Source organism: Dipteris shenzhenensis, chromosome 28 (genome assembly GCF_047967505.1).
Source record: "Dipteris shenzhenensis isolate YYH24624 ecotype China chromosome 28, Dip_SZ_1.0, whole genome shotgun sequence".
NCBI classification, from domain to species: domain Eukaryota; kingdom Viridiplantae; phylum Streptophyta; class Polypodiopsida; order Gleicheniales; family Dipteridaceae; genus Dipteris; species Dipteris shenzhenensis.
This window is the reverse complement of record NC_141623.1, coordinates 15,000,668-15,072,756: the sequence shown is the minus strand read 5'-3', so window position 1 is coordinate 15,072,756 and position 72,089 is coordinate 15,000,668. Positions and strand designations below refer to the sequence as shown.

Below are 72,089 nucleotides of genomic sequence, written 5' to 3'. Positions count from 1 at the left end.
CGTGATCTTTTAGCTTGTGTTCTGCATACAATATGCAAATATGCAAATGAAGGGAAGTTCCTTCTTTTTCTTGTTTTCTGCAAATCACCTCATATCATATGCAATCTATGCAAAAAACCAGTTGAGTGATTGTCCCTTCTTTTTCTTGTTTTCTGCAAATCCACTGATTCATTCCTTATTTGCATATGCAATCTATGCAAAAAACCAGTTGAGCTCACAATCTCTCTCTCTTCTTTTTTCACCTTCAATCCCAGAACCAATTCTTCGTTTCAATCCTCCCCTTCATCATCTTTTCATTTCCTTCCCTATCATGGCTCTCGATCACCCCCCCCCCAAATGGCAAGGCCAGCTTCACGTCGTCGTTGCAGCTCCCTTAGAACATGTCTGGCTTATCGCCTCTGATTGCTGTGGCCTTCCCAAATGGATGCCCATGGTGGAATCCTGTGAACGCCTTGAAGGCGAGGATGGGAAACCGGGTCTCGTTCGGTTTCTCAGTGGAGAAATGTTTCCGCGTTTGCAAGGCGAGAAGTCGTGGATTAAGGAGAAATTGCTGGTTATGGATCCCTTGAGCCACCAGTATACTTATTCGATGGTAGATGGGAACATTGGAATTGTGGGTTATGTGAATACAGTGCAGTTTTTTGACTTTGGAGATGGAACGACGCTCGTGCACTGGCTGTTCGAGGTTGATCCTGTTCCCGGTGGCACAAAGGAGGCCATAATTGAGTACCTTGCTTTTCTGTACAAAAGCTCCTTGAAAAGGCTTGAAGTTGCGGCATCCTGTGTGCTAGAGGATCAGGCTGCAGACGCGGAAGAATCTATAGAGGTAGAACTGATGATGCAAGGTGAGAGACAATGAAAACAATTCATGCATGCAGAGCAGCAGGTTTTTTATCTTTCTCCCCTACCTGAGGAGGATCGTGAGGACTGGTTGAATGGCTGCGCGCATGACCCACTGGCTAATAATCAACAGCAAGCGATGAAGTATCAGATCTGAAGATCACAACTGTGATATTCCTTACTTGACAGGATCTAGCTGCATCTCTCCGTACTACAGCGACGTAATCAAAGCACACAAAACAATATCGAGACTCACGGATACATGTTTCTACTCAGGAGCCAAGCACTACATAGAATAATTCCTTATCAGCTACTCTTGCATTTGCTGCTTTACAATATCAAGACTCACCTAAACACAGATACGTGTTTCTACCCAGGAGCCAAGCACTACAGGGAAATTCCATATAATAATTACTTATCAGCTGCCCTTGCATTTTCTGCTTTGCCTAGCTCTTCCTGACCATCGATCCACTACTACGGTGCTATCAGTGATATTACCATCTTCCCCTTGGCATTTGAGGTTTGCTAGTAAAAATATGTGCTTTTGTTAATCAGGGACAGTAAAGTAACACCAATTTTGTATGGGCGTGTGATTGGAGTATTATAATGCTCTTCAATATCCTGGCTTTCGAAATATGGGCTCGTTGCAGATGTGTTCATATGGTATATTCTGGGTCCTGTCTACTCGAACCTCTTGCTTCAAGCCATGTGCAGGTTACCCCTGCAGGAGCATGTCTTGCTATGATGGATTTTCACTACTGTGCTCTGGTACAATCGAAGGGTAGCTTATGAAACAGTCTTTTGCTTGGATTACAGTCTCTTTTCTTTGGATCATTGCTCGTGCAACAACTAGTGTGCTCTCGGCGATCCAATAACAATTGAAGGTTGGAACAGTCTTGTGCTTGTATTTGATTGCTGTACTTTTCGATAGAAGGTTAGTGAACTCGTATAATTTAGATTGATAACTTCTAGAAACTTTTGAAATCGTATGTTCAAAAGTCAAGCATTTAACCAACTAGAAATTTCATTGATAGAAATCAAAGCATCTGCACTACGAGTTGTTCAATGAAGTGGTGCATCAAAATAAAAATATTCAACCCCCACAGACATTGATGGTCTTTTGTATATATGCCATTTTCTCCTCGTGGGCACCTCTACATCCCCTGGTAGAAAGAAGCCTTTATGATTCAAACTCTCAACCTCATCTATCTTAATCTAATTGTACATTTTTACAGCTCTTGGAAATCGGCTTCTCTTATCTTTATTTCTATTTTGAAAGTCAAAATCATTTACTTCATTTCTAGGATCCCATTAAGGAACACGTTGTTAGTAGCTTCCCTTAAGTGTGACCATATAATCTACTGTTTTGTTCTTAAATATTGAGTGTTATTATTTAGTAAGTCATGCATATTTGTCCATATTTCAAATTCGAATTGGAGCAAACTAAGGCATAATGTTTAGAATTTTAAAATTAACACCTTTAAATCTGTCCCAGTTTATAATATGTAAATGACTATGTACAATAGCATTAGTATGATAAGTCATTTGGTTCAATGAGGGTTGAATGAACTACAATGGGGGAATCCAAAAGCAATCTTCTAAGGAATATTTGTCTTGTTTGTGGACTTAGTCACACTAATGTAGTTGTTGTCCGCTGAGATTACAGCACGCTATTACAGTGCTGTCCTTAAGAATTGAGAACTATTGTGAAGGGATAAATGAAGATGAGGTGGATTGTGAGGGGATGTTGGGCCAAGCTAAGGTACATATGAAGCCAAAGCCATTACTTGGCAGCATGGACTCCGAATCATCGGGGGCTCCTTATAGCATATCCTGGATCAGCATTCAACTCATCCAAGCAAACCAAGCATTTCAAACCATCCCTACTGGACATGGGTAGAGCGGTAGAGCCTGGCCCTTTTTATGCTAAGGACGAGGCACATAATACAGCAAAGAGAATTATTATGCTAAGGACAAGGCATAAGCAGTAGAGCAAAAAGAATTAGTTATGAGCTGTAAACTCTCATGGGGTTGATATATTCAAAAGTTCCAGTCATTACATTATGCAAGTGGGATCAGAACTATAGTGTGATTTTTTCAAGAGCAAATACAAGTCAGTCTGACCATCCATGCAAGCCACTGTAACATTAACAGGAGCTCACATGCTTCGCTTCCACACCATAAGAAACCCCTGTAGAAGACTTTCAACTGTAACCATAAGAGACTTCTGTAGAAGACTTCCAACTTCATATAGTCTTATCATGGCATCACATGACTAAAAGAAACAAAACTATATAGATCTTCACATGTCCGTGCATATGCTACAGCGATTATCCAGTAATTACATATGAGCATCCTACACAGAGAGAAGAACACTGAGCATGCTGCAACACGGACCAGTAGATACATCCGCAATTGATCAGTCATATCAGGAAGTCACTTCAGTGGCCCATTCAACTCCTCAAGATCCCATAGACAAGTATAGCAGGTGTACCATCCACCAAAGGCAGCAGGGTATATGTCTTGTATCATCCTATATTTACTAGGAGGTTACCATTATAGTCAGGACCTATACTTGAAACCAGCACTTATCCTTTAGAAATTGTAAAACCTCCGTTCAATTAAGCTGTTGACAATCACAGCCCCATACATCACATGATTATACTGTAGCTTCTCATCATAAGTTCCGTGCAATAAGCTCACATGTTGTGAAGTATTACAATTAGAATTACAGGAAATTTAGAATTACAGCTTTAGACTAAAGCAACATGTAATTTTAGACTTAAACTTATAATTATATATCAAACGAGACAGAAAAGGCTATAGGGAATTTTTAACCTCCACAAATACAAAAAAAGTAAAGAAAGACTAGATTAATCATTTGTATCCTACCCTAACATCAATATCACTCATAAATATAGAGAGTAGGTCAAATGGCACGCCCAAACAACCCACGCTTGTTTGTTGCCTTCGTAGCATCCTCCATGATAAGCATCCAAGCGTTATGACAACATATATCTGTATCAAGCGAAGGCTTGGTAAGCGATTTCACATCCCAAGATATATATGAGACCAGCATTATATCCATAGTCTACACCAAATGCAGTTGAAACCCTTATGAATGGAGGAATATTTAGTTCAAGTGTAAAGCAATGTATTCATAAATAGTGCTGATCAATTCATATAACCAGATTAGGATGACTTGAAGTACTATAGAAACAACTAGATCAGGAGGACTTGGACGACTTTAGAAACAACTAGATGGGAGAGGATCTATGTGCCTTGAGAAACAACTATATCTATAAGCATTAAAGATGAGAATTTATGAGCAAAAGATCTAGTGAACAAAACCCAAGCGAGCATCCGAACTAAAATAAATGTGGGTTTGAGCCCAGCTGCTACCTGCTGCCATTCTAATGGAAGTTAAGATTTATTTTTGACATCGTGTTGAGAACGTCATCGTGTGCATAACTAGGTAATGGCTTGAGTGAAAGTTAAAATGCATGTGTGCTATAATGTATGTCAAATAGACTAGTCGCAAAGCAAAGAGGAAGTGCGGGCATGCTTGGTGAAAAGGCCAAAGATGCGGCCATGAACCGCCTTTGTTCACCGAACGGTAGGGAAAGGCAATCACCCCAGCATAGGCAGATGCTAGGGTGTCGTGCGTAGCTATACCATTCAAATCACTCTGAAGAAAAATGCTGAATGAATACTAGCATTGGTAGATCGAATTACTGGCTGCTTTTTACAGTAGAGATAGGGCCCGAATCATTTGATTTTTTCTGTTGTAGTCCTCCGTATTATGAGGAAACAAGTCTTATGTAATCCTCCTTATTACTTTGATATATCTATATGTATCTAATATATAATTGACAATGTATATTTATTATACGTATATATACATTTATCAATGACATACTTACACCGAGCGCGGTCTCTCTCTCTCTCTCTCTCTCTCTCTCTCTCTCTCTCTGTGTGTGCATACATATGTCACCTGCAAAAAATTCCCAATATGAGGCTTGAAAAAAACTAGAATGCTTGGCCAGCTGCTAAGTATATTGAAAGTAGCTAATAATAGGCCAGTTGATCTAACGGCTTAGAATGTGCCACATGGCTTTGTAGGATTTTAGAGTTTCATAAAACGCTCTAGTGTTGGCCAAGTAAAGAAGAAATTGGCAACACAGTCGTCTCCACTCCCCACCCGTGCTAATTAATGCCCCACTCTCCCCAAAGACCTTTGATGAGAACTACCAATAAGTAAGCAAGAGCTCATCAGGATTTTTGAGAAACTTGGCATTCTAAGGACAAAATAATCCCCTTTCATTGCAGCTAGATTCTTGGAGCTCAAAGACATTTCCATCAGCAGTTGTGTGGCAGCAATGAGCGATAAAAAAGGAAACCAAACAAGCTTCGAAGACTTGTTCCTCATAATTTTTAGAAAAGAAAATTAATTAAGTAGGATTCAAAACTCCATGGTACCGCTCATCAGTGCCAAGTGATTGAAAATTTCTATTATACCTCTCACCACCACTGGTAATGCATATTTGTTATAAGCTTTGTGAAGTATGGTTTGCCTTTACAATTCTTGGGAGTTCTTTTGTGTATTTGCGTGTGTACTAGGATGTCGCTTAAAGCTCACTACTCTCTATGGAGCAAGTCTTCTATGTTAAGTGGTCCTTTTGTTCCCATCTTTTCTTTCCTTTCTAATGTTGAAACTATGTTGTAGACCGAGTTTGTGTCAAAGAGCCAAACCTCCATAGAGAGCCTATCATTAATATGAAAAAAAACGATCCCCCTCCCCAAGCATAAGACTCGAGAAGCACCACCAATTATAATAAAGAATGCTTTTGATGCACCAGGTGAGCAAAGAGATGGGCTTACTTACCATTTTTGTTTTCCCCATTTTTAGCCTTTGGGGCAGGGTCGTTGGGGGCTGGGTGTCTCCTTTCACCTAGGAAAACTCGTCTCTTATTTTGAATTATTGTTAGGGATTTACCCTTTAGAACAATATCTTTCTCTATTGGCTTAGGAGAAAGGACTTCTTCTTCAAATTCTCCCCCTCCTCTATGTCTATCATCATTGCATCTTTTAGATTTAACACAACTTAAAACTCTTGAGACCACAACCAAGTTTCACTATCATCATTGCATCTTTTTTAATTAACTCAACTTCAAACTCTTGATACCAACCACGTCTGACTGCCTCACCTTATATTTCCTCAGCATTTTTGTTATCCATTCATCAATCTTTTGATTCTTTAAGAGAGAGAGAGAAAGAGCATTATAATTGGTCAAAAGTTATCAATATTATCGTAACTAATTTAATTGAGTGCATGTTGAGGTGGAATGTATAATTTAAAATAAAAAGGTTGTGACAAGCTCTCACTGGTGCTCACCCTTCCACATGGATGCCCTCACAAGTCCATAACATAGGAGTCTACAAGCTAAATATATTATATGATTAGGAAAGAAGGATGGCATGACAAGAACCTTTGTGCTAGGCCCCCATTTATCCTTCTAGTTAGCATTTATGTGTTTAAAATTTGGAAAAGGGTCCAAGCCTATTACTCACCCAATCCGAACATAGGAGATTGGGTCTTGATCCTTGTGAAAATAGAGTTAAGGAATGTTCAATCCAAGTGAAGGTATTGGCTCTTTATGTTCACACTAATTCTCTAGAACCAAACAACTTCACAAGCTATATTTATAGTAGCACCATGCTCACCTTTTGTCGAGGATAATGCACTATGGGTTGATTTACTATGAAATGGTTGTGGAGCCAAGTTAGAAAGCAAAACCACTAATGGATCTTTTGCCATCCATGCTATCAATCCAATCTTCATCTGTGTATGTTCATAATTGAAGCCAAAGTCGATGGTTCTTTTTACATGTTTGAGCATGCGTGGAGATCAACCCCTCCAGTGGTTTCTTTCAAAGGCCACCCTTGGAAAAGGAGCTCCATAGTGGGCTATCCTACCATCCTTACACTCAAGAAATAGCTTAGCCATAACTTCATAAAATGCTTAGTTTGATACATGCAACTTTACTAAATGGTGCAAAAACAATTTTAAATATCTAAATTATGTCTTGCCGATTGATTTGATATATTACATGACCCAATTTGGGTTTGTCAATCAAAGGATATAGGTTGTCAAATTTTAGTTATTTGGCGATTAGGATGGATTTTCCCCAAATAGCAAGAATGCCTTGGACGCCCAGCTTTTTATCCACAAACCAAAATGAGTGCCTAGTTTTCTAGAGTTCGCCTTTGAAAGAGTTACTACCCTCTTCATTCATTGCATATACTAGCTAAGTACACAAAGAGCATTAGAGAGACTTGGTCTATTAATTGCCAAGTATTGAGACTATCGATAACTAAGACTTGGTCTTGTAATTGCCAAGTCAATGAGACTACGAATAAGTTGACAACACTTCCTCAAATCTATGCTTGATGAATCTGCATATTGTGACAACTTGATATTGCATTCCACTAGAGTGTTGAAGGACTTAGCATTCGGCATGTGGAATTGTTTCAAAAGCTTTTCACTCTCCATTGTGGTACTAATGGCTCCCCGCACTAGAAAACTTGCTCGTCGCACTAGCAAAGTTGCTCATAGATTTGGGAAGCTTTTACTTCCAAAATGTGGTGCATTCTACATCAAGAAGTGAGACAAAAGAGTATTATATAGTTCTAAACTAGTATTCCATTTATGCATGCAATGAATGACCCGTGTACAGAATTACAAATAGTCCTTTGAGCTATAAATTAAAAATTTTCTCTACATCCAAGCATGAGAAATCCTATAAGTATGCGTGTATGTGAAAAGAATCTAAAGCCCTGGAATCTATCATGCTTCTATATTTGTAGCCTAGGTCTTGTATTTCAAACTCCCCCATTGCAAATTCAAAGAAGTTACCTAAACCTTGGACTCTACAACCCAAGGGAGCTATCTCCAAATATCCTAAAGGACATTGGTGGCCCATTGTCCCACTATGCCCATCCAATGTGGGTCTATTGTCCTAGCAAATGCCCCTCTAAACCCCGAACCTCTGTGGGGTGATATGTATGTCGAGGAAAATTTTGCAAGTCTAGTAAAATGAATGTTTTTTTATGTTCTTGCAAACTATCAATTGTATCAGATGACGGATTCTCCACTTGGAAACAAGAATGGCCATATTCACATGTTGATGATATGTATGTGAAGAAAAAATGTGCAACTAACACCGACATCCGTATATCCCCCCATCAGATCAACACAAACTTTGCAAGGGTATTAAAGCAAGTGTTTTCAATGTCCTTGTAAGGAATGAGGTGCATCTGGTACTGTATGTACTGCTAGGAAGGCACTGTATCCCCATCCACATGTGGATCATAGTTTTGTCACGAAATTAAGACCGTATTAGGAAAAATGGGAAAATCCCATGAAATTGGAGCTGTCCAATTTGGTTTTCAAAGATGAAAATGTGCTCTTTTTTGTTCAAGTTTTGTTTTTAAGTTAGTGGCTTCTTGCATGTTTTCTCTTGATTTGTGGAATGTTTACAAAGGTCGATTTGTTTTGCATGCTTATGTTTATGATGTTCTATATGTTCAATGTGTTTATGATGGGTACATCCATTACAAAGCATTGCAAATCATGCAATTATTTCCATGTGATGACTAGCTTGAGACTCATATTGCCATGTATATATACTCGCTCGTCATTTTGTTCTCTTGATTCATGCAAACTGATTGTTGATTTGAAAAGCGAAATGAGGTTTGCCCAACTAATTTTGACACCCCTCCTATGGCCTTTATATCTTTTTGCACCAATATCCAAGGCACACATGTGTCAAGGGTCTTAATCTAAATTAACAAAAGTCAAAAGAATGTGTTGGTGTCCACATCTTTGGGCTTGCCCTTATAGCCATGGATCATCATTGAATAAAGCATTGCATTGGGCTGTTGTTGGATTGGACATGACATTGTCAGTGTGGGAAGCTTGAGCACCCATGCCACTCACCATCACTAATGCTAAATGCATGCCTCTTTGTATAGAACATATTCATCTAGCTGTTATATGAATCAATGGCCTCGATGGCAAGGTTTCTATTCAAGGCTGCGCTCCCAGGTAGCTCATGGAACTTGTATAGTGCTTGATGTGGTGAAGGCAGACAGTTCAAGGACATGGAAGACCACTAGAAATTATAGGTAGGTTTAGCTTACGGCCCTTTGGCTTCTCCAGCTTTGGTTTGCTCAGCGTGGGCCCATTGACTTGCATGCCTTTGTGCTTTGGATGGCCAGTAGTCATGTTGGTTATTGGGTGAAGACTAGAGAATGTAGGTGGGGGCTTGGAGAGTGTGGAGACAAAGGAGCCAGTGCTCTCACTTCACTTGAGAATGTAGAAAGTAAGCTCTCGTACCTCGGGGGTTTATATATGCACAATTCTAGGGCTTGCCTCCCCACTGGCTTTTTCATGGTTAGTTCACTCCCCCCTTGATGCCTCTCCTTTCTATGATTAGGCCCTCCCACTCAAAATTATGACTAGCTAAGGTAGTACCTTTGTAGGAGATTGTACCCAAATTTTGAACTCCCCTTGGTCATGATTTCGCATGATTGACCCATTAATCCTAACTTACATGTAACACCTCCTTTAGGTCAATGGCCACATTTATGCACTTCAAGACTTCATGAATTCTGACTGGGTGAATTTCACCTATAGCCAGCTTGATCTTCATTCCATTAATTTGCTTTGTCAATTTGATTCCATCTAGGTCCTCTAGAGTAGCCATCCCATTCTCAAAGAACTTCTTAATTCAATAGGACCCCAGCCATGTCTGATTCTGTAGGCTTTGCTTCACCACTCTTAAGGAACACTATGCAATAGTATGTCCTTGAGGGTTCATTTCTTGATGCCATGCCTTCCCTCTTTGCTGGATTAAGCCTTGCATCTTGACTACCCTTAGCTTGACTTTGTTGGTGCTAGAAATTTTTTCTAGCCTCTTTGTGTTTGGCTTCTTCTTGACTACTTCTATACCATATGCCATGCCTTACTTCTTGCTAGATTATGCTTCACATCCAAGCGCCTAACTTCATCGATTTTGTGGACAATCCATCAGTCACTTTGCGACGGCTTCTTCTTGGCTATTCATGTGTTGTATAACCACCCAACTTGGCACAAGAAATTCCATTGCTATGAATACTTCTAGACCAAATGCCATGCCTTCCTCCTTTTTTGGATTACACCTTACATCCAAGTGTTCTTAGCCTCTTAGCCTAACTCCATTGAGATTGTGGACAATTCGGCGAGCCTCCTTGCGATGGCTTCTTCTTGACCATTCACGTGCAGTACAACACTCTTAAGCTTAGGACAAGGAATTCCATTAGTAGGACTGCTTTGAGATGAAATGCTGCTGGAATGGGATATATCATATGCATCATTGTAAACTTGAATGCCATTCAGTAGGCCTAAGAGTGCTATTTGCAGCTTGTGATCCCAATCATTTCGGTCTCATGTCCTAGATGAGGCATTCCATCATCACTATGTCGACAATGACCAAATTGATGAACTAAACCCGTTGGTTGGACACGATCTTGATGGAACACTTGAATCAAAAGATAAAGTTTTCATTCAAGAACCGTGTTGTGCTATGGGCTATGTTGTCCTTGAGGGCCTTTACTTCCTATTTGTGACATAATTGGTTTCCATCACAATGTACTTGTTTCTTGCTGGATGTGTTGCCATGTTGAATAGACTAATGAAGCCGAATCCCCACTTCTAGAATGGTTCCCATGGATAGTATGGTTGCAACAACATCCGACCTTTGAAGTCTATGGCCTTTCAATTCATCAACATGCATCATAGTTTTTTATGGCCTTGGAAGTCTATGGCCTTTCAATTCATCAACATGCATCATAGTTTTTTATGTGCTTTGCCACATCAACATAGACAATGCACCACCATATTCTTGCACTCTAGATCTTTCAAACAATGACCTCAATGGAGAACTGCCCGCATAGGTAACCCGTTTCGTGGCCTTTGACTGGGTACTTCAATGATGTCTATGAAATTATTTGCCCTTCACCCTTGCTTGCATCTTCAAGGAATGTCATTGTCCAAAGATATCAGATAGTCTCTTCATGCTTGTCTTTGTACATTGACATCGCGAATAGGTTAGCTTCAGCAAAGCTATCATCGATTCTTGTAGATTTTTTATGCTTGGTTTGAGAAACAGTAGTCTCCATTATGTGATGAACTTGGATTGTGGATGATCTTGAAGCTAAATTCTTGGAGAAGTAGCATACATAAAACCAAACATGGCTCCATGATGGTCTTGCATAATGAACTAGAACACACTAGGGAGGCTCAAATACAACCGCCATGACGAGAAGAATTTGATAGAAGCAAGGGATGATCTTTCCGTTACAAAATAGGCAAGAGTACAACATCGCTTCATCCATGTAAGTACATTGTCATCATCTCATTGATGCAATACAATTTCCAATCACCTATTTTCTTTCCATACCACTCTTCTACCTTCTCTAGCATCACAAGTTCCAACACCTCTCCTTGATGCTAGGATGGTCATAACCATGTCCTATGTCATTATGAATGTAGTGTGAACTTACAATAATAAATCCCCCCCTCCCCACCTTCCTTAGTCCCTCGTATCTTTTGCTTTTTTTAATTCTTCCTAAATGCTTTGTTTAATTCTTCCTTGCACTTACAATACCATCATTGTGAAATGACACATTATCTCCCAATGATGCAGCAATGTAGCCGAGTACTTTTTCATTACTTACCTCCCATTGGTCGGCAAGAGAGACCTCTATATCATGACTCTTGATAAGCCGCCATAAATTTTTTTGCATCGGCAAGTACAAACACCCATAAATTTATCCAAGACATGTCATTGGAGACGTCTTACCAAGCTGATGCTTGTTGCTTCTTTACAAAGAATGATGGCTTAATACAAGTGGACGAAATGTAGTCTATTGAAATAAAATGGAAGGCAGTTGCATGATGCAATCCTGAGTCAAGGTTTGATATTGAAGAAGTAATATATTTTGTCCAATGCACAAATATGTTGGAGTGATAGTTAAGCAATAGTAAGAATCAACAATTCAAGAATTGGCAATCCTTGCAAACATTCTGCAAACTAAACCAATGTTCTATATAGAACATAGCCTTCAGCAATTCTGAGGAAATACAGAAAATGAGACAACCACTTGAAGATTGAGGCAGACTTCAAATCTTGGGATGTACAGTAGCAAGCAATCGATGCTTCTAGGTTGAGACAAATGTGGCCATTGGAGGTCTGCATCAAAATGTATCCCAAGAAGGAGAAGACCCCTACAATAGAGGCAATGGCATAGTGACAGAGGTTAACCAAGATAGCGAGATCGTGATTTTTGATGTTTCCACTGGAGAATAATGAAGGCCTGCTCAAGGTGGTAAAGGCCTTCACAAAAGTAGTGCAACTAGGAAAAAAAAGCAAGATTGTGGAGCTTCTTTCTTGAAAACAAAAAATTCATTAAACTTTGATCAAAATGGTAGAACAACCAGCACGTTGCACCGTAGAAATAACAAAGGATAGATCACCCTACCATTCATATTAGGAAACAACCATGTTGCATTAGATCTCATGAAGGAAACAATGACTTAAGCTGACTTGTAGCATGGAATGAAAGAGGTGACTCATAGCAAGGATGGAGAGCTAATAAACTAATCACATATAGAAGAGAAAAGAGGTTGGCTCTACTCAAAGACAATCGCCATGACAAAAAGTCCATAGAAGCCATTAGATTTGATGAAGGAAACGATGACTAAAGAGGTGACTTATGGCAATGATGGAGAGCTAACAAACTAATCACATATAGAAGAGAAAAGAGGTTGGCTCTACTCAAAGACAATCGCCATGACAAGATGTCCATAGAAGCACAGATGATCTTTCCATCACAATACACCTTCTTAAATAGGCAAGAGTACAACATCTCTTCATCCATATAAGTACATGTGTCATCATCTCATTGATGCAATCCACTTCATCCAATCACCTATTTTCTCTCCATACCACTCTTCTACCTTTTCTAGCATCACATGGTCTGACATTGTTGATCAAGTATGATGATCCACATACAAGATGAATGGGTTGCCTAACACCACATACCATCCCGAGGGCTCCCGCTCAATTGTTGAATAGTTCATCTCCACGGGTGAGAATATTGGGCTCATGTAAAGAGAGGGAAATGCAAATTCCCTTCAGACTGAGCCAAGATGGAGCCATCCCTGATGCATCAAAATGCACATGGAATATCAAATTCTAGTCAAGCTTTCAAAGGATTAGTGCCTTGATTGCCAAGAAAATCTGGAACACTTTGCTCTACTCCTTGCTCCATTCAAAGTTTGTATTTGCTCTTGTAGTTGATGAAACTCAGGCATACGTCTTGATGAATTGTCAATAGCAATTGAGGAATCCCACGAACAAATGCACCTTCTTGATGTTGTTTGGCTTTCTCATCTTTTATATGGCATCTATCTTGGATTTTTAAGTCATGATGCCTTAACTAGAGATTGTCTATCCTAGCAACACCCTTGAGAACATATAACAACATCTACTTAAGTCATGATGCCTTAACTAGAGATTGTCTATCCTAGCAACACCCTTAAGAACATATAGAGGTTGAGGCAAATTAATGTCTTTCTACATTTTTGGACCACCTCCATAGGCATTCCAAGTGTGCTCACTTCATGATTTAGGTTTAAAAATTGTCCAAGAACATTGCCAGAATATGATTGTAAGCTCTTCAACTTCAACGTCTTTCACACTTTGTCAAAGATTATGTTCATATATGAGCCTCCATTGATGAGCACTCCCTTCACCATGTGATTTCAAACTTTGATGTCGATCATGGGTACCTCTTCATCCCATGTCACCATCTTCGTCACCTCAATCGTTAATGTGAGAGGTATGGATGTGGGTCACTGCTCCATGTTGAGACTTTGGGAGAATTTCATGAAATGGGGAGTGAGTTCCATCATTTGACTGAATCTCAAGATCATCCCATTTTGTTCTTAGGACTACTCCCAGGGGATCTGCATTCGCTCCACTAGTCTTTTGGCTTCATCTTAACTTTTAGGTTAGTTTTCCCTCATTCATTCATTTCCATCGATTGATCCTTCTCTAATTGTTGATTCAATGACTCTCCCATTTTGATGAATGGCTCTTTTTACTTTATCTCAAGGTTAATCTTTGTTATCGACTTTTTGTCTTCCTTCTAGTGAAACCCTTGCTTTATCTGCTCTTTGAGTCCATTTTTTCTACTTCTTTTGATCTTGTGACCACTATCATATCCACCTTTGTTAATACCATTCTTACTTGTGGTGCATAGTCATCTTGCTCACATGCCTTTTGTACATGTTGAGTTGCTTTTTCCTTAGTCGACATTCACTCTTTTTGTGTCCTTCGTTTTGTAGAAGTAGATTTCCCATTGGTAGGGTCTTCATATCTCTTGCTCCACTTGGTGGACATATGTTGGTTGCTTGTGCTTTGCTAAACTAACAATCTTTGGTCATATTCTTGGTTTTGTACTTGTGGCACTAGGCCTCTCCCTTTCGAATTGCCTCTAACTCCCATCTCTTTTAGAAGCTTCTCGAGATCCTCCTTCTCAACTTTGGTGCTCTTTTGGTCACTAACTCTTCTTGTCATCTTCATCGCTATCCACCGCTTGGACTAGCACCTTCTTTTTCTTTGGGTTCTGTGTTCCCCTTCTTGATTGCAATCACTCTGTTGAGCAATTTATCATATCTCCTCGTTGGTACATAATCTCCATGTTGCACATCTCCACTCCATGAGTGAGACCAGTCATCAATAAGGACCACAATGCTCTCATCTTGTGTGTTGTTGAGCATTCACCCTATGAATTTTTAAATATATTTGCCTTTGATTGAGCTTCAACAATACGTCTTCCATGCAAAATCCATGCTCAAACATTAAGTGTTCATTGGGGTACTGGCTTGGTACTAGTTGTACCATTCGATGGGTTTAATGCTGAACATTGTAGGCAAGTACATCAAGTGCTCTTCCTCATGGTTGACTTATAGGGTTGCATCTATTCTCAAGACATTTTGTAGATAAGACTTGGGCATTCTCTTCCACGTGTCCCATGAGCTTCTAAAACTTCATTCATACCTCTAGTACTCTCGCTGTATTAACTCCTCGATGTGGGCTTGTTGGTCATTCCTTTCTTCCTCTCCTCATTTGCTATCATGATGGTAAACGAGTTGGCTCGTCACTTCCCTCAGTTAAGGATTCATTTCCTTCAGCAACCATCTCAAGCCTTCTTGTCTCAAATTTGAGTCCAATGACTTTGAGTCTAGCAATCTACTCTTCTCTTTGTCATTGGTATCTTAGTTGATATCTTGTCCTTACATCAATCAACTCTATCATTCACTGCAAGTTGGTTCACTCACACTCCAGTAGCTTCTTTAATGTAAACCTATTTCCATTCTCCAATAATATCATCAAACTTTAATGTCAAATCATGGTGGTTCGTGCTAGTTCCTTGATTTGTCATGTGGCCCAATTGTCATCCTTCACCCTCGTACAGTGTTTGGTGTTGCACTTGATTGGCTTTTTTATTCTTCTCTTCCCCTACTATAGCTGCCATGGTCACAACACTCTGACAATTGGGGTCCTTCATTTCCTTGCCTCATCATGTAGTCCTTCATTTCCTTGCCTCATCATGTAGCACCACTTCATTTGACTTCTAGTGCCATTTACAGACTGGGCATTCAAACACAATGTTGATGGGTGTGTATGAGCCGCTCCCTTCTTTGCCTAGCGCTTTGGTCACTTGTTCCACTCAATATTTGGGTGGGAGATCCATCCATTTGATTTGTTGTTTAGTTAGTGCACTTTCCTTTGGTCATAGTTGAATCCTGAAGTTCCATTTTTGGGGTTCAACAATTAGGAGTGCAAGCCCCATAGTGGCACCTTAAATTGAATGCATCTCTACTTTTTTCCTTCAAGAAAGATGTTTCAATATGATCCCTTGTCATATTTTCAAAATGATCCTATCTCAAGGAAGGATAAATTACATCCCTCATGGATTAGAGTTTTTTAGAATAGGTGCTGTTGTCACATAAGTCCATAATGGTTGTGCAAGTATTGCAGATACAAAGAATCTTTCTTTCCATCTTGTACCCTTCCACAAGAAAGAAATATTCAATGTGGGTGGAGCATCTTTATGCAAATTGGATAAGCCTTTGAAATAGATCCCCATACAATCTCAAGCGTGGAGCAATTTACAACATATATTCATTGATGATATTGCGATCATGACACTAGAAGAAATTCATGCTTTGAAAGAAAAATACTAGTAGGAAATGGTAGCTACAAATAACCCTCTATACTTATGTATATACATATATATATGTATATATGTATATACATATATATGTATACATGTATATATATGTATATATGTGTGTGTATATATATATATATATATATAAAAGTTCGAATCCTTCAAGTAGTCCGGGCTCCGAGGTCAGGGTCCACTTACCTGCCACCATCCAAACCAACTATTTGTTAGAACAATATAGTTGAATTTGGGTAGACAGGTAATGCGTGTATTCCCTGGCTTGTTATCGCTTTACCTAAGAATTTGAACAAACCTTTCAGATTCTAGAAGGAAAGTGAAACAATATCTAGGACTGCAAGAAAATTTAACAAGATTTTCAATCAACAAAGAGGATTTTTTTAGAGAGAGGAGTAAATTGTGAGGGTAATAAAATGTACATAAATTACTTGAGAAAAGAATCTAAAAAGGGGATTAGTCCACACCCTTAACCAAATAATTATTTAAGCATTAAATAAAAAGGAATAGACAAGGGGGGTATTCCATACCTATATAAAATTTCCATATAAGTTACCAAAATTATATGACGAAAGAAACTAATTAACTGATCATAATTTTCATCAAAAATTGAATGAACTCCTAAGAAGTATTAAGTAAACCAAAAAAGGGGGGTTAGATAATTATGAAATGCTTTTATTAATTTTTTAAAAATTAAAAAAAAATAAGTGATCCTATGTTTAAACAAAGAGAGGGTGAGAGAACATTAAAAGGGCTAGAGAGAACCTAAAATAAAGGCAAGAAAACGAGAGACCTAAAATAAGAAAGAATTAAATGATAAGGAAAAATAGATTATAATAGCACTAAAACACTTTAATCCAAAAAGGGTATGCTAGACAAAAGACTTTTAAAATTAAAAGTTAGAAAAAAATCAAAGATTTTCCTATATATACACAACTAGACAAAAGACTTTTAGAAATAAATTATAAGAGCTAGAAACATATAAAAGAATTTCTATATATAATTGTGTGTATATAGAGAGATATATATCAACAAATGTACATTCTCATCATTATAAGGTAATAAATAAATATATACATATTATCGAAATAACCTTAAAGAATATTAGTATTTTAAGTAAAGGGGAAGGAGGGAAAAAAACTGGTTAATAAAGTTAAGAAAACATAAATAAACAATTAACGTATTAAAGTGCTTAATGGCATTAAGGGAGTAAAGGGCTAAACATAACAATTGAGGAAAAAAAGGGGGGACAAATATATATATATATATAAAAGAAAATAAACACGGTCGGAAGGAGTTAAAAAACTGAAGAATCAATACGTGAAAGTGAATAGAGATCGTAATTAGAGTGGTACTACAACCCAACACGTCCAACATCAAAGTGGAAGGTAAGGCAAGGTGGTAATAGGTAGAGATAAACGAGTTGTAGTCTAGTGACCATAGAACGCTCGAAATACAAGCTTCCATGCAAGCAAGGAAAGTCACAATGGCCCAGAGATTAGGCAATCAGTGAAACTAAAGAGCACAAGGCTTGTCCCGTAACTCTAAATGACGGTTGTAAGGACATCCACCTACGCAAGCATCTAGAGAGATCATCGAAAGATAGAGACCACTCAGAGAGAGTTTGTGAGATAGAGAACTCGCTGAGAACCAAAACCTTCAATTTGTGAGAAAGAGATTGCAGGAGAGAGAGAGACTCAAGTGAGTGAGCATGACTACCATCAAATGAGGGTATAAGGAATGCTTGTGACCATAAGAGATGGAGATTCTATGTGGAGCACGTAGACATGTATCTAGGTGATGAGTTTGCAAGATCGAAGGTGCTGGTTGGTGAGGTTATTATCAAGTTGTAGTTGTTATCATAGGTAAGGGAGACGTAAAAGAGCAACGAAAAAATGTAAGGCCATGAAGATCAAAGAAGCAGGTAGTCCACCAAGATAAGCGAAGCAAAAAAGCAAGTGTTGAAGGCAGTCTATTATAACTAGAGGCAATCTAGCATCGCTTGCGACAAGCAAAGAGGTCCAAGAATTGTCATAAAATGAGCTGAGAGCAGAGGTCAACCTGTACTTATAACAGGTCATCACACATGAACAGCCAAGCTTGAGAGCAGGGGGAGTGAAGGCATAAGCAAAAGCCAAAAAGAATATCAACAAAGCTACGTAAAAGGGAAGGTTATGCCGCCAAGCAAGAAAGCATAGTCACGTAAAAAAGGTTGAAGGTGTGTCAAACAAAGAAGGCCTAAGCACCTGCAATACTGATGACACTGTATAATTAGGAAGAGTTTAGAAGAAATTAGGAAAAATTAGGGAGAAATGCAAAATAATTAGGAAAATAGGCAAAAAATATATAAAAATTAGGAGACAATTTAAGGAAGAAAATTAGAAAAAATGGTAGGAAATTTTTGAGAGAACTAGGAAAAAAGGGGGAAGGGGGGGGGGGGGAATTTTAAGAAGGGAAATGTGAGGGAAATGAATGGAGAGTGGATGAAAAGAGGGAAATACTAGGGAGAGAAATTGAAAGAGGGGTTAGAGGGGAGGGAGGGGGGGGGGGATTTTGTCAGGGGGAGAGCTAATGGGCAAGTGACCAACCAATGGAGGAAGGGATAGTAAGTATGTGTGTGTACCCACCTTTGCCCCAATAGGATACACCACACTAGGTGAGACAGTAGGTCATCACCTAGTGTGATGACCTACTGTCTACCGAAGAGAATAAGAAATGGAAAAGGGATGGAAGAGAAGTACTTGAGTGAGGTAGGTAAATAGTATGGAAGAAAAATGGTTTAACAAATATATGGGTGAGGTGTGGTTATAGTAATATTAGGCAAGTAAAGGAAGTGGACAGTTTTGACAATAATCTAGTTTAAAAGAGTTTTATATAAAAAGGGAAAAAAAACCAACAAGGTAAGTGTAATCAAATAGTGTTGCTCAAGAGAGACATGTAAGGAGTCAAAAGGCCAAAAAAGCCATGATGACTTAAATGTATTGTTTGGGAGGTGGGAGCCGAAATCAGGGGAGGGTTGTAGAGAGTTTTGGATTCAGAGTGTGACGTCCAATGAGTAATTCTACAAGAACAAGAGAGGGATTAGAAAGATGTTTTTTAGAAAAAATAAAACAAATAAAGAACAAGTTATTGAAGGGAATCAAGAAGCCAAAACGGCCTTAATAACTTAAGTGTACTATGTGCAACTGTCCAACGTTGCAGGGGAAACGACCTGTGTGTGGAAGATTTTACAACACCCATTTGCATAGTGAAAAGACAAAAGAGCGAAGCTAGACAATGAAATAGGACAAATTAACGGAAAAGTTTGTACAAGTCGATGTCCCTATTTGTAAATGAAACTAGTAGTGGGTCCTTTTGTAGACATGTCTTTGTGGAAACTATATAGAAGTTGAGCTTGGATAAGTCCTAGCAAGCATCACTTTTATTAAAGAGGGGATTCTGCTTACCTGTGTCCATGGCCGCCATGCAGAGTAGCAGTCGAGGAGCTTGCAGTCACAGACGTGCAAGCAATACATGCAGAGTACCACCAAGGAAGCAAGGCGTGCGGACTTGCGAAGCTAGGCATTATAAGAAGAGCAGGGTCGTACTATTATTGACAATGCGGACTGGAGCAACGAACAGGACTCCGTTACCAGAGCTTGGGGCAGACTGCAGAGAGAGAGGGTAGCCTTCATAGGAAAGATCCCATACTTATGCACACAAGCAGTAATCAGTACCTGGGAAGCAGAGAGAGGTGACTAGAAGGGAGGTGTCATAGATGCGGCATGTCATTTTACAAAGGTTGTCTACAAATAATGGATAGGGAGGCTAGGATTAGACTAGAGGAGAAGTGCTTAAATAGGGAGTCTTAGTCGGGGAAGGGGGTTGAGAGACAAAGTCAAGGAAAGGGGGCGTCAGGTTTTTGGGGAAGGTTAGGGCCTAGTTAGTGAAAGATTTCACTAAAACATAAGTTTAGTTAGAGACTTTTAATAAGACGTGGTTAATAGTAGGCTTACGACTTTTGAATTACTAGGGAGAAAGGTAGGAAAGTTTGCAATTTTAGAAAAGTCTAGGATACAAAGGAAATAATTAGGAAATAAATAGGGAAATAATTAGGAAGAGTTTAGAAGAAATTAGGAAAATTTAGGGAGAAATACGAAATAATTAGGAAAATAGACAAAATGTATATATAAATTAGGAGACAATTTAAGGAAGAAAATTAGAAAAAATGGTAGGAAAATTTTGAGAGAATTAGGGGAAAAGGGGGAAGAAGGGGGGGGGGGATTTTAAGAAGGGAAATGTGAGGGAAATGAATGGAGAGTGGGTGAAAAGAGGGAAATACTAGGGAGAGAAATTGAAAGAGGGGTTAGAGGGGAGGGAGGGGGGGGGGGGGGGTTGTCGGGGGGAGAGCTAATGAGCAAGTTACCAACCAATGGAGGAAGGGATAGTGTGTGTGTGTGTGTGTGTGTGTGTGTGTGTGTGTGTGTGTGCGTGCGCGCACGCATGTGTGTGTGTGTGTGTGTGTAGAGATAGATAGATACATAAAGAGAGAGAGAGAGAGAGAGAGGTAGCCTCCATGAAAATAGGATGTCTATATAGTATGGACACTCTCTTATTGAATATGAAGAAAATTACATTGTTATATAGACAAACCCTAACATAGTGAACCCTAATGGTCTCTTAGTCTATTCATATAACACATACTTAAGATTTACACCACTCTTTGCTCTTTGTACACTATAAGTACCCAGTGTAATTTACTATTCTCAACATCCCCTCTCAAATTTTACTTTATAAGCAGAGGGTAGAATTACATCACGTTTGTTTTTGTTATTTTGTATACAAGAGCAAAATTTGTCACAAAAGAAAATTAGCAAAATTGCATTCGTTAGAAGCTATTTATTCATAAGATAATCAATTCATTATGGAGAAGAAATGAAAAACTGCTATCAATAAGCATTTCTTCATAAGATAGTCAATTCATTATGGAGAAGAAATGAAAAAATGCTATCAACGATAAGCAACATATCTCTGTATGTCAAAGATTTCTCCCTTGAAGTTGCAAATGGGGAGTTAAAATATGATGGGAGATGAAGAAAAATGTGTATCCTTCTCCTTGTATGTCAAATCCTATATGGAAGGCTTGTATGAAGTATAGCTTCTGGTTCCTAACCAATGGTTGCATGAGTGGTAGTGCGAATGAGTTGCGATTCCTCTTGAATCAAAGAGTGTGATTAATTTTAAGGGTGGTAGCTAATTGTAATCGTTGATGAGTGGTAGACTATGTACCAATTTGGGTAGAGATAAGAAGCCTATGCGCCTTTGAACACAATGTTAAGGAAAGTTTGACATATAATAGTGTTAACAAAATAGGAAATTGGTAGACTGTGTACAATTTTGGTAGAAGCTAAGAAGCACATGCACCTTTGAACACAATGCTAAATACACTGAAATCATCTAAAAATGCTATCATAAAGTTAGTGAGAAAGCATGCAAAGGCTTCTTGAATCCATTTTTGAAAAGTGGGTGGAGCAACTTTAACTCAAATCATCAGATTGCTAGCAAAGAATCCCCATTCAGTGATGAAATCTATCTTATTTCTATCATTATATACATCAAAAGTTGGTTATAGTGACTAAAATCTAGCTAGGAGACTCTACATTTCATGACCTACTACTACATCTAACATGATGTCACAAAATGGAAGTGGAAATGGTTCTATAACTATAGCAGCATTCAACTTCCTATCATCTACATACATCCAAAGTCAACCATTCTTCTTAGGTACAATCACGATGGGTGATAACCATGTTACCTCATCAAATAATAGATAAATAGAAACTTCAAAACTTTATCCATCTCTTCTTTACCCTGTTTAGCATAATTCAGATTCATTCTATATCTTTGCTAAACAATTGGTATTGCATCCTTTTAAATCCTTTTTCAAATTAATTTAAATATGCTCACAGACCTTAGGATATACCCACTTCATCTTTATAAAATTCCATGCAAAAGTGTCTTTGTACCACAATAACAATGCTTTAAGATGCTCCTCAAATTTGCCTTGAACATGTATACTTATTTTCACCATTTGAGGTACCTAAACCGGTCCCAAAGTCAAATTTCGAACTACGTCCTCCTTGACTCTAGAAATGTTTCTCGTGTATTCTCCAAAAAAAAATCTCCCAGAATAATTGCCAAAAAAGTTTGTTTATGATCAAAAATTTCTTCCTAGTTGCATCTTGTATATCCTTTCTTTTTTATTGCGGTATTTGAATTTTGCATCTTTACTGGTGTCATGACTAGCTCTACTAGCACTACTATTTTTTTAATATCATAGAATAATATTTTTTAAATCTATTTTAAATACTAGAACTAAGGATGGATTGTTGTTTCGAAATATATCTTCTTCATCTTTTTTTACCTTAGCCACCATATTTATCCCTTCTACATTTGGAGGTTTGACAAATTTTGGCAAGTTTCTAGAGATGATCTCCAACTCACCTTCTTTTTTCCTTTTCTGATAGTGATCTTTTCATATCCCCAATCTTTCTTGATTTAAATCATCCAAAACCACAATCTACCTAAAGCATTGAGTGGAAACATACCCCTTTTCCAAGTCAAAGAATGACAAAATCGATTGGATAACCAAGAGGAGAAATAGTAATGTATAAACCTCTTATGATTCCCAAAGTTTGAACTCTTCTTTCAACTTCTCCATTTTTACCTATAGTAGTGCAGATTCCAAACCAGCCAAGTTAAGTTGTTTGTAAAGATTTAGATAAGGCAGTTACCCTTGACTCCATCAAGGAGAACTCCTTTGATATGTTGATCTTCGAACTGACATCAATAGTGGGTAGTTTATAGTCCACACAGTCAACAAGAGAGCTAATACCCATGAAAATCTATGATCTTTAGTTTTTGGTTTCTCTTTTTCATGTAACTTGCTCTTTGTTCCATCAATTTAGTAATTAGATGATCCCAAAAATTTGGAACCAAAGTCAAAAATTTGATCTAAAAGTCATATGCAATTATGCTTTGATTAAGGCTTGAAATAATTCGTATGAGAGAGAAGCATATGCTTCCTTCTAATATTTTGGTTGAAGTACATTCTTTCTTATTTCTGGAAATGGTGGGATTCCCCATATCTAATAGAAGGAATATCATAACTTTCCTTAACCTTGTTGTTTTGAATTTTTGAATTTGTTGCATTATTCCTGTTCAAATCTCATTTGCATCCACACAAGAATTCAATCATCTTGGGCCTTGGCATTCTTCTATAGAGTTTTAACTTTTCTTATTGATCTAGTAATCACCATGAGTTGAGGAGTATTCTACATAGCTATTTCATCTTCCATTTGTATAGATTAGAACAATCCGATTCTATATTTATGATAGAAGCATTCTGTTGAGTGTTCTAATGATTCAAAGTACCTACTAACTATTGTAATGTTGTAGTATACCTAGCAAGTGATTTGGCACTATTGAATGTCCTAATCATTCAAAGAACTTACTAACAGTTGTATTGTTGTAGTATACATAGCAAGTGATTTGGTAGTATTGAATTTACTTCTATTTCTTCAACTTCCTAAATAATTATAGTAATTGGACCTAGTGGTTGTTATTTTGCTGCTAAACTAGAGAAGCTGTGTTGTTGCATCTAATGATGGGTACTCCTTATTTCTCTATGTTTGCACCACAATTCATATTCAAGTATTTGCCTACATCCTCCTACATCACAATAATCATAATTTGGATTTCTTTGTTGATTCGCCCATTGCTATTCTAATTGGGAAATCTTGTCGGCGGGCTGTTAAATCTTATGTTGATTGCTCTTGAGCTATCACTTGTTGATCGACAACAAGTGGTGAAGCTTGTGAATTTGCATTAGGAGGTAGCTTCCTCAATAGTTGGGATTATACTAACAATTCTTGACTATATGTCATCCATGTTTATTGTAGATTTGAGATACTATTCGTTATTTACCTTAATCCATAGCAATGCTAAGGGTTTTTAGCTGCTCCAAAATAGTTTTCACTAAATATGATTTTTCTAGAGAGATTCTCAATGAACTTCTTCTTCTCATTCTTCTTTGAACTTTGCTTTAGCTTATGCTTTTTATTTTTTCTCTTGTTTTTACTCTCTTTCTCATCATTTGAATCCTCTTCCTCATTTCAAAGTTAAAATCTAAATCTTTAGTATCATAATCTGCATCATTGTCTTCATCTTAATTTGACTCAATGTTAGGATTATGTGCTTTCTTCTTTTTCATTTCTTTTTTGGTTGTGATTCCAAAGTTCATTTTCACTCCGATCACTACTTCCACCATGTCATTAAAATCATTTGCATCGCCAAGGCCAGCAACACTTTGTAAATTTTGTGCAAAACCTTTGCAGAAATAATCTCCCAACTTTTCCTCAATTGGTCTCTATGTTAAGAGCAAGCCTGCGATTAAGATTTTTGAACTTGCGGGCATAGTCCTTCATAAACATATCCTTGCCTAATGCTTCTTAATTTTTTAAATACTTCCTTGGGTTTTGTTTTTTTTTTTGAAATTTTTCCAAGAATGCTAATAGCAAGGCATCATAACTAACAAAATGAGCAATGTTGTATTGAGTAAACCACTCATAACCTTACCTTTTTCATAAAACCAAATTATTTTTTTCCACATCATCATTATACAAAAAATGAAAGTACTAGCTTACCGTCTAGTCTCAAAGTGACCTATGTAGTTGTCATGCACGTCCTCTTTGCACTTTTTCTAAGACTTGGTTGCTCTAACTTTGTGATTCTTCATAGGTGGTGGTTGTAGATCCAATAACTTGAACTTGTTACTGTATTACTTTTCTTTTTGCAAATACAGGTTATAAAGTGTCGAAATAAGGTGCCTTTTTTGTTTGATTAACCACACCTTGCAATGCTATTATAAACACCTATTCTTATGGTGCCAATATAGGAATTTTTTCCATTCTTTTATATTGAATTGTACTTATTGAAATATTATATGAGCACATTGCTTGTAGCTCATGCTCTTTGCATATTCACAATCTCATCTAGCAGCCTTGGCAATCTTTATATTGATGTTGTCCATACATGCAATTGAATCACTACTTTTTGCACTTTTTTTTATTTAGATCCCCCAAGTCACAATGTTGATTAGATGACTCACCAACCTTCTAAGCTAAAACCAATGTGTAGGATTGCCAAGTGTTAAAGAGAAACTAAAATTCAATAAATATCAAAGAGTATTCAAAAACGTGAATTCTAATAATCATTTTAAGCTTCAAAATTCAAACTATGCATAATAAGCAATAAAGTACAACATAATCCTTCAATGGAATACTTCAAATACTCAAAAAAAATATGTTTATAGAAATTTGGAGAACAACATGAAATATTAGCTTTCACATATTAATTGCTTTGTGCCTTTCATAGAAATATTCTTACTTTATCATATACAATTCATACATATGTCTTAGAGGGATGAAAATTCTTGAAGATCCTCTTGATTACTTATAACAATTCATTTTGTATGATAGTTCACATTTTATGATCTTCTATATTCTATGGCCTTCCATTTTCTATGATCTATTACCTTCCATATTCTATGATAGTGTTCACATTCTATGGCCTTCCATATTTTATGACTTATGACACTCCATACTCTACAAAGGGACTAAGACTAGATGGGCAAGATTTGGAAAATCCTAGACTTGAACCCACTAAGTGATACAAAATTGAAAAATGAATATTTAGCATATTGAGAATTTCTATTGACAATGTTACGGTTGATAGAGTTAATAGTACCTTTAGCATTGGCTTAGTCTGCAACTATTATGTCACATATCTATTGCTCTTGGTGCTCTCATATTCCACCAATTTGACATCCTTGTCAAATTGGATGTTCTAGAAAACATGATTTTTTATTAGCATTGAGCTTCATATTATGCCAAATAAGCAATAGAGTACAACTTTATCATGCAGTGGAAGACTTTCAATACTCAAAAAATAGTCAAGAGAAACTCAAAGAACACATAAGAGATTTAAAACGGTTTGCATTCATAGAGTAAAGCTTTGTGCCTCTCATACGAGGATGCTTACTCTCTATCATTCACAATTTATACATATGTCTTAGAGAGACTTGACTTCTTGAAGATCATCTTATTAACTTATGACTCTTCATCTTCTATGACCTTCCATATTCTACAAAAGCACTAAGACTTATGACTTATGACATTCCACATTCCATATGATTGTTCACATTCTATGACTATGACCTTCCCTATTCTACAAAAGAAATGAGACTAGAGACATAGGCTTAACACTCCACTTCAAGCACCTCCATCACACAATCATCATCTTCTTATCTTGTGGTAGATATAAAGGACACATCATCATTGCTACCACATCAAAAGCAAGCTCACTTCCAAAGTCACATGTGGCACATCATCATCAACCACATAGACTACCACAGCATCCACATTGCCACATCAACTGTTGCTAGCTCACCTACATAGTCTATAATGTCACATCATTAATAGCACATGGCATACTATCATGTCATCATGTGCCACTGATGTACATTGTACTACATTAGTAGACATTTGTATGCAACATATGCACACATAGTTCCACATCACCATCCATGCCATATCATCATGCAAGGCTATTGAGCATCCCTAATATAGCTCCTATCATCCATACTACTAGTCTAATTTGCATTAGCAAAACCGTAAAGGTCTAAATCTATGAATGTATCATATTTGGGTTTATAATCCCATGTACTATGCACATATCTATGACAAGATGGCGTGAACCCTTTCGGGTTACGCTCGACATCTTGGTCAGCCTATAGTCCTGCTAAATTACAATATCCCACCATGGCTAACAATAAAGAAGGGACACCTCATGCTTGCACTGCTTTTACCAAGGAAGTACAAGGCAAAAAATATGGACATGTACATGGCACCTTTGATAGAGGAGTTACAGATCTTATGGAGATGCACATGAATTGTTGAGCATTTTGCTTTTTATAGCACCTCAAAATTCCTTATCGATCAAAAGTTATGGCCATTTAAAGGATACAAATGGTCTACCATTGAAGCTTGTGAAGTAGTTTGGTTTAGAAGATTACTCTTCAAAAATGATATTTTATTAGGTGATCCTACTATACTCTACTCCAATGAGCAATATTCAATTTGCAAAGAACCTAGGGTTTTATGCCAAGACAAAGCATATTGAAGTGCACTATCACTTCAACCATTGTGTATGCAATCCTCTCTCTCTCTTTTCCTCTTTCTTTCTACTTAGCAATTTTGGAAAAAGTTTGGACTCAATTAAAACCAAGTTTCAAAAATTACAGAGCAAGGTTTGCCAATTATTTTGAGCATAATTCATCATTCTTGAGGCATCATTATCTGGTCATTGCATCAATATAGAAAAATATTGTAATTATTATTAGCCATATCCTTGTGCTTTCTAATTGGATTTCAATTTCATCTTCATCACTATCATTAATATGGTAAAAGCAACAAATATTAAAGTTTAAAACTACATAATGGTCAAATTTGATTATTTTTGCATCAGTTTAATAATCATGCAAAACATCATGATGAAATTATATTTTTGGACCAAAATGGAAAACTAAATAATACAAATATTATGGGAATTGGAAATTTGAGGTAGTAAACATATAGGAAACATATACTATTTAATGCAACCATGAGAAAAAAAGGTGAGACTAAAGACACCTCGTACATCTTATTGTGACTAGTGATTAAATAATGACATTATGCAAAATTAGGTTAAATATAATAAAAGAGAAAGATTTGCACTGAACTCATTTAACTTCAATGCCAAAGATGTGACTATTCCAATCATCAAGGACAAATAGTCTACAAATTTTTTTTAGAAGGCCTTATAGAATAGATTTAATGCCAAAAATATGTCAAGGGTCATAAATTAGCTCAATGTGGCAAAATAATATATATAAGAGAGGTCTAGATTACTTGTTGATGATTGCAAATCCATTGGAAAATAAATTAAGCTTTTTCTTTTAAAGAAAATTTTCTATTAAAGTGAAAGAAAAGATTTATAGAAGTAAAGATGCATGCATCTTTGTTAAGGCATGAAAAAGTTATTGTGCTCATGTTGGCAAGATATTTCCAAGGTATCTTTCATTCTATTGCCATTTCTCATTTCCTTCCAGTATCTAGGAATAAACATATTTCCATGCTAGATCAACTGTAACTCAAGTGCTAAGTATTCTCAAGTTACGTTGTTTCCCAAACACTAGTGAGTCTTTAACATCCTACACATAAGAGATGATAACTTCCTTGATAATTGGCCATAGCATGGCAGATGTTGAAGAGATGTCTTCTAGCACACAATGTCTTCAACATTTGCCATAGCATGGCAGATGTTGAAAGAGATGTCTTCTAGCACATGATGCCCCTACATAATCATGATTCCAAATCATATTACCCTTATCTATTTGGCAGTGTTGAACCATCACTTCATACTTGGGCATAGCAAAAATCAGTCCCTTGCATTCTCCCACACATGGAACAAAGGGGGACAATGTTCACCCATTTGTTGAGTTTTCCTTTGAACATGTGCCACTACTAAATGGTTTTCTACAAGGTAATCATGACTTTGGGGGGAGCATTTCTTCCAACACATACTTGGGTTTTTTTCCCATCCATATAGGCTAGTCTTGCAATTCCAAATCTTGAACAGACTTTCCCCAAGACGATCATGGTTCAACTTGAGCATGTACACATTTTCGACTTTTGTCTTCCCAAATCATTGGCCATCGTTCCATTTCCATCATTTCTCCCAAGTATTAGGGTTAAATGTAGTATTGGTGGGCTAGTGGTTGGCCACCCCTTCAATTATGTCACAATAAAAGTCATAACACTCGTCTTTCAACTAAATTTTACATTTGGCTTCTATCCAAGACATCCAATCCAACTCCCTCCTAGGCTTCCAAATATATTTTCACCTCATCAAACCTTTGAGGTGCATCCATTTTCATAGCTTGATAGTTCGAAGGGCCATTGCACCCCCATTTCATATTTAGACCACCAAATTTCCTCTTCTATGCATGCATCTCCCCAAAGGCCTTACTAGCCAGACCAATTCACGTGGCACCTCCTTCCATGACATTGCTAGTCCTGCAACCAAATATAAATGCTTAACCTTGATGAGCAAGAGCAACATCATTTTGTCTTTCCAATGAAGGCCCCTCCAAGTACCTATATCTAGCAACCTCTTAATAGATTCAATGCACCACTCTTGGGAGGATGACATATGGACAAGCCACTTAGCCTTGAGAGCAATGACCCTATCTTCCATGGTCATAAGGGATGCATCACCTAGATTTGAGATTATGTCTATGCAAAATAATTTCAAATACTAATACACACAGCCATGAGAAGTCCTTCTCACTTAGAGAAAGAGGTTCACCAAGAAAAAGAACCAAAATAAATATACTTTAGGCAAGCTCAATATTTTTCCACTGCATTCTATAGATAGTTTTCTAAATTCCAAGGCCTTGACCTCAGCCATGACAATTCTTTCTCAACCTCGTCCATGAAAAGTATTTCTCAGTAAGAGAAAGAGGTTTATCAAGAAACAAGGAAAAAATCAATAGAGTTTAATTTTTCTTTTCCAAGGCATTCCAAAGAGACTTTTCTAGATTCCAAGCTCTCAACCTCAATCCATGTTTGCATTTCATTTCACACTGATATCACGTTGACATCAAGTGATATCAATCAAGAACCTTTATCAAATCTTTGCAATCAACCAATATTGTTTATTATTTTTTTCCAAGGCATTCCAAAGAGACTTTTCTAGATTCTAGACTCCCAACCTCAAACCATGTTTGCATTTCATTTCACACTCATATGATGTTGACATCAAGCAATGTCAATCAAGAACCTTTATCAAATCTTTGCAATCAACCTTATTGGAAATGATACATGTTCGCTAAGACCATTGGGAATGTATTCATGGAAAATTTCCAAGACCACGAGGTGATCCCCAATTGTTACTAAAGAGGAAGAAAAATGGATAAAAAGCATTGGTGATCCCCAAGTGTTACCAAAGAGCAAGCAAATGCACAAGTATGCTTATAATTTTATCAATCCAAATGTGCAACATGTATTGAATTAATGTGAATATTTAGTGTAAGTCATTACAATTTAACAAAAATCCCCATCACTAGAAGATTTGCAAACATTATTTCTAAGTGAAAAAAACAAGAACCAATCAATCCAAGCAAGAAAATGAATCAACAATTCAAGCAAGAAAAGGATCACTTAATGAGGCAACATTTTCAACATCAAACAAATGCAAAAGGCTAAGGGGAATTAATAAGCAAGTGAAGTGGACACAAACCTCATCATCAAATTAAAAATAAAGGAAAGAAACAACATCATTTAGGTAGATTTAACTATCAAAATGCAATGCCTCTTCAAATACTAGAACCTTTCAAGACCAAAGGCAACTCTTCAGGCATATCAAGAAATTATTGTCATAAGTTTGGGAATCATGAGAGATTGTAACGAAATAATGTGTGCAAATGGAGGAGAAGAAATAGAAATTTATCAATGTCACAAACATAATCAAAATGACTATGCAAACTAGCAAGGTCAAAGCTATGGCAATAACAACAAAGAAAATGTGGGCATTATGATTTTTTTGAATGATGAAGAAAAATGATATCAATTTGAAAATCAAGTACTTTAGGTGAATGAAATCATCATGTTAAATACGTAAAACAAGATTATGAAAGCCAAGGCCCATGGTACATTGGCAATAGAGCATCATCTCACATCACAAGCCATAATCAATGATTCACAAAAATGAAACCTTTAGAAGGATGTGGTCTATGTTGCTAGCAATACATCAGATCCTATCCAAGGAAAGAACAAAGTACCTTTGGCCAACTTTTCAAGCTAGAAAGAATTAATGATGATGTACTCTATGTTCCAAAGCTTAGTAAGAATATCTTATCAATTTGATAGATGATAGAGAAGATTCAAATAGTAATCTTTGGCGGCCATGAATATATGGTTAGAGATAAATAAAAAGAATGCCAACTGATGGAAAATAAATTATTCAAAACGATAGCCTCAATACCAAATTTGAATGGAATGTCAATAGAATACCAAACCATACAGCTTTTAAAGCTATGGGACAAACATTATGATCACATAAATTTCAAGATCTCGAAATAAATCAAGAATAAGAATACATTTATTGGGATACTAACTCAAATTCCTTGGCAAAGTGTGTGAAACATGTCATTTGGAAAGCCTATTTTGGTATTAGCACAATAAAAGCTACAAGTAATTTGGATTTCATACCTTATAATGTGTGGGTGTTATGATCAAATTAGAAACATCAATAGTGTTGTATTGTAATATCTCACATTTGTAAAGGACTTATTAGGTCAATGTCATCAAAGGAAAATCAAAAGTATTTGAGAAGTCTACACTTTTGTCTTAATTCTCCTTCCAATCTAGTTTTCAATGATGGCTTTGAATTATTGTTGTATGGGTCACCATCATTCATTAATTTTTGCATGGAACATGGAATCAAGAGAAAATTCACGTGAGAATACACCTCAATAGAATGTAGTGGGCAGATTTAAACACTATCAAAGGTACTAGAGCAATGTTAAATGAAAAGCATCCCCAAAGCAATCAACTATCAAATGACTTGTAAACACACTACACATGGAATTAATCCAATCTATTACTTTATATGAGGCATTTTCTAGATACAAACCAAAAATTTAGACATGGAATTTTTTGAATGCACAGCATAAGAAATTAGATGTCAAGAAAGTGCATTATGGTTGCTTATAGTGAACACAACAAAGATACAAGTTTTGTGATCCAATCACTACAAAAACCACCATCTCAAGAGATGTAGCATTTAATAAGCCTACAGAGTGGAAGACAACATCCACATACAACATGCAAAAGAACTTACAAAAGGTCAACAATTAAGGTCAATCATAAAAAGAAAAAAATTTACAAAAACTTACATCTGTGTAAAAAGGTAAAGCAATTTACATTGAAAGAACAAACTAAGCTTTGACGACAAACACCATGCATATATATGGAAGAACCACTTTATTCTAAGGTAGTAATTTTCAAATGGTAAGAAGCATGGATTAAGAAATGAATGCATTATATACGAACAATAAATGGGATTACATAATTTTCTAGCAAGAAAAAAAGCAATTGCAAATAAATATGCATACAAGGCGAACTCGAATGGTAGCATTAAAAGATACAAAGCCAAACCTGTTGCAAAAGTATTTACACAACAATATGGAGTAGATTATAAATAAGCATCTGCCCTAATAGCCAAAATTAATTCAATCAAACTCTTAGTATCATTAGCAACCATCTATAACCGATACGTATATCAATTGTCTTGCGCTATTACGACATTGATGAGAGTTTGTTGGGTAGATTTTTACCTTGTGCTACTTCTCAAAGTTCATTGTCTCGACTAGGTTCCACCAAGGGTCTAGTCAATTATTCTTCGTACAATGTTCTCTATGTATATGCGGATTGTTGGCCATTTAGGGTTATGCTAGGTCAAGTCAAGCTGTGTTTGATATGGCTTTTTAGTGCAGATTCAAATTTGTGTGGCAATTAGTTTCAATTGTAATAGCCATTTATGTACCATTGATAATAATTCTACTTTTAAAAACATTACATCTTTCACAAGGAACGCGTCATGAATATTTAATAGAATCAATTGCTTGCATATCCTGAATTTTTCACTTCTGAAAAAAAGTTTGTCATTCGTTCCTACTTGCAAGGTTCAAAATTCTTTGTTCATGATCAAACAAAATTAGCTCTCAGAAGGTAAACAATTGTCCCTCCTAGGAGGAGTGCACTCACAAAATGGGGCCACGTTTGATGCTTAACAATGTATATAACGATGGGTTCACAATCCGCTTTCCAACAAGACATTTATTTGCTATAAAGCTACAACTAGGTTTATCTTCAGTACCTCTTGTTCATTACAGCCCATTCCTGGTGCAAGAAAATCCTAGTAACTGGATAACCAGCAAAAATTTGCATGATGGTATTGGATTTCTCCATTGGAAGAGAGACTTTTGTCCCCCATGCCCACAGAAATCCAGTAGAGTACAACATAGCAGTCAAACTGACCATGAGGCCCACCAAGGGTTACAACATGGATGCTGAGCTGATTGGCCATCCAGCATTGTGAAGGTCTCACAATAAAGAATCCATACATCAAGCAGTAGAATGCCAGAGCAGATTTAGTCCATCATACAATGGAATTGCCCCCTCGTTCTTAGCCTGTCGTATCACAGTAAAGAATGAATTGAGCTACTCTTGTGGAGGAATGATGCCACAGATATCAAGCACTGCCATGAAAGCTTCAGCTCCACGTAGTTTCTTCGTTGATTGCAACATGTCAATGGTGGCAAGTTGGCAGCCTTACAGCACTCACCATTAACTGGCAGCAGATCACTATTTAGTGAATATGAATCTCGCATAAACATTACTAAAATGAGATAACTGAATGACAAACAGAAAATTCAACTGTTTTTGAAATCGATGCAATGATGAGCATTTTCCATACCTTGGTAAAATTGGGGCCTTCGTAATCCCTTGGTTCCATAAGGCAGCTCAATCAAGGCAGATATTATACAGCCTCCAGCACTTAACCAACTCCAAGGGAGTTTCCTTGAAGTTTAAGAAAAGAATTTAGGGAAAGTCCACATAAGGAATCTTAAAAAAGTGTCAGTCTCCAAAAATTCTATATGTGCCGTGCGACCAATTAGATTATTCAAAGTTCGAGCTTGAGCGGATGTATTGAAGTTCACATCGCATCGGAAGAAAGTTCGATCCACAGTGGAGGGCCTCAGTATCTGATCCAGGCAGTTTCGATGCATGGTTGAATATAGAGGGCCTTTCTTAGAGTCACGTACAGCTGCTTGGCACATCTCAACTCGGGCAGAGTGGTAAGGCACATACCGATCCTGTAATAAACTCCATGTTATCATCTTGCTATGGCTACCAAACTTCAAACTGATCAACACACCCAAATACCATTAGACCCATAAAGATTTGTATCTTTATAAAATGAACAAGAGGAAGTGAACTGGCATTGTGATTCTTTTTAGTTCACCCAAAGTGAATTGCTTGGATTGTCATTTAACCTGTGGTGACGATAATAACAGCAGGTTCTGAAAATATTCAAACGTCTTCTCCTGTGAGAACATGAAAAACACGGAATAAGATTTGCAGCAGTAGCAGATATAACTCGAAATAATTAACTCATGCTTGACGCAAAGTGTAGTATGAAAACAAGCAGCTGCATCTCCACTGATGGTTGTTCCAGTTATCACCTGGCTAAGCTTGAAAAGGAAACAGTCCTGTATGTTGGCTTCATCCGTAAAGCTCAGCTGATGCATGCAAGGAGAAGCCTTAAGCTTCTTCAGGAGCCACAATCCAGAATTGAACAGAGTATTTGAGCTGTACAGATAGCCTAGATGAGGGCCTGAGATGGATAAGAACGTATGCATGTACTGTAAAAAAGGCTTCATCGCAGGATCTGCAAATTACAGGGAAAAATTTACCAAGTGTTTTTTCAGGGGCACAAAAATAAGCAGGTTTACAGCATATTACAACAATACATTAGAATTCTTCATCACTCACCGGTTAAAGCTGCTCGGATAATGATATTCCCCATGGAATGTCCAACAAAATTAAGCCTGCAGTTGCCAAAAGCTGCCTTCTTCAAAAAGGAGCCAAATTTGGCCTTCATGAAGGCTGCAACTTCCTCTGCCAGGTTATGACCTAGCTCTCTAAAATCACTTGTCGTTCGGTCCTCATTTATCTCAGACATTAGACATTCTGCACCGGGATCAATCAGCAGCCAATGGTTTCGAACCAATCGTAAATCCAAATGGTGACCCTGCCCAGAAGAAAGTACACTGGTTCTTTAAGGCTACCAGAAAGAGAAATGAAAAACTACACAATGCCCTCAAACCAAGTTATACCCTACCTGGAAACCATGGACAAAAACCACCACACGCAGAACCTTTCCATGACTTTTGGAAGTCTTTGATAATAAGCCCCCAGACTTCTCCAATGAATTCGCTGCGGATCCATTGAGATTATATGATGGTGTGACATCAGAAACTCCTTTCTCACAGGGCACAACATGACTGTCTATATAAAGGATGGGCATTTGAGATGGGCTTTCATATATTTGCATGTCTTGAAGAGACCGACTGTTCATCTATATACAAGAGAGCACAAGGTATCAGTCTATGCCATGCATTTGGAGCAGCAAGGTGTTTTACCCTACTCTTCCAACCAAAGTGTGCTTTGATTTTCTTTATTTGACAAATTTAACGTTACCTTCATCTGATCCAAAGTTTTACGATGCAATTCAGCACGGGACGCTGAAACCACAGATGCCTGCAAATAAATTAAGTTGGTTCACTGGCAAACTAAACGGATCCGGCCCTTTTAAATGAAATAATGCAGTACATTAACAATTTACAAAAGAAAACTTGCAACAGCTACTATCACAGTATATCCTTTATCAAGACACAGCCTCTCAGAGATTGACCATATACCTCTTCATTTGGTTTTTTGGAAAGTGATTTAGTAGCAAGCTGCATATTATGAGAAGCACCTTCACCTTCCTTATCGGTACCGTTTGATAATGATTCCATTTTAGAATGACTAAGCCACATAGACCAGTCAGTGCTCCTCTCATCCGCCCAGACGCTTCTTAAATATTCCCACAACAAGGACCTGTTTGATCTGAAGCAGCAAAGCACCAAAAACTCATCTGATTTTGAAGGAAACACTAAAGTCATAATTTTAGTTTGTACTTTTTAAAACGAGTAAGGAGACAAGGTATCATGCTAGCCCCAGCCTTAATTTTTTCCAAGTAGGCAACAAATTACCATTAGTGTTTTGAAGACATATCCCCCCTTTTTTTTTTTTTTCTACTCAACTGAATGCGCTAGTCCTGCCTAATACAAAAAAAAAATGCTTGAAATAAAACTTTGGTCACCTGTGAAACTTAAGAAAGGCATTCCAAAGAATCGAAAGTTCACTGCCTAATGCTTTGAATGCTTCCAATAACTCCACCTTGGAAATCAAAGATGAAAGAGCATGTTGCCTGCTACCTGTATATTTTTCATTCAGCTGCACAAAAGCACAAGAACCAACACTTCTACAAATTTAAAAAATGCATTGAGCATAAAGCCTGTGCAGGAAGACCCTAAGTATTTAATTCGTATGGTTATTATATATGGTACCTTCAAAGAATCAGCCACGTCCTGACTCCAATTCTGGTCTTTAGGGGGTCTCTTCCTATCCCCATTTGAGCTTGGAGACTGGTCCAGATCATTATCCAAGGAAGTAAGGTTCAAATTCCGTGACATGGAGACTACTACTGTATTCTCCAAGGTTTCAACTGGCACATGCTGTTGAATAGCTGAACCCAATGACTCCAATTCATGCTTTAAAATATCTCGAGATGCAATTAGTGCCTTCCACAATGCAATATCTTTAGCATCAATCTCTAATCCACTTGGATTCTGCAACAAAATGGCACAGTACAATAAGAGATCAGACAACACCACCAACAGAGGACGTGTAAATTACAGCATTTGTGAAAGCAACCTAAAGAAAGATCAACCCCCCAATAATGCACATTCCATTCCATTTTTAATCTGACAAAAAACAGAGGCTCATCACTGGAATCTGGAAAACATACTTAGATCGTTCCTGTATCAGCAGTTAGTATTTACACTGTTTATTCTTGAAGATTTCCAGGGGACTGGGTGCTCTAAAACACTTACACACCTAAAAGGATGAAGGTTTATGGCTGCATAGGAGAAATATATTAAGCCAATTGAAAGGAAGGATCTGCAGCATCCACACAGAAGTATAACCCACACTAGCACACAAGTATGGCTGCTTGAGCCACCAAGCAGAGTGATTTCACTAGTTAGAACACCTTTGACAAAGGCAAGTACTTTGAACCCTTTGTTTGACAAAGGCGAGCAACCCTTTGAAATCGTTTAGAAGCACAAGCTATATAGCCACACACAATATGTGCTATGGTGCAACCAAAGCTACAAAAACAACACATTCTCAACTCCAAGCAAAACCAAACCTACAAAAACAAACATAAAAAAAGAGGTGGCAAACCACAATCCGACAGATGGAAACTGTAACCAGCTATATGTGTTTGCTGTGACCCATATGCACTTCAATATCTGTACATTTCTCCTTTGCCCAGGTCAAAATGTTGCATGACAAATGACAAGGGGAAAGAGGGAGTATAATATTGAGAAGGGAGATTTGGTAGTACCCGTTGGTTTTCCTTCTTTTTAAAAGAGGAAGGTGAAGATAGACAAGGGGAAGGATTAAGGCACGGCAGGGATTGGATTGGGGGGGTTGAGTGTTTCTCATATGTTTGTTTGAAAAGACCCATTGTAAATAAAAATATTCAATTGGAAACTAGCGTCATATCACAAGAATTGTAATGTTCCTTAGTGGAATTAACCAAGAGCTATTGTGGTGATGTCAATGCTGAACTATCTTCTAAGGGAAATCAAATCAAAGCCCAAGGATGCAGCACATGCAGTTTCCCCACTACATGCACATGCATCCCCTCAAGCCATTCCACTGAAAATTATGTTCTAACCATCTAAGCATGCTTTTTGTATATGGGACTGACATCTTGCATCCACACCATGTAACCACCCTATGTATTCTTGGTAGGCCCTGTTTGAATATTGAAACTCTAGAAAAACAACCAAATCTCAAACCAATAGAGCTTGAGTCCAGCCCTACGTGAGGAATCAGGAGGAGTGCCTGCTTCTCCAGTTTTAAATGAGTATGAGAGAAGGTTACATCTCTCTCCTTGTAACCTGGAAAAACGCTTCCAGCCTTCACCCAGCCATTGTGACAGCAGCCTCGTGGTTATACTATCAATAGAACAAATACAGTACGTCGGGGACAATTGCATCCAGTGAGGCTCTGTGCACATCATCACTCATGCCAACATGTGATGCACGTATTACATATTCAGTCACACTTCCACTTAAACAGGGTTATTGAGAGAATAGCTTAGCTCACCTGCCTGTTACATTGGAATCAAAGCTTTCGAGATTCATTTCTGGGCTTGTGAGATTAAGAAGGGTCATCCGATGTATGCTTACAACATGCATATGCAAATTGACCATTACGTCTTCCAAGTCTAGGTCAGAAGATGAGGTAGTGTCCACATTGGGTGGGGCCCCTCCGAAGCACATTGGGTGGGGGCCCTCCGAAGCACTGCTATGCCATCCATGCACATAATGATGCTATTGGAAATGCCCCTGTAGATAAGGAGGAGCAATATTGGGATGGTCAGCCCATACTCTACTCAATATATTTTGATGCATTAACGGGTGCCAAGAGTGCCGCAACACTCAGATTGACGTGTGATATTCAAGGCAAGTGACACGAGTGAGGTAATGGCCACAATCCCACCCAGCTAAGAGGGTTTTTTGGGTCTTGCCTCCTCCTACAAACGATCTATACAAACGTAAGAGGTCCATAAGAGGAGCAGCTCCTCTTACGGACCTCTCTGGATGCCTTTTCATACTCATGCCTTCGTGTTCATATGTCCGCATTTCTCAGAACCATTCATAGTGGAGGCAGATGCTAGTGGCAAAGGCTTGGAGGGCTGTTCTAAGGCAGGAGCATGGTGTAATAGCTTTTGAAAGCAGAAAATTCGATGCCAAAGAGATCACCTACCATGTTTATCATCAGGAAATAGGCTTTCAAAAAGTGGCATCACTACTTGTATGGGAGCAAATTCAAATTTTCCCTTACAATGCCTACTTGTATGGGAGTCAAAACTGATCGTAGAACAATCAAATTTTTCCTTACAAAGCCTGACTTGTTAGCCAAGCAAAAGAGATGGTCGGCTTCAATGCAGTCCTATGATTTCGACATTGAGTGTATAAAGGGGAACGAAATTCCGGTTGTAGATGCCTTGTCCAAGATCTCTCCAAGATGTAGGCTTGTACATTGTCTGTAATTTCTACAATTACCAAGATTGGATACATGGCATTCAAGAAGAGTGCATCCAAGCAGAGCACAAGCAGAATTCAAAGATAGCAGCCATCTTTTCAAAGCTCGTGCCAGGATCATCCTGAATCTAAATGGGTTGATATTGTTCCATAACAAAATTTACTTGGTTCCAAACATACAATATAGGCAGCTGGCAGGGAAATGCATCCTTCCCCCATGGTTGCAGATGCATTGTCCAAGATCTCTCCAAGATGTACGCTTGTACATAGTCATTTCTACAATTTACCAAGATTGGATACATGGCATTCAATCCAAGAAGAGCACAAGCAGAATTCAATTTTAGCAGTCATCTTTTCAAATTTGCAGGAGCCCTCATGCCAGGATCATCCTGAATTTAAATTGTAGGATGGGTTGTGATTGTTCCATAACAAAAATTACTTGGTTCTAGACTTACAATATAGGCAGCTGTGTTGAGGGAAATGCATCCTTCCCCTATGGTTGCAAATTCCTTGTCCAAGATCTTTCCAAGATGTAGGCTTGTACATTGTCTGTAATTTCTACAATTTACCAAGATTGGATACATGGCACTCAAGAAGAGTTCATCCAAGAAGAGCACAAGCAGAATTCAAAGATAGCAGCCATCTTTGCAAATTTGCAGGAGCCCTCATGCCAGGATCATCCTGAATTTAAATCGCATGATGGGTTGTTATTGTTCCATAACAAAATTTACTTGGTTCCAGACTTACAATATACGCAGCTGGTGTTGAGGGAAATGCATCCTTCCCCTATGGCAGAACATACAAGTGTCACAAAAACGTATGAGAGGATAAGGCAGACTTTCGTCTTGGAAGGTATGTGATGTAGTGAAATATGTCGCTTAGCTATGGATTTCATTAGGGGACTGCCTTCTACAGATAGAGGATGGGACAGCGTCTATGTAGTGGTGGACATGCTGACAAAACAAGCCCATTTCATACCTACCAAGACTCAGTCGGTATTCAGCATCACAAGTTGCCTGGCACTTCATTGATCCAATGTTTAAGCATCATAGATTTCCTTAGAAGATTGTCAATGATACAGATCCAAAGTTTAGGGCTCATTTTTGGCATGAATTATTTACAGCAGCAAGTACTTTACTCACCCTAGCAGAGCATACCATCCTGAGACTGATGGTTAGTCTGGAAGGATGAACAAATGGGTACAGAATACACAAGGCATTTTTGCCACGACACCCAAAGATTGTGGGATAAGTGGCTTGCACTTGCTGTTTTACCACAACAGCACTGAGTGCCTGGTTGAGGCAATGTATGACTGGTTTCTCTCCAGCCCATACAAAGCCCACCACCTCCATGCTGTACGCCTACCCCACACAGCCCATAGCCCACTTTGACATCTTGCAACCAGCTACAGCAACTCCTCACAAACATGCACCACATTCAAGGTAAGGAGGTCGAGCAGCAAAGACAGATAGAGATCCTTCGACGTGATTTCCTCACAACCCAGCATGGCCCCTGATCTCCAGAAGGAGGTGGACGACCTGCGACACTGAACAGGGGTTGCACCAATGAGTCTATGGATACACATGGGAGTTGGCCTATCGAGACGAGACCAGAGAGTCACAAGGCATACATCGTATGGACAGACTGCAACCGTTTCAATATAGCCTTAAGGCTCCATCCATTGTACTCATCTATCATGAGGTGAATCATGTCATCAGAGAGGATTTATTTTAGCTCCACGTCTCCTAAGCTTTCGGTAAAACTCAGCTTCTATAGAGATCATTGCTTGCGGATCTCAAAGGAGGGGTTCATCGAATCACGGGGCTACTCCAAAATCCACCTCCCACAATGCACTGAGAATCTCGAATGGGCAATTCATTGTTTCTTCTCACAGGCTAAGGGTTGAGAAAAGATGAGCGAAGGGCATTCCATGTGAGAGACAAATCTGCAATTTATGTGATATGCAAGAGACAATAACAGAGGAGAACTTTGCGTTCAGATGCCTTACGTATCATGAGATCCGTGGAGGACATCAGTAGGGTTGTATACCATGCAACCAGAAAGGAGAGCACAGGAGGGACCGTCAAAGCCCAGTCACAACACGATCACGGATTTTTTCTCCTGTGACTTGAGCCAAGGACAAGGAACCTGACGCAGTAGAGAACCAAAGTGCATGACTCCGCAGACCCAACCCTGGGATTGGACACTCATATGAGGACGACAGACATCTCCTCTCTTTTCGACTTGGAGAGGCAGACTACTGGAGTAACAGTAGCACTTGTCAGACAGCGGGCTACCTCATGGAGACTACAGAGGAGGAGGGAGAGACCTAGACAGGCTGAGCATCAGCAGCCATCCATCATTGATTTTCTTACTCGATGCCAGCCCTCTTCCAGATCCAGAGCCATTGTCAAATGAGCTCATCTTGTCTCTACGCAATTGTCCAGTGGAGTTCGTCCCACAGACTGCATACACAAGTCCAGTCACTCAGAGCAGGTGACCAAGGGCTTCCCCTAGTGGTTGCCTTATTAGAATTTCCTCTCTCCAAGCAACAGCACGATGTATCTATTTTTTCTCATCACAGACATCAGCCTTGGGTATGGGGTGCCTGTTTTGTGACCCCACCCCTCAGCTGTCATTGGATCTGGTTTTTTTCAATCTCATAGACTCTCCAGTCCTTCGTAGACCTTAATAAACTCCCTCTCTCTCTCTCTCTCTCTCTCTCTCTCTCTCTCTCTCTCTCTCTCTCTCCAGTCCTTCGTAGACGTTAATAAACTCTCTCTCTCTCTCTCTCTCTCTCTCTCTCTCTCTCTCTCTCTCTCTCTCTCTCTCTCTCTCTCTCGTATCCCCTCTACCTCTCAGTCAGCCACCCTTCATCACCTCGTCCGGCCTCGCTACTCCTACATACCACTCCCCCGCCCAGATCACGCTGTCCCCACCCTCAGTACAACCTCAGCAGCCCACCTTCGTTCCAACCCCTCTTGAGATCCAGTTCCCCCTCTCAGGCCCCCACCAAATGCTTGGGACTCCCTTTTGGCTGAGATACACAGCATCCAGGCCCGTCAGGCAGAGCTGACACATTACACTCGGGAGCAGGCCCGATACACCCAAGAGCAGGTCCACATTATACGCGAGCAGGGGCACCCTTATCCAAGGGCTCAGACACGACATCACAGCTTCGAGAGGAGCTCGGGACCCTAAGAGTAGCGCCTGGAGGGACCCCGGTCACAGAGATGGAGGCACAGATAGCCACGATACAGTCGGCTATAGCAGAGACGACTAGGTGGGTGGACATGGCAAAACGGGAGCCCGCAAAGGCAACCGTTTCAGCCGCCATACAAGAGCAGCAGCAGAGGGCTTCGAAGGCCCTCAACATCCGGATACGAGGGGTCACGCAAGACAACACCAGCACCACTACGACGCCCATGGAGGAGATGATCACCTTTGTGACCACCACCATGGGGGGCCCCGACCATGGCATAGAGGGAGCATGGCGTGTTGGGAGAGACCCCAACCGAGAGCAGCCCCTAGTCATTCGCTTCAGAAATTCACATGCTCGAGTAGCGACACTCCGACGTCGAGCCGCTCTACGAGAGCATCCCACCCTATCCATGGATGAGGATTTGACACCACTACAGATTGGGGAGCAACAAGTTCTTCTCCAATAGCGGGATGTTGCCCGCAAGGAGGGAAAATGGGCCGTGGTCCGAGATGGTAGGTTGTTGACCAGCACCCGTCGGGCTCCCAACTGTACCCCCTAGGGGGACGGGGCCTATGAGACTCACGTTTTCGAGACCCTAGCCTGCACCATTTGGAACTGTAATGGTACCTTATGGTCAGACCCAGGGAACTTCTCGAAATCTTACACAGGACGAGACATAGTCTTTTACACGAAGACACACCAGAGCCCAGAGCATCCACTACCGATAGTCAGTGGCTACACATGGGATACAGCCTTCAGGGATGAGACGAGGAATACAGGAGGAGTTCGAGGATCGGGTGGGGTCATAGTATTGTACAAGTCTTCCCTCGCTGGAGCCATCTCCATTGAGAGGAAGGATGCACACTCCCAATTCATGTGGATCCGGATCCGACGCACAGCCACTCGTGACCTTTTCATGGCAATATGCTACTTCCCGCCAGACACATCCCACTTCACCAGAGTGGCACGAGAGGAGGGTGAGACATTGCCATATGCACCCTTACATCAGGACATCCCAGACCTTTCAGCCCACGGGGAAGTTCTCCTTGTTGGGGACTTCAATGCCAGAACGAGCACGCACCAGGCACCACTTCTGGACTTCTATCATGCTACCAAACATGGACCTAGATGGAGCAAGTATGACCAGGATCTCATCCGACCGACACGGGCCTGTTACACCATATGGACACGCGCTCCTTAATCTGGGCAGGATGCATGATCTCATCATCTACAACGGGCTTGACCTATGGCCCTCCTCAGGTGGTTGCTTCCCACACAGGGGGGGGGGGCACTAGTGTAGTAGATTACATCATGGGATCCCCTACCTTCACCTCATGTATCACAGAATTCACCGTGGCACCACTCCCTCCAAGAGCTGATCACACATACCTATTCTTCACTATCGCCACCCCACGCTTAGCCACATCACACACACCACATAGGAAGCACGACACCTACCACGACATACACTTTGATCACAGCCTCTCCCCTGCCTACTCTGGACGCCTAAACAGACTCCTAACCTACATCGATCACATACCACTCATAGAGAACCGTGCTGCCCTGATTAGTCGCACACTCCACGAGGCTGCCCTCCAAATCTTTCCCCACACCACACGGTCTACTAGACCACCACCTCTTGGTTCTATACCCTACAACAACTGGTACGATGCGGAGTGCAAGGCTTATCACCAACAACTCCGACTTGAAACCAGATGTCACCTCTCGAACACACCAGACACGGTACGCAAGTACCGACATCTCGTACGTCAAAAGAAGTAGGCATTTCTTTGTCGAAATGAGGAGGAGCTACTGAACATCTTGTACAGCAACAACTCTAAAGATTTTTTGCAGAGATTCCTTGAGCGTAGGTCTCCATCACCCCTCACCGACATGAGAGTTTGGCACATGTATGCACGCCATCTTTATGATGTCCCACACCAGCCTACTCCAGATCACCACTTGCATGTTGTTCACCAGAGGGGGAGTCAAGGATGCGACATTGAAACTGCACAATGGCCAAGCTAAGGATCACGAGGGGCTATGCACTGAGTTTATCGCATATGGGATCGACACGTTAGCCCTGATCCTGGCAAAGCTATTCAATGACGCTATTTGCCTTGGCTTCCCCCGCACTTGGACACTCAACACCATCACCCCCATCCACAAGGCAAGGGATCCCATGGACCCAAGTAACTACAGGACTATCATGATTGGACATGTGATGTCCAAGATCTATGCAATAGTATTGGATGCGTCAGTCAGCCTGTTCGCAGAGATGAGAGGGTAGAGGGTCACGCCGGTTTCATGCGAGACCATGGGACTATGGATCACATACTCACACTCAGGAGTGTCATTGAGGAGGCCAGATCACGGAAGGAGAGGGTATATTGCTGCTTTGTGGATTTCCGCAAAGCCTTTGACACAGTACCTTGAGCTCGTCTCATCACACGCCTACAGACACTGGGATTTGATCAGGAGATCATCTGGGTAGTCATGGCACTTTATGAGAGAGTCTCAGGCCGAGTTCGGACAGGCGCAGGTTGGACAGATGAGATCTTGAGTACCATAGGGGTCAAACAGGGTTGTCCCTTATCACCAACCCTGTTTGGCCTCTACATCGATGAGCTTGAGATTTTCATGGGGGCTTCCGGAGGGACCGGTTGCTCACTTGCCGGGATCATCATCAGGATTCTTCGTTATGTAGATGACGTGGCACTCTTGTCATCCACACCCGAGGGTCTCCAGCAACACCTGGATGCACTGCAGGCTTTTTGTTTATCCCATGATTTGGAGGTCAACCTTGGCAAGACCAAGGTCATGATCTTTAACACCTCTCGAGCAAACCTGCAACGGAAGCAGTTTACTTTCGGTGGGTCACCAATTGAGATCGTATCCTCATACACTTACTTAGGGGTCATCTTCTCCAGCCCGATCTTCACGATGAGACCAACGATGCAAGCCAGACTGAGTAGGGGATACGCCTCACTGGCTCGGCTAGAGAGACAATGTTTCCACTCCCACTTTCAGGACCCTCGAACCAAGGCTCTTCTCCTCGGCTCCTTGGTCCGACCAACCAGTATGTATGGCAGCCCTTGTTGGGAACCTGACATGTCAGAGATAGAGTGGACACGGGTGGAGCGCTTGCAAATCCTCATGCTCTCACGGATGATCCGGGGGAAACCATCTCTACCACATCACATCATTCAGGCCGTGCTTCTCCACTCCAGCTAGATGCAGCCTTTCAAACCATCACATATCTACACCGGGTTAGATCATATGGGGACTGCACATAAGGGAGACAGAGGTTGCAATGGTTGGCTCTCGATTCCTCCATGAGGTTGGCAACAAAGGGAGACGAGCGATGCTGGTATGCATAGACTCACAGATGGTTTGTGAGACTAGGGTTTCACATCGATAGGATACCTCCTTTTCAATACAGTTTAGATGCCTCTCCGGTACTCCCACCCACCATCCCGATCGGGCCACACACCAACCAAGTCATTCGAGAGAATCTCCTACAGCTACACACCTTTAGGACCTAGTTGGAGCCGAGGGAGCTTCCAGTGAAGCTGAGTTTCTACAGAGATTATTATCTTCGTATTTCGGAGGAGGGATTCATCACACCACCGGGATACACTGAGCTTCATATGCCTCACTCACTACGAATCTCCATCGGACAGTTTCAGGTATCATCACACCGCCTCTGCATAGAGAGCGGCAGAGCAGAGGGGATCCCTAGGGAGCATCGCATATGCATATTGTGCGACTGTCAGGAGATTGAGTCGGAGAAGCATTTTATTTTCAGGTGCCCAGTGTACTACGAGATCCGAGGTCGCTACCACTGTCTCTTCAGAGACGGCTCCGGGCTCCTTTTCAGATTCCTCGCCTACCCAAATCAAAGATGCCTCGCGGCCTTCATTCACGAGGGGGTCCGACACAGAGAGTACTTACTCAAGCAACAGGGCTTGGCCACACCATCAGACACCTCTCAGAGCAGGATCACAGAGTTCTTCCCATCGAGTGACATTGATCGTCTAGTCTCTAGCCGCAGACGTGACAGAGACCCTGACCCAACGACCGCAGCACGGCACACGAGACATTGAGGGGACACACAGATCACTCTGGGAGACCTCTCGTCATTGTTTAGACCCGGGATACGTCCCACGAGAGTCACGGTGGCTCTGGTCTTGCGTCGAGCCTCCTCCAGGAGACCAAGACGCACGGGACCCCTTGACGGACGCCAACGTCCCATCACCGGCTATGCACCAACCAGGGCGACATGACATACCGAGGATTCCGTTCCGCTCCAAACTTTTTTCTTTTCATTGTCATACCCAGATGTATTTGATTATGTATGATCTGACTTAGGATTCAGCACGGGTGATGATGCTCGTTTTAGTAGCTCCACCCTTACTGTGATTTATTTCGTGTTTTCTTTCAGTCTCATAGACCCATCAGTCTTCCGAAGACTCTAATAAAATTTATTTCTCTCTCTCTCTCTCTCTCTCTCTCTCTCTCTCTCTCTCTCTCTCTCTCTCTCTCTCTCCCCCCCCCCCCTCGAGGTATTTTGTAGGGCTAGAAACTTACCGAGGTTTGATTTTCAACACCTCAAGGGCAGTACTTCACTGACATAGTTTCCCATACTAAGGGGAGCCAATGGAGATCGTGCAACCTTGTGTCCGCGATGATTCATGCAACCACGATGATTCATGCAACTAGGGCATCACTTACATGAGATCAAGCAGCTCTGGCCCTGTTTAAGCGACAATTCTTCCACGCACACTTCCAAGCTCCCCCGACAAAAGGATGGCTATTTGATACAAAACCGACACAGCTCTATCAAGGAAGTGGATCAACTGAGAGAGTGGTCCAAAGCCGTTCTCCTCCTGAAAGAGGCAATAGTATCATCCCCGGAACTCATGATAGAGGTAGGGAGAGCTGCAGGCACACCCAAAGAGCAGCGGAACTCTAGGCTATGCACGTTGAAGGAGGTGGACGAGACAAAGGAGCGTTTACAATGTACTTATCGAGTTGATCCTCAGCTGATGGAACGAGACCAGCATCTGTCCAATGGCAATCCTCACTGCATGTGAAACTACTCTATCCTCCACATACTCAGCTCTAATAACCACTCTATCCTCTAATACTCTCCTGAAGTAGTCGTGCTAGAATTGGACCTTGGTGGAGAACTCTTGGGTCCCCTCCCCAAGTCCTTGACTTATGGAGCTTGAGTAGATCCAACCATAATGCCACGTGGCAAATTGTGGCCCATGCCATCAATAAAGATGTAAAACAGCCTCCCCTAATCCTATTAATTGAATGGCTCTCCCATTTTTACTTAGCTTCTAATGAATACACTAAAACTCTGCCAAATTTGGATTCTCACAAGCAAGAGCTCTTGCTCTAGCTGAATCTAATAAGGAATTAACCTCTTTCTAGTCCCTGTGCAGCCCCTCAAAGGTTCCTGTGTAAGTCCAAACCCTGACTTACTCGCTCCCCCTTATTTCGAGAGGTACTTTTCTGTCCTTTCGTCTATACTTCATGCACACTCTGTTGGAAACAAACCTCACGTGGTGGACACTTGATGCATGTCAACTGCATGGAGAAGCCCTAATTCCTGTGTTATCTACCTCCTCGGCCCGGTTATTCAGTGTCTTCTAAACACACCTCTGAACGAACGAATCTTCTTAGTCGAACCTCATCACTGGGCTCACCTATTGTATTCCTTCACCATATATGGCAGATTGCAGGGTAGTGCATGTAGTCCTGGAGGGAAGTGCATGCTATATTGGAAGGTCGATGTCGTCTCTCATGACTTCTACTTGTTTGTAACGGCTTTGATCCTCCAACAAGCCTTGTGTGGATGAGGAGGATCGCTTATGAGCTCTCTGATCAGTGCATGATCTGTTTAGATTAGTCGCAATAATAAAACATGTAGTGTGTTTTGCATTCAATCCTTTTCTCATATTTTCGATGTATTGGTGTATGTAGTTACTAGTCTAAGTTCTTTTACACACAAAGATAGTTATTAAAAACCACATAGCTTTTAAAAGAAAAAGAGGGGCACGAATTGGCATATATTATTCCAAACAACCATACTGCAAAATCAACACTTAGTTTTGCATTTCAAGATCGTAAATTCCAGGGTAGAAAAGAGCATACTGCTACTTTTGCACCTAAAGAGAGGAAGAGAGACAGTGAGCAAGAACAACCAATGGCAGCACAGGGGCCAAGGGACAGGGTGCTAAGAGAGTGTAGATAGATGTGTGAGTGTGCAGACATTCACAGAAAGCAAGCTGTTTGTAGTTTTCAAACTTCGAAAACAAGGTCAATCGTTGCATTGAAAGCGCTACCTGATTTTCTAGCTGTACAGTGCCATTTTGAGCTGGACCTATTTCACTGCAGCAAATTTGAGAGCATCAGGCCAACGCATGGAGATGATTAAGCATCAGAACTGGGTAATGATACAAATACAAGCCAGCCTTTCATCCTCCCGTGCCTTTCCATTGTTCGAAAGTGATAAAGCAAAGATTTTATATAATTCACAATAGAAAACAACATTTGGCATACCTTCCCATATCCCTTAGGAGATATGAGCTTGAGTTGACCTTGAGGAGAACTGAATGCACAGTTACATCAACAAGCACCATATGCCATGTATCAAAGTGCAACGGGCAGTAGGCATGCAGCCCCAGCAAAGCCTTTGGTGGAATGCGAAAGTTATGGTTTGCACACAGGGAATATTCCGGAGAAGTGGTGCTTGATGACCTGCATTGCACCATCACAACCGAACTCAGTGCCCAATGTACCTAGATGCATCCAGGAACATTCCCAAACTCATCCTTTAAAAACACAACATAGTGCAGTTTCAATCTCACGATAGTCACTCATAAGATTGAAAACCATAAACTCCATCACGCATAGCGAGGACTAGCTACTATGACATCCCCACTGACGTCATCAGCGCCCAACAGTGGGTGTAGACCATAGTATAAAAGTATGCTCTCACACATACAAATCCACACACCCACACATACTTGAGCATCCATTTATACAAAGTCTTCGTACTGAGTTTCTGTCAGCACTCCGGAGGTGAAGGGCAAACTCAGCCATGACGAAGGCTAGCACTAAAGGAGAAGGCTAATCAAAAAGTAGTCCAAATCTCTTCATTCAAGCTACAACTGCTTGTGAAGTCTAAACGATTTCATTTTAGTCTCTCCCAAACGAGCATTTAAATCTAAATCTAGCTGATAGGGCAACGCACCATTTAAGATAGAAAGAATTATCAGTGACCAAGTTTATTGAACCTCGTGTTATATCAATCCAGGAAAGGCCAAGATAGAAACTTACATGTAAACATCAATTGGAGCATAAAGAAGTTCAAATCTGATCAGGACGGCGTTCAACAACAAGCGCTGCTTCATTAGTCAAACAACAATCATGAGCACTTATAACACAAAAATCTGAAGGCCCCTTTTTTACAGAGATTATACAATCCCACCAAATTGAAATAGAAATCTCACTGTCCAAACCATGTTTACTCCAAATGAGAGAATTTGCACTTGAGCACGAGTTCTTTGAACAACGAGCCAATACAAAGAGAAAAGTCTATAATCAAGATACATGTCAATATAGCTATCCACAGAAACATGCCCAAATTCAAGTGCAGACAAGGCAATATTTTACGTTATAATACTAACTGTCAACATAAAGAACCATCAACTCTCTCTTTCATAATAGGGACTAGGCACTATGATATCCCCACCCACCACATCATCAGCACCCAATAGTGGGTAAAAACCACTGGATAGCGCTTGCTTTTACATATGCACCCAGGTCCCACCTCCACACCCACCCACCCACACACATAAGCGTTCATATATAGAGGTCTTTTCCTGCCTTTCTGTAAAATTCTAGAGTGAATGGAAGGTCCTCAACATAATGTGTGATAAAGAAATGAATTGGAAATTAATGAAAGCCTTCTCCTGGAAACCAGATGGAAAAGAGTTCAATAATGGAAGATGAATGAAACTACAGAGCCAAAAACTCACCTCCACAGCTCTCAAAGATAAGTTAAACGATATCATTACTGCCAAGAAAATATCTTGCCGCGCATATTTGATCCGAAAAGGGCGTGTGCAAAAACTATGATCAACATCGTTGATCTGCCAAATAGCTGCAGAATCATCTGTACCATCTGGTGCTGCCAGACAATATTGTAGTCTTTAGTTACTTTGGAATCCAAGTAGATAACCAGCAGATGCAGATAGGACACATTTTTATTAAAGAAAGTACCTACCAATACTTTCAAACTTATTTTTTAAGATAAAGCATAAAGGACAAAAATATAATCAAGGCATCTTAAATGGAAGTCCAGAGATCACCGGCTATGCACCAGCTAGGGCGAAATGACATACGGAGGATTCCACTCCACTCCAATCTTTTTTCTTTTCATTGTCACACCCAGATGAATTTGATTATGTATGATCAGACTTAGGATTCAGCACGGGTGATGATGCTCGTTTTAGTAGCTCCACCCTTACTGTGATTTGTATCAAGTTTTCTTTCAGTCTCATAGACCCATCAGTCTTCCGAAGACTCTAATAAAATTTCTTTCTTCTTTCTTTCTCTCTCTCTTTCTCTAGATCCGGATTCGGCACATGGACAGCCGGGATCTGTTTGTTGCAGTTTGATACTTCCCCCCTGAGACCTCCCACTTTGCCAAAGATATCCGAGGTGAGGATGAGACATCCCCATTTGCTGCTCTTTATGAGTCCATCGTTGACTTCTCTAGCCGCGGAGAAGTCCTCCTAGTGGGGGACTTCAACACGAGGACAAGCGCCCGTCAGGTACCACTCCTCGACTTCAAAGATGATTCCACTCTACTGCCAGACATTGACCTTGAGGAGGCAGGTATGCTACGGGTTTCGGCTTACAGACAAGGTCCATTCACATCTTATGGGCAGGCCCTATTAGACCTCGACATGATCTCATTATCTATAATGGTCTTGACAGATGGCCCGCTTCAGGTGGTTTCACGTGCTTTCCACATGGGGGAGGCTCCAGCGTTGTTGATTACATCATGGGATCCCCTGCCTTCACATCTCGCATCACTGACTTCACTGTAGCACCTCTCCCTCCAGGGGTTGATCATACCTATCTTTTCTTTAGCATCTCCACCCCCCTTCGCATAGCACCTTCCACCCCACTGAGTTCTTACTCCACCTACCACGATATACGCTTTGACCAGGATCACTCACCTACTTACTCTGGACGTCTATACATACTTCTCGCTTATATTGACTTCATATCCCTTTAGAGGATCGTGCTGCCCTTGTCACCCGCTCACTACACGAGGCTGCCCTTCACGTCACGTTTTCCCCCACACCACCCGCTCCACCCACCCACCATCCCCTGGAACCGTACCCTATAATAGCTAGTACAATGATGAGTGTAAGGCTTTACGCCGTCAGCTCAGATTCAAAACCAAAAACAGTCTTCCAAGCACTCCAGATACGCTACGCGAGTACCGTAGACTGGTACGGAGGAAGAAACTAGATTTCGTTCGTCGGAACGAGGAGAAGCTACTTGACATTTTGTTTAGTAGCAACTGTAAGGACTTCTGGCGGAGATTTCTAGAAAGACGGTCCCCCCCACCACTCACTGACACTCAGATCAAGTTTGATTATGCACACACACTTTATGACATCCCAAATCAGCCAGCCCCTAACCTCTCACACATGCCCCACCCCACTTCCTGCACCCTCTTCACTAGAGGAGGGGTAAACGATGCCGTAATGAAACTTCATAATGGCCGAGCTAAGGATCATGAGGGGCTATGCACCGAGTTCATTGCATATGGGATTAACCTCCTAGCTCCGATCTTAGCAAAGCTCTTTAATGAAGCTGTTTGTTTGGGGTTTCCACACACCTGGACCATTAACACTATCTCACCCATCCACAAGGCAAGGGATCCCATTAGCCCGGAGAACTACAGGACCATTATGATTGGACATGTCATGTCCAAGGTTTATGCATCAGTACTTGATTCCGAGGTTAGTAGATTTGCAGAGTGTCGAGGACTTAGAGCATCAGGACAGGGCAGATTCCGACGTGATCATGGAACCATGGACCACATTCTCACGCTCATATACCTAGATGAATCCAGGAACATTCCCAAACTCATCCTCTAAAAACACAACATAGTGCAGTTTCAATCTCATGATAGTCACTCACAAGGTTGAAAACCATAAACTCCATCATGCATAGCAAGGACTAGCTACTATGACATCGCCACTGACGTCATCAACGCCCAACAGTGGGTGTAGACCATAGTATAAAAATATGCTCTCACACATACAAATCCACACACCCACACATACTTAAGCATCCATTTATACAAAGTCTTCGTACTGAGTTTCTATCGGCACTCCGGAGGTGAAGGGCACATTCTCATGCTCAGATGTATCATCAAGGGGACGAGGGCACAGAAGCAGAGGGTTTATTGTTGCTTTGTGGATTTCCGCAAGGCATTTGACACGATTCCGAGAGCCCGCCTCATATTGCGCCTATAGAACTTGGGTTATGACCAGGAGATCATTTGGGCTGTCATAGCACTTTACGAGAGAGTTTCAGGCAGAGTCGGCACGATCCGGGTGGATAGACGAGATCATGAGAACTATCAAACAAAGGTGTCCTTTATCGCCTACCTTGGTTGGCCTCTACATTTACGAGCTTGAGACAATAATGCAGATACTTGGAGGGAGTAGATTGCTCTCTTGCGGGCATGCTGATCCGGATATTGCTCTACGCAAATGACGTGGCTCTCTTGTCTTCCTCAACAGAGGGACTCAAGAGACACCTAGACGCACTAGAGGCCTTTTGTGAGTCTCATGATTTGAAGGTCAACTTGGGTAAAACCAAGGTTATGATCTTCAATACATCTCAAGCCATCATGCGCCAGGAGCAGTTCACATTTGATGGGTCGTCTGTTGAGATAGTTTCATCACACACTTATCTTGGGGTTATCTTTTCCGGACCCAGCTTCACTATGAGACCCGTGATGCAGGCACGCTTGAGCAGAGGGTATGCTTCATTGGCCAGACTAGAGAGGCAGTGCTTCCGCTCGCACTTTCAGGATCCACGTACCAAGGGGTTGCTTTTTGACTCCTTGGTTTGCCCAGCGGGGATGTACGACAGCTCATGTTAGGGGCCAGAGTTGTCGGATACAAAGTGGGCCTATGTGGAGCGGCTACAGGTTCTCATGTTATCATGGATGATTTGTGGTAAGCCATCCGTTCCTCACCAGATCATTCAAGCTGAGTTTGGGTCACCCCCTTTACAGCTAGATGCTGCATTTCAGGTCATCACGTGTCTGTACCAAGTCAGGGAATATGGGGATTACACCTCTGGGCATAGCACGCTACCATGGATAGCTCTATCCTCTTCTATGGCACTTGCAGCAGGAGGGGACCAGAGGTGCTAGTATGCACGTACAAAGAGATGGTTTGAGCGACTAGGGCTCCACATGGATAGACTACCTCCCTCATGGATGCTCCGTTTTCTCCCCTCCTATCACACGAGGTCAACCAAGTTATTCGTGAGGATCTATTACAGCTACACACATTTCGGACCTGGTTGGGACCGAGTGAACTCCCAGTGAAGCTTAGCTTTTGTAGAGATCACTTCTTACGTATCACAGCAAAGGGTTTCATTGACCCACCAGGATACACACAAATTCACCTACCCCACTCGTTGAGGATCTCTCTTGGGCAGTTCCAGGTCTCTTCACACAGACTTCACATCGAGAGCAGCAGAGCAGAGCGACTACCCAGGGAGAGGCGCATATGCACACTATGTGACATTGAGGAGGTTTGTTAGAAAATACCCAACAGAGGGTACGCACAGCGGAAGACTTATAGTAATGCCCAGGAGCTCACACAATGTGCGGTGTGGGTGTGGAATCACAGACTTCTTTACTTATGTGCATACAATAGGTGTGCAGACTCATCAATAGACAATTAACCAACCAAATAGAGAAACCACCAAAACTTATATTTCCGTCCACAACTATGGACACAATACAAAAGAGACAGATCCAGAGTCCCACCAATGATGTGGTCCTCTGATCTTACCACAAGGTCCTTCTTCTATCTACTGGCTATCTCTAGACTCGAGTCCGCGTGCTCCACCTCGAGCGTCTGTAGACTTTCCGTCTAGTGTGTTCTTCTCCACCTTATTGCCTGTGAATCAGCCTAGGTGGGCAGCCCCTGCCAAGCTTTGTCTGCAGGACACAGATCCCTGTTCCACTGCTCCAACCTGCTTGTGAATGGCTGCTCCAGAAGGTATAGTGATCTCAGCACCTTGCTGCCCTGGATGACAGCCAAGGTCCCAGCCCTTTCCTGGCTAAGTCTGCAGCCCTTCAAGCACCTCTCTATCCTCCTGGATGTAGGCCCAGAGGGTGGCTTCCTGCTGCTCCTTTCTGCCCTGGATCTGCTAGCTGCTGGATGTTGGATGATTGAATGAGGCCCAATGGCCTCTTTATATAGGCCCCAAGGGGGCTGGCAAAATACCGACCAGCCTGCAGCAGACTGGCCGACCAGACTGGCTGACCAGTCTGTGGCTGGTCCAGCCCTATAAGGGCACACAACTCAAGGCTTTTGGCCCAAACTTCCAGGGCCCTTTGACCCTCCATTCAAGGCAGGGGTCCAGCCTATATAAGGCCTGCCTTCTGCCCAATGACAGCCATATTTGCAGCTCCACATCTGCGCCTGCACATCCTGCCATAACTGCACCTCTGCCAGGCCCTCTCCCAGTTTCGTACAGAGCCGTACGGGTTCCTTGTGCTGGCTACTGCTTCGCCTTTTGCTGCTGCAGATCCATCCTAGCTCCAGGTACCCACCATCTCTTTGATTCTTGCCCACATGGCATCCAATCAGATGCCCATGTGACAGACACTCAAACCCTAGGTTCACCCCCCCCATGCTCTCCTCATATGGGGGCTTACAGATGGGGAGGTGACCTTTCCAACAGGTTGGGACAAAGGAGCATTTCATCTTCAGGTGTCCTATTTACTTGAGATCCGAGGGCGTTTCTATTGCCTCTTCAGAGATAGCTATGGGATTTTGGCCCGTTTCCTCTCCTACCCAAACCAACGGTGTTTGGCAGGTTTCATTCATGAGATACTTAGACACCGCGAGAGGATACTCCGAGCACGGAGACAGGAGCAGACTTCTTCCTCTGCTAATCCCTCTCAGAGCTCCATCACGGAGTTCTTTCAACCAGCTCACATGGACCCCCACGAGACGACGAGGCCTCGACATGACCATAACCTGGAGCCTGTGACCCAACAACTCAGACAGAGGGTTGACACACAGATCACACTTGGGCCGCCCTGGGGACATTCCCTCCTTGTTTAGAGTCGGAGCCCGACCAACGGGGGTCACAGTAGCCCTGGTTAGACGCAGAGCTACGACCGGGAGACGTGCCAAGACTGCACCTTTGAGTGGCCGACAGCACTCTATTGCCGACTTCATGCCTCCACTGCCTCACCCATCCTGATGTCCTACTGATGATGATGATGATGGGAGACACAACGACCAATGAACGCTACGTGGACATGATGGGCTCCCACCAATGTGCTCGTGATGGTGGTGAACCATTCTACAATCAACAGTGAACAAAAGGGAAAGACAGCCCCTTGCAAGGTTTCGTTCTCTACAATGTCCTTTTATGGACGCAATGCGGTTCATGCGAACTTCATAGCATCGCATCACAAACTAATTGTTGTAACAATGGCGAACGATGCAAGCCCACCTTACAACAGAGGTGTCACACTCCCTAGTAGTGTGTCCATGTTGCTCTACATACCCCATTGATCGTTCCAACCATTCCCACAGTCATCTTGCTTCTGGTGAATGACACCCCGAATGTTGAAAAATATAGCCGAAATCGCAAGCGCATGCAATGCACCGAAAAGCAACATCATCGATGCTAGGACTACGATGCGCTAGACAATGAAGGCCAAAATTACACCGATTCAAATCTACGTCCCGATTGCAAAGCGTTGCTGCTCCCCCCGGCCCCGCCCCACGCTCTCAACCACCTAAGCTTTAGGTTAGGTTTTTGAATTAGGATGATTTAACTACAGGTAATGTGCTGGAGTTACGTTAGCTTGGGTTAGGTACAATTAAAAATATTGGGTTAGGTTATCTTAACTTAGCTTGGATTAAGTACATTTAACTTGGATTGGGTTAGGTGGACGAGTCTTATGTATCCTCAACGTTCTAGTGGTCATACATCATTTTTTTGTTGCGGGGGGGGGGGGGGGGGGGGAAGGACCACACCCAAAAACAAAACAAATCAAAATCCGAAATTTTAAGGCCCTATACAATCCCTTTTCAAGGTCTTTCTAACACCAACGGAGCCCACTTGGGCCCTGTTTCACAATCTGCTTCTATGTCCATTATGTTGAGCCTCTCCATCAAGCCTGGAGCAATCAGTCTATCATATTGGGACCTTCTCTAGCCTTCTATTTTCCTTTCACAATTCATTATGGCGCTCGGACCACCAACTAGTCGCACACACATTCATACTCAGCCCATATCTCCTAAATCTATTGACATGGAGGCATAGTTCCTTTAGGTGTTGTCCTCCATGCTTCAAGGTACGTTTCTACAATTTGAGCAGCAACTTGGTCAGCAAAACTCCTAATAGATTGACGATCAATTAAAACAAGTTGGAGCACATGCATTACCAGACAAGGGCAAGCAGCCTGTACCCCAACACAGGAATCATTCAGATAGCCAAGATGCATTCTTCCCACCATGCAAACTTTTATGGTAAATGCTCAACGTACTTTTGGATTTCAGCCTTTAAGCTGTTTCAATTTGAGCAGTTCATTCCCCAATATGGGGATTGACTTGTCCCTAAGGACGCATTCTCTACACCTTCGAGCACTTCTTGTCCGACTTGAGGCCACCATCTAGTTTACAGCACTCTCGACCCTTGCAGACGGAGCCATCTATTCTGGACCATTCCACAACATTCAAGGAAAGGTCAATCCTCCACTCAATCTTTGATGTGGATCCATCATTGAATTCATAATTTTATATGGTTCATGATTGTCATAAGGCAACATTACCATTTCCTTTGTCAATCCTGAGTCGATTTACCCCTTAGGTTACTACAGCTTAGAGCTGAGATTGGGCACCCAAGGTGGATGTTTTGTAATGTCCAATGTTATAGGGTCTTAGAATAAGTCCTTAGCTAGGTCTAGGCATGTTAGATCAGTAATTGGGTCATGCATCTGACCATAATAAGGTTACTCAAGTTAGATGGTCTGGTTAGATAGCTTCAAAAACGAGTAAATTTGGCCAGCAAATTTCCCAATAAATTGCTCCGAGTATAGAGCGCTGCCCAAGCCACCCAAGCTTTGCAAGGGCTGGTCTGGAACCTAGTAATTCTTGAGGAACACAGTCCGCTCAAGGAAGCTTAGGCTCCCATCTATCTACATGTTTTGAAGCGGACGCAGCCTTGGACCTTTGATGGCCCCCTTAACCCTAAGAAGTTAGAGCAATGGGCCGAGAAGCTCACTCTCTATTTTCAGTCCCAACCATTCACTAAAAAAGAGAAGCTCTATCTTGCAACCATCATCAAGCTCACTAAGGGAGCATTGCATTGATGGGACCCAATCCAAAGTGTGATCCAAAAAAACTCCACAACCCCACACCACATGGGATGAGATAGTTTAAGCCATATAGAAGCAATTCATTCCACTTGGGTACAAAGAGAAGATGCTCTACACATGGCAGTTCTTTAAACAAAGCTAGGACAAATAGTCTCGCAGTACAATAACGCCCTCCATCAACTCATGTTGAAGGCTAAGATAGAAGGCAGTGATGCCAAGATCAACATTAAGCATACAGGGGAAATTCTCCGTCATATCCAACAGGAGGTGGAACTCTCTAGCCCTCAGACCTTGAACCAAAGTTTAAATGTTGCAAAGAGAGTTGAGAGGAAGCAGTCCCACAAATCGGGAGGATTCAGCAGATCATCTCCACCCAAACCCCCTGACAAGTCCAAGCCATAGCAACAGCAATACAACATCAAAAAGGAGCTAAGAATTGGCTTTCCCCAAAGGAATATGCCAAGCAAAAGTCTAGCAATGCAACTCCTTTGAAAAGCATGGTCACAAAGAGAAGGAGTGTAGAAAGAAAGGGCTACTGCACATTCAGCACAATCAGAGGTTGAAGTAAAGGAGCAGATTGAGATAAATCCAACCTTGAGCCTCACGGTAAGAACTTTCTCCTAAGGTGTTGGCACTTACAACCCTCAAAGCAATCCTTGTTTATAACCCAAGGTCAAGTGAAGCAGAGTCTAGCTTCATTCATGTTTGATAATGGAAGTCAAAAGAATTTAATCAATGCAAAGCTTGTCAAGAAGCTCCAGCTGCCTACTCAAGCTCATCCACATCCATACACTCTCTTATGGATGAACAACACAGAGTCTTTGAGGTTACTGAACAATGTCTTGTTGAGTTTGCCATTGGTGGTTTCTAGGATCAAGTCCTTGGTGATGTGGTACCCATGGATTGTAGGGATATTCTATTGGGCAAGCCATACCAATCAGCAGCTTACATGGCTAGAGAAAACATCTACAAGTTGGTTAGATGGGAGGAGATTCTCCTTCCAAACCAGCCTCAAACTTTACTCATTCCTGGCAAGCAATGTACTACCCTCATCAAGAGAGCACAGACATTCCGCTCTATCAGACATCTCCTTCAGCCTTGCCTTCAGAGATGAGTTCTCCCTCAACCTCTAATACCTTACTCTGTTGCAATCATGGATCCAACATCTGTTCCAGCCTCTGCTACAGCTGCTCTTACATCTGGTATACACCTTGTTGCTGCTGCAGCTGCTGCTGGTACACACTGCTACTACACATGATACATCTGCTGCTGCTCTTCCATGTGACGCAATGGCTGCTGTTGTTAACCTGCTCCTCCCTCAGCAATCTTTCACCACCACTTCCAGAAGTTCAGATGTTGATGCAGAAGTTCCCCTCCCTTTGGCAACCTCCAAGTGGCCTCCTCCTACCACGTCAGTGGAACATTTATTTGATTTGATCCCAGGCTCTTCTCTTCCCAATAAACCTCTCCGCTAGAGCAGCCCCCTGGAGAATGAAGAAATCAAGAAGCAACTCCAAGAACTATTGGACCTTGGTTATGTAAAGCCCTCCTCTCCATGTGCCTCTCCAGTCATCTTGGTTCCCAAGTCTAATGAATTTTATAGATTCTGTATTGACTATAGAGCTTTGATCAACTACAAGGAGCAAGGTTCTTCACAAGGCATTACTCAAGGTGCCATCAAGCGAAGATCAAGGATGCTGACACATGGAAGGCAGCCTTCAAGACCAGGCAAGGGGTTTATGAATGGGTGGTTCTCCCTTTTGGAGTCAATAATGATCAATGAGAGCCATGAGTAACATCTTCAAAACCTTTCTTGGAAACATTTGTCATTGTCTACATGGATGGCATCCTTATCTACTACAAGACATATCAGGACCACGTGAGTTTTTTCTCTGGAACAGAGATTATGCAACCAAGGTGGATGTTTTGTAATGCCCAATGTTATAGGGTCTTATAATAAGTCCTTAGCTAGGTCTAGGCATGGTTAGACCAGTCATGGGTCTAACCATAATAAGGTTACTCAAGTTATATGGTTTGATTAGCTAGCTGCATAGTCCTCAATCGACCCACTTGTAATGGAGGCCTTGCCGCATGGCGATAATGATGAATCAGGTCACACTAGGTACTCCACGATGTGATGAAGTGGCAGGTAAGAGCACTCCACCACTTGAGCTCATTAGCTTGACATTGGAGACTTCCACCTTTCTAGGAGTCAATCCCTTGATTGTAGGAGGTCTCACAGACCTACCCTCACTGGGCCACCTACTTTCAAATCGCACTATCAGATTGATTGCCCTCAGATGAAATGAATCTTGTATACCAATCTATCTCCTCATTTTGGACGAAGTTGATAGATAGCACAGGAATCTTCTGATAACCACCAAACTCTGACTGCTATAATCTAAGGTTTGGTGAGACAAGTGGTAGCTAACAATGGAAGAGGTTCCTAGTCACCTTAAGGAGCCTATATCAATGACTTCTCACCTCGATATTGGTGATACACTCTTCTTCTCCAAACTAGCTTGATGCAATTGTGGTCTACTAGCTTGTACTCAGAGATCGCCCCCTCCTCTCTTTCTTGAGTAATGCAAGTGTCGTTTCTGGTCCAATCAAGGTCTATTAGAGTCCAAGAGAGATTCTTTGAGTGAGTAGTGTGGTCAGGGTGCATATCACTCTTTCGATTCTCAACCTTCGCTTCGAGACGCATCTGGCAGGTCTGCATCACTGGGAATCCATTATCCCATTTGCCACCTAGGAGCACATATAGCCATACACAGCCCGTGCATCAAATAGTAGGCTCCACATTTTAGCCAGATGTTAGTTATGGACAGTAGCCCACTATTGATGACATGTTGGCCGAGGCTTTGTGCTCATACCATGCCTTACCCCCGAACATTTGTGACAAGATGCTGTTCCATCATAGTTGAACCTTAAGCATGATTATGCCCGCGCATAAGGGGATGACTGTAACAAAAAGTCTACTCTGAAAGATGACAACGATAAGCTCACGGTACATAAGTTTAAGGGTGACACACACAACTCCAATGAACTAGAGGAATGGCTCACGATGCTAGAAGATTACTTATGCTTCTAACCCAAACAAGAACAAAGAGCGCATCATCATTGCAAAGATGCATTAGCAGGACTATGCTTACACATGGTGGGGCTCCCCACCACATGGTGCACAGTTTAAGAGGCTCATGGTCACCACTTTTTATCTCCACTAGTCCACAAAGTATTTGCAGCATTTTTGGAAGGCTTTCCCTCTTTGTATATGACATATCAGAAGTTGTTGCACTTTATTCAAGGCTTGCATCCCACCCTGGCCTTCAATGTGAGGGCCCACGAGCCCCAAACCATTAGGCAAGATGCCAAGCTCGCGTAGATATTCGAGCCCAAGTATGCTAACAAGTACAAGCAGGCTACGGGAAGCACACATGGGACTTCATTGAGCCTGAGAAGAACCAAATGATGCTTAAGTGGCACAACCGAATGGCTATAGCAGCTCCGTTTCGAGGTACCCAACAACATCGGGCAGCAGAATGTCTTATGCAAGGCCTTACAAGCATCCCGATTGCGAAGCCAAGAGGGACGCCTAACGCTGTAGCAGAAAATTCAGATATTAAACAGCATACCAGAGCTATCATGGGACAGAATCTATGCTGTGTGGCGAGAAATGGACTCCCAAGCACAAGGATGTACGCAAAAGGAGGAATACTGGGACAGCCAAGCTTAGTATGATCATGGAGCTCTTTGATGATGAGGAGTTGATGGAAACCTTCGAGATACTTGATTTGACTCACGAGGAGACAGGTGGTGGAGCACACGAGTCAAGATAAACTCTAGATGCTGGAGTAGGGAGTGCTTCTGAGTTTCCCTTTGATCCAAAGATTGGAGAGCACACCATCACACACATAGGGTTCATCCCAACACAATTGTTCCATGTCACACTCCTAGAGTTGCTTTTGTTGAGCATCATGCTGCATGCCATTCCATGCACAGAATGACGCTGATGGAAATGCCACTGTAGATAAGGAGGAGCAATACTGGGATGCTCAGCCCATACTCTAATCCATATCTTTTGATGCATTGATGGGGGCCAGGAGTGCCGAGACACTCAGATTAAAAGGGGACATTCAAGGCTGGACGTTCATATGCTTGCAGGCAATGGGAATGCACACTGTTTCATCAACAACAGAACCCTACAGAACGTGGGGCTTGTGACCATGGGCTCAGAGTCGAGGTTGTTAATGGACAGCAAATGATTAGCAGGCTAGGCTGCGAGCATGCATGGATCCAGCTCTCATGATTATAATTTTGCAGGAGATCTATTTGCATTAGACACTACCAGCTGGTTTGTTGCAACCATTACCCATTCGAAACACACATACCTATGGATTTCATCACGGAGATGCCTTGGACAGATAAACCAGCTATGTACTGGATTCCCTCAGGAGATTGTCAGTGATACAGATGCAAACTTTGCTGGTCCTTCCCCAGCCCTTAGGCCCCTTTCATGAGCACTCGGCTGGACTTATTCAGTCCATAGACAGCGCTAAACGTGGACCTTATGTCAGCCTTTATTGCTGAACAGGGTGCCCCCCATGTGGCTGCCCTAAAATCAATCCAAGAAGGATCTATATATCCTGCCAGGTTGTGCCGACATGGCAGCCCTAATCCATCCTGCTCCAATCCATTTCATGCCATAAGCCATCCTCCTCCATGTACTCCTCATTTGGGACTCACAAGAGGTGACCATTCTGTGTTTCTGAGGCCTCTCTAAGGAGTACACAGCCATCCTCCCGTCCATGAAAGCATGCTGCTGCACAGTCTTGGAGTCCCAATGACATCAGCTTTGGTGCTCACAGTTGATGAAGTACCAAAGATACGACTGCTTCCTCGTTGAAGGAGTGATGCAAATGTACAAATGCTTTGCCGAGGAGTCAAGATCCCACAGTTTTAAACCGAGGAGTCGAGATCCCACAGTTTTAATAGCAACAAGGCTATGTTGTCAGCGAAGGTAATTGCTTCAAAGTTGGAATATAGCCTCAAGTTTGAGGGTAGCAAAGGAAGAATTTATCATCACCTAACATTTGTTCTTCTGCTTGATCCCATTAATTTGAGCGCGCTCACTTAAAATACAGGTTCCAGCTCGTGAGAATGGACACTTACAAAAACATGTATGTGCATTGTGTACACACAAAGATATAGTGTTTGATTTACCTATAAATGCACACATATTTGTATATGCACATCTCTACAGGTGGAAGAGGGGCGAATGCAGACAGAGTGAAATTTTTAGATACATGTGTGCACTGACTCATCAACCAATATCAGAACAATCATATAACATGCATCAAACGCCTACATTCTGGATAAAATATAACGTATCCGTGAATCACCTTCGTATTGTACCACACGAGATGGAACTCCCGGCAAGTCGTCTGATCCTGCCCATTTAGAAGTGACTTTGATTTGATACCAACTGTAGAACACGCTTCCCATAAACCACATAAGAAAAGCCGAGGGAGGAAAGAAATTTTGAATAAGAAACATCTACGGGGATCAGTTTCCAAGTAAATTAAATCTAGAGGATAACTGAAACAGCCAGATCATTGAACAACCTACCCCTGCTGGAAGAGATCAAGATTGTGGAATCTGTGCATATAGACGGCAACCTCAAGGACAGCCTCCGCAGACATTGTACCGAACTCAGCAAGGCGAGCTTTACATGCAAGTTCACTGTCTGGTTCAAAAAGTAGGGGCGCGCAAAATCCCAATTCGTATTACTGATGCCACTGCAGCAGCTGCAAAAACCGAGTGTCAGGAAGCAGGAGAGCGGGCGGCTTGGAAGAGTGAATTTGCCGGTGAACAGCACGACGTCCATAACAACGTAAGTCATGGAGCTTTCATGAAGGTGATTTTTGTAAGTGCGAGCATTCGTTTAAACGCAGACTACTGCAGCATAATAATTTCTCAAATAGTAGTTTAGTTTCTCGTCGAGAAAGGCGGACCGGCAGTCGACGATTTCTCCGATGCCAAGGGAAGGAAGGGCAACGGGACATACCGGAAATAGAGAGTCCATTATAGGTCGCTTCAGCGTGCCAAAAAAATGTTGGAAGTGCAAATCCACAATACTCAGCAGCAAAGGATTGTTGACGAAGCTCTCGCTTCAACACTGCGTTCCGAAATAAGCTCATCCAAAGAGAGAGACGACCAATCCACGGCTAATTCTGATCCAACTCTCTAGTACGCTGTAACGGAGCTGGCTTCCGCATTATCACAAAAAGGCGAAACTACTGCCTGTTCTCATTCATCGGCGCTACAGATCCGCCTACTGGTGCAGCAAAAACCCTGCTATGGAGCAAGCTTCTGCGATGCGCGAATTCCCGGAAGAATACGATGATGAGAAAGAGGATAAAAAGGCAAATCTACTGCGGATTCTGATAAGGAAATGCGGCATGAAACAAGGAGGAGGAGATGCAATGGAGGGAAAGAAACAAGAGAGCTACAAATTTGATGAAGAAACTGTGCAAGGGAAAGGGAAATACCAGGAGAAGATCGGTGGAACGCCATAGCTTGGATGCTGAGCTGCAAAATGGGAGCGAAATCGCTTCTGTGCATCCAATCATCAACGAAAAATGACTTCCATTTGAAAGAGATGAAGACTAACTCTACTTCGTATTCCCTTGCACCACCTCCACCGTCCGATCTTTCGACGATCCGTCGGCTGCCATTCGCCCTCTTTTTAGCCTTCTCTTTTTTCTATTAATTCTTTGCGCCTACCTTCTCGCTGACTTTTAAGAGCCCTCGAAAATTCAAAATCGTGTCCAAACTTCCCAACTTCTTGTGTGTGTGTGTGTGTGTGTGTGTGTGTGTGTGAGTGACATGTGTGTGTGTGTGTGTGTGTTTTAAGATTGGGTTCGCCACACCCGACACGAAAGATGGCCACTGCTTGTGCTCTTCACCCAACCATGTGGCCCAAGTTATATGGCATTTCGTTATCAAGAATGTGATTGGCCAAAACCATTCGCAGAGTTTAGAGCCTTTATCCTGCATTTAAAAGACTGACTGACATGCTCTTTCATGCCCAAATAGTGCCACCCATGTATTTTCTGGAAGATGGCCGTGCACTGTAAATTTTACTCTCTGACTGGTCCAAGTAGGACGGTAAAGGACACCCACCTCTTCATTTGAACCCGACTTGTGTGTGTGTGTGCGCATGCTCGCGCTCGTGCACACACACAATGGCGCTCGCAAGCACACATGCGCCACGTGTGTGTCTGTCTAAGTCTACGTCTTTGTGTAGAGGCGCACTTACACACGCATTTGAACATGTGCTTGCACCCAAGCACATATTCAATCTCATATGCGCACGTATGCATGTGTGTGTAAGGGGAGCTCATGTCCCCCTTGAGGCTGTCTTCTCCATGTGATGTGTGCTTCTCAAAGTCGCCTAAATACAAAACCATGTCCACCCCTCCTCATAGCATCATCCTATATGGCCTCTTTTAAAGAGCCTAAAAAGTTGTCATGCATGTTCGTCTCAATCTTCGATAAACAAACTTTTATGTACAATTTTCGAGTTCCTCTATGTGACTATTCATCCATTGAGACTAATAAAAGACAAGCACTTATATGCACCACCTTTGATAGATGGGTTTAAAGGCACCCTTCATACATCCCTAATCAAAGTAGGTGGATTCAACACACACACCTCCTCCTCCCCTCCATCTCCAAAACCATAGTTTGCATAGCGTGTATTTGGAAGAGAATTATTAGCAAAAAAGCCACACTTGCATGGGAAATAGTAAGATAACAATGGGAAGCCTATTAGTGAGACATTAGAAGACACTTTGATTTCCTCATGGTCAATAAGGTTAGAACAATGCTTCAATTTATGTTTATCCAAATATATTGGTTTCAAAAAAAGGACAACCTTTTGGTAAGTTTTTAAAGCACTTTCTAAAAGTAGTTAACATTAAACTATATTGGAAAGGTTGTCCTTTTTTTAAATCTTTTTTTGTTTTCAGTAACTGCACCAACAACACCATGAGTATAGCTGCTCCTCGAGGGAGGGCAAGTGCCCTCAAGAGAGGGCAAGCGTAACTCTCTTGTGGAAAAGTTGTTGTTATTACATGTGATGTATGCACTTCACTTACATGGCCCTATTTAAAAAGAGGAAAAAGAACCGTGTAAGGATAGCATAGCAATCAATGCATCTCTCCCTTCCTATGGAGCCCTCACCACTTTCTCATTCCATTGAGATCCTATGTCTAAATCCACATGTCTCCTCTCCCTACCTCCCAACATGTGAACAATCGCGTGTTTTCTATAAAGAATCCTTTCCTTTTTTTGCAAACAACGTTGTAGAATCCTTTCAAAAATGTCCCCTTCATCAAGAATGATTTTCGAATAAATATGCATCAAATTATTATATAGCTTAGCACAATTGTGAAGAGTGCCTTGTCTCCCAAGCAACGCCACACTCTCCTCTTTAGGATATACGTGTGCAAAATAATGATGATCATGTGCTCTCAATCCAAACTCCTTAATGATAAACAACCACATATAAGCCATTACAATCCTTGAGACACGTAATCAAGAAAGCATAATAAAGTTATCCTTTCCTAGGTCTTTCAATACCTTTCAATAGAAAAATAGTTTCAAAAGTTAAAGTAGATGTGAATGAGTTGAGAAATCTATTTAGAATACTATTTTTGTACAAAATCACAGGATAATGGCTATCATTGAGTTAAAGCTTCATCCTTCCAGCATCATGTCATTAGTTCTTGCTATTATGTGCAATAATATTGCACACCTCCATCTTGATATTCATAAAAGTTTAAACTTAAGGAGGGAGACATTTCTTCACCTTATGGCGGAAAATTTTGTGATCATACGCATGTAGTGGCCTTTTGATGCTTAGATAGACAACCAACATTGGTTCTATGTTTTCCTTCTCTATGATCATGATTATAACAAGACACGTCATTATTTCTATGATGCCTTCAACTTGTATATGTTTAACTTTAGCTACTTTCAAGAGGTATCCAAGTTTAAAATAATGAGAGATGTCACTTTTTCTATGCTTGCCATCAAAATACAAAATATTTTCGTCTAGGTACATTTCAAGAGACATCACTAGCTCTATGCTTACATTCAAATCATAAGTGGGTTTCTTTAGGTAAGCTTCAAGAGCCATCTATGTCCAAAATAATGAGAGAGATTACTAGTTCTATGCTTGATTACAACTCTCACATGGTTTTTTTCTAGCTACACCTCAAGAGACATCCATATCGATAAACAAGCATCCATATCCAACTATTTTTTATCATATGTATGCATGCATGAGTTTCATATGGACCATGAATAGTGTGAAACAATAAAAACCTAAGTTGAAAAGTGTCATTTCTATATGCATATAAGATGTTAATATTGGACGATGGGAAGACTTTAGGTCAACTGTTTCATCAATATGAGAACTCCAATACCAATGCTATTTTTTGCATAAAAGAATCTTCAGCGTTGTAGCGCAATTGATGTAGACAACCATGTAACTACAAGAGTATTTTGGGACACATCACAACCATCAATGTTGGCTAACATTGAATCATTGGTAATCCACATGATTATGTCAATTCACAACTTGGTTGTATCCACAACACAAGCTCATGTTGGAGGATTTGGAGAAGAGAGAACATGTCGCACAAGAGACGACTAACTATACAATATGTTGTATTACAAAGAAACTAAAGTATACATGTTTACCCCTTAGGGTTAGGGTTTGACTCTATGGTATAGTTCACACCATTACCGACATTTAGCATGCTCATCTCTTGTGATAATTATTACATCATCACCAATACGTCTAAGGCTTGTGCTGAAAAGGTGCACTTTGATTTCCATGGTGTAACTAAAGAGCTTGTATTTTGCTTGGCTCCCACTTTGAAATTCCTACACATTCTCTCACCTCCCTAATATATGTGGTCGTTCCCATATTTGTACATTTTTTGTTAGATTGTTTAGCATACAAAATGCAAGCTTAGATTAATATTTTGATTACTTGCAATGTTTTCAATGCAATACATGACGTGTGCAATCAATATAGAACATAAATTAGAATTCTACAATATGCAAAGCAGTTGATTGTTGAAATTCTTCTTCCCATCCCAATTAAATCATCACTCCATGTTTGATGCAAAGAAAAATTATGCTAACTCATTGAAGCAAGTCCTACCAAGGTAATTATCATCAACCTCACTACTCTCTATAGCCAAAACCAAAGAGAGGCAATACAATTTTATTCTCTCTTTCAATCTTCTTTAAAGATGTAACATTAAAATTTATTTTCTCATTTATTTAGGCATATAAAGGAGATTAAAAGAGATGCATGAGTCTTGTATCTGTAGATATATTGGTAAAGAGATCTAAAAATCAATGTATAAAAGATAGGGCAAGACTCTAATCAACCACTAAACAAATATAAAGATTTAGTTGTTGCCAATGGGGTGTAAGAGTTAAAATAGGTAGCACCCCTATGGGCTCCATCTACCCATTGAGAGATGAAATTACACATCCCAAAAGGTGGTTCGAGTGCAAAGAGCAACATCATTGGCTTTTGGTCACAAAAATGCAAGATTGCAAGAAGAGGGATTGGCACCACACTAAAATGGAGTAGATAAACAAAGAATATGTGGCACCAAACTATAATGGAATAGGCAGAGTCCAAGATTGCAAAATAGAATAATCAGCTTGTGTTAACTTATGGCAATTGTTTATAGTCATTAACAAAAGATCATAATTATTATAAAAGACAATGCTTACATTCCTCTCTTAAACCTAGGGAATCTCAAAAGCAATACAAGGATAAATAGTTACAAATTCAATTCTACCCCATGTCTCTTAAGGAGTTTTACAACCAAGACTCATGTGGCATTTTAAGCATGCAAATCTAAGGATTGTTAAGGACACTATTGAAAAGGAACATAGTAGCTTTTGTGCATGCTTTAGAAATGGTGGAGGATACTCTAAAGATAAACTAGATCCAAGAAGGTAGCTATATTGAAAAGAAGATTCCATTATGTTCTCTGGTTGTAGGATTTGTATATTTGTTCTATTTGTTTTTTAAAAGCTAGAGAGTGAGGTTGAAATTAAATATTGAAAATGAGAGTGAACGTTGTTATGTTTGTTAATTGGAAAAAAAATTGTATTTTGCCAAAAGCACTTTTACATTAATTAATAACTATATGTTGTGTGAGGGGATAGCATGCCCTTCCTTGGGCACATAACAATTCACATTCATCATATTACACTATGAGAGAGTTGATTCAAAATTAAACATAAAAAATGAGAGTGTTTTCAACACTCCATGCATGGCACTAGCAAGAATGCTCCCCGCAATCAGTAAAGCATCACATAGTCTGCCCCTGGAACAAATCTATCAGGCAGTTTAGACACTCTAGTTGATCTTCTCAAGGGCATTTTAGCTTGCTATCTCACCGGCATATTAGCCTCATTTGGCTCATTATTTCTACCAATAGATGATCCATCATCTAGCCTTAATTGTCTAGCTGTGGGAGTACCCGGGGGCACTATTTCCTACACATTTGGTGCATGGACAGCTTGTTGTCTATCAACATACGCAGGTGGATTCACATCTTAGAAAGTGATTCTCCTCGTTTCCACATCCCTCATCTGGGAAAGTGATTCTCCTCGTTTCCACATCCCTCATGGTTGTCTTATGCATCTTCTTCTCATTGAAGACCACATCATGGCTTCGTATGATACTATTTGCTTCTAGATCCCAGCGATGACGATAGCCCATCTCTCCACTTTCACCATAACCTGGAAAGATGCATTTTTTAGACTTAGGACCTAGCTTTTTTCGAAGCTATTTTGGCACATGTGCATATGCCTCACACCCAAATATATGCAAATGAGAGTAAGAGGGCTTCTTGCCACTCCATGCCTCTTCATGAATACCACCATCCAAGCTCTTACTAGGTGATCTATTGATCACATGCACTGCAATCTTCATTGCCTCAGCCCAAAAACCACTAGAAAGACTTGCATTGGAAAGCAAATATTGCAACCTTTCCTAAATGGTGCAGTTCATCTTTTCTGCAACTGGATTTTTCTCTAGAGTACGAGGGGATGTGAGCTCCCTCTTGATCCCATGTGTATCACAGAAATGCTAAAAGTCATGAGAGCATCATTGTCGGTCCATAGGCATTTAAGCGTTCTACTTGACTGATTTTCGACCAAAGCTAGCCATTTTTGAAATACCTAGAACACATCACTCTTCTGAGCCATAGCATACACCCACACATTCCTAGTTGCATCATCAATGAATGTCACATAGTATTCAGCCCCACCTAATGACCGTGTAGGCATGGGATCACATATGTTTGAATGCACCAAATTAAGCTTTTCAAGATCTTTCTTTCCCCTTCTTTTATGGGCTGATTTAGTCTACTTCCCATAGAGACAATGCTCACAAAATTCAAAATTAGATAAACTCAAACGCAGTACATAACCCAAAAAACATAAGAGTTTCATTCCATTTTGGCCCATGTGCCCCAACCGGCAATGCCACAAAGAAGTACTTGGCTACTCGGTTATTATAGCAACATGATCAAACACCCCAGATACATGTAAGGAATACAATGTCCCACACTTTGCACCCCTTGCCAAAACCATAGAGCCCTTCTAAATTTTCCAACTTTGAAAGCCAAAGGTGGTCTGAAAACTAGCATCATTTAGCTGACCCGCTGAAAGGAGACTCTTGGTCAGCTTAGGCACATGTCTCACATTTTTCAAAACAAATGTAGACCCATTTGCAAAAGAAAACTTTATGTCACTTGCTCCCACTATGTCACATGCATAGTTATTTTCATGATGCACACAACCAGTCTTTCCACAGTCATAAGTGGAGAACCATTCCCTATGGGGTGTAACATGGAATGAAGCACCAGAATCCAAAACCCAATCTTGGGAATATGCATCATTTGGAGTGGTAAGCAACTCTACAAGTAGACTAGACATGAAGAGAATGTCATTGTCACTATCATCAATGACTGCATTGATCTCCTCAATCTTTATTTTTCCTTTTTCCTCCCTTGGACTCTCTTCCTTCTTATTTGCACCCCAATTTGCATTCTTTTTCTTATCCTTTTGCTCTCTTTTCAGCTTCTAGCAATCTTTTTTCATGTGGCCCTTCTTGCCACAATGGTAACACTCATGCCCTAGATTTGCTATGAGACTTTTCTCTTTCTTGGGACTTCCCCCTGAACTGTGATCTGCCCCTTTACACATTTAAGCCTGCATCCTGCTTGTTGCCATTCATAGACTTCTGTCTAGTCTCCTCGGCCAACAAGCTACTCACAACATCATCAAACTTCAGTACTCCACTAGGTTCAGAGTTACTATAGCTGTATGGAAGGTATCCCATAAGGATGGCAATGAACACAAGAGGAATACTGCATTAGTCTCCGCATCAAAATTCAGCTTCTAAGCCTGAAGCTAGCTGAAAATAATATTGAATTCATTCAAGTGAGAAGCAATGGAGACCCCTTCTGCAAGAGAGAAATCACACTAAATACCAGGTTTACCTAAATATGTATGCCAGAATGGAAGATAATATCACCAAACCTCAAAGGCTCAAAGCATAAACAAAAAAATGCAATTGACTCATGTGCATATACTATGCATCCATATGAGCAAATTTGGCCCAAAAGAAAATGTCAACCTACAATGACAAAACAATGGCAAACCCAATGCCAATAAGAGCCAAATGCCTCAAGCATAAACACCTTCCATGGGCACAAGCATCAATAGTGTCTCATCCAAGAGAGCATAGCACTATCAGTGCATCAATTGCAATGTGTCAAACCTATCCCTCAGCA

General features: G+C 41.1%; 2 protein-coding genes across 3 annotated transcripts; one reads left to right on the top strand and one right to left on the bottom strand.

The window, feature by feature from the left end:
* The first annotated feature begins 8 nt into the window (after nt 1-8).
* Nucleotides 9-1,460, top strand: LOC147883237 (uncharacterized). Its single transcript, XM_087399930.1, has one exon. The coding sequence runs from the start codon at nt 41-43 to the stop codon at nt 857-859; it is 819 nt and encodes a 272-aa protein (XP_087256056.1). The 5' UTR covers nt 9-40; the 3' UTR covers nt 860-1,460.
* Nucleotides 1,461-33,118: 31,658 nt separating this feature from the next.
* LOC147883236 (uncharacterized) lies at nt 33,119-64,805 on the bottom strand. Of its 2 annotated transcripts, none has more exons than XM_087399614.1 (17): nt 64,734-64,805; nt 64,250-64,554; nt 63,811-63,989; nt 63,585-63,667; nt 50,546-50,697; nt 49,845-49,909; nt 49,065-49,262; nt 48,848-48,893; nt 36,518-36,799; nt 36,271-36,404; nt 35,825-36,014; nt 35,604-35,663; nt 35,245-35,481; nt 34,896-35,154; nt 34,586-34,791; nt 34,397-34,447; nt 33,119-34,216 (listed from the first exon to the last, which is right to left on the bottom strand). In XM_087399614.1, the coding sequence occupies exons 3-17, from the start codon at nt 63,882-63,884 to the stop codon at nt 33,929-33,931; spliced, it is 2,325 nt and encodes a 774-aa protein (XP_087255740.1). In that variant the 5' UTR covers nt 63,885-63,989; nt 64,250-64,554; nt 64,734-64,805; the 3' UTR covers nt 33,119-33,928. The 2 variants fall into 2 exon arrangements, with proteins under 2 accessions (XP_087255740.1, XP_087255741.1); XM_087399615.1 differs by having other exon boundaries at nt 50,546-50,691.
* Nucleotides 64,806-72,089: the final 7,284 nt, after the last annotated feature.

Bases quoted from the DNA above. Each gene is read 5' to 3' on its own strand.
- LOC147883237 (XM_087399930.1), top strand. From the start codon at position 41: ATGCAAATGAAGGGAAGTTCCTTCTTTTTCTTGTTTTCTGCAAATCAC.
- LOC147883236 (XM_087399614.1), bottom strand. From the start codon at position 63,884: ATGTCTGCGGAGGCTGTCCTTGAGGTTGCCGTCTATATGCACAGATTC. The intron at 35,482-35,603 runs GTAACGTTAAAT...TCTTGTATATAG, and splicing joins AAACTTTGGATCAGATGAAG to ATGAACAGTCGGTCTCTTCA. The intron at 35,155-35,244 runs GTAGGGTATAAC...TCTTCTGGGCAG, and splicing joins TTTTTGTCCATGGTTTCCAG to GGTCACCATTTGGATTTACG.